The following is a 60,948-nucleotide window of genomic DNA, read 5'->3' as shown; positions in this document are numbered from 1 at the left end:
GAGCACAAACGACAAGCAAGAATACAGGTGATTGTTTTAATCGGAAGGAACCGTCATTGTGCTTGCGAGGACCTCAGACATGGCAGGATATGAATTGTGAAGTAATCACCTTTGTCATAATGAGAGTCCAGCATGTTTTCCGGGCCAAATTGATCCAAATTAGAGTCTCGTGTGGAAAAGGAATCGCAGCTTTTATGCCACAGGTAAAAACAACAGGGTCTTTCACAGGAGGATCCAGTTTCATTTCAGGTTTCAGCACAACATGTTTGTCTGGGGTTATTTTTGTTGTAGTGCTCCAGCTGAATTGATTTTGTTTGGCCATCAGGGCTGCACTCACTGTTCTGTTCTAAAAGCAGAAACAACCCGAATAACAGATTCAAGCTACAGTAACTCACAAAGCGAAGCCTGACAGAGAAGTGAAGCCAAATCTTCCATCTTTTGTGTGGTCGCACAAAGGTGGCACACTTCTACCCAGAGCTGTGTGGAGTCCGTTGCCAAGGGCAGCAGGTGCCTCGTGGTAACATTATTCCATGCACCTGAGGTTGATTTAGGCAAAAGGAGCGCTTGTGAACTCGGCTTCCTCCTCTCAGGATGTCCCCCACCGGACTCCAGTACGTGCTGTAGGCTGCCAGATCCCCAAGCTTTGAATTCCTCACCCCAGATGCTGCTTTAGGAGTCTCAATGTGGGACCAGCTGCATCACTCTGGAAGAGCTCACGCAATGGAGCAGAGATGCAAAGATGAGACGATACAGCAAACACGGCAACGTGTCAGTATTCACAGCAGGGTGAACAGTAAAGGAAATAGTTACTACACAAATAGGTACTGCACTCAATACGCCAAGTGATAATAAATTCATGTTGGCATTTATATAAATTGCCTTAAATTATATAGATCTGAAAAAAGGCTCTTAACAAATAATAACGAATATATATGGGAGAGAGGCTGAACGTTAAACTACGCTGCAAACGATAAATAGTTTTAATAGTTTTAATGCACAAATATGACATGTTTAACATTTTGATTAGAAACGTGGCGAGTTTTAGCAGATTGCGTCACTTCCTGTTTGTGTGACAGGGGGAGGAGCTACAGCTGCACCGGCTGACAGGACGCTGTGGGTTTAACGTCCATCTACTGTAAGTTTTTTACTGTAAGAAACATTTTTTTAATTTCTTTCAGTAGTTTAGTGAAAGCTTGTCAACTATGATTCAAAAAGTAGCCCATCACTTATAGTTCTCCTGTGTTTTACTGTTAATGTCATCGTTGTGCTCTTTATGCGCTTCGCATTTATTTAGTCATAGTTTTAATCAGGAGCTTTTTGTGGAAGATAAGAAACCGGCGTGGTTTAAAACCCCCAGAAGCCCGTTTACAAACGCGTTCAGTTTTATTCTGGATATATTTAAAAGCTACACAGGCTTCTCTGACGAACTGGATAAAAAGATTTCGATTAATATACTATTTAAAAAAAAGTCCGACATTGTTTCCCAAAGTTACGAATCTTCGGCGTTTTCGTCGCCGCCATGTTTGTTTTTATTCAGAGCAACTTAGCGGTTCAGGAAAGGAATAAAGTAAACTTTTTGCATCGGGCGTCGGTGGTTGTGTACGTTTTTACGGACACGGGAGACGTTCACAGCAGCGTCACCTGTACCCGTGACACTGGGCTGAACGGATCTTGTGATGTTTATTGACCCCTGCAGCTTAAGACGCCGTCCCGCTGCCGTGCGGCTGTTTCTGCGGTTCTGGTTCCGAGCGCCGCGGACTGAGCCTGAGCCATGGTGCAGGAGTACCAGTCCCCGGTCCGGGTCTACAAGCGTCCCTTCGAGGTGATAATGGCGGTGAGTAGCGTTATCGCTCTGCAGACGGTGCATAAATGAACTGGGAGCAACGTGTTTCACTCCTTGAACTTTGGCTACGACACAGACGTCTAAAAATGTACAATAAACTGCACTTTTCACCCAAAACTTTATTCACCATCTTTCTGCAGCTGCACACATTTAACTGTCCTTCTTTGCATTATTGTCATCACAATGCAAAAAAGTCTATCATCTCCACTCCCTAATGCTCCAAACATCATTAGAATTAGAAATAGAATTATTGCTGTAACCTGTTTATAGTACAAATGGATTTAGCTTTAGATAATTAAAGTGAAGCCATATTTAGTTTTAAAATTCTAAACATGTGCAAACTTACTTTCCTTGCGTGGAAAGTTCCTTACGTTGTTACCTTTCACATGCAACTCAGTGCCTTAAGTTAGAAGAGGCAAAATAAGTGGGTCAGCACTGAGATAAAAGTGGATTTCGCACTGTGCTCTTGCTTTTTGTTTTCTCAACCCTGCAGTTACTTATTAAGCTACAGTCTTATGCAACGGCGTCGTGTCGGGTTAAAGACTGAGATCCTGCAGTGACACTCGTCTCCTGCACGTCCAGGCAAACGCCCACGCGGGCTCTAATTTCCCACAGACCATGTCGTGTCTAACATTCCGACTTTCCAGCTTTTTGAAAGAGAAAAGTATGAAGACTAAATAGCTCCCATGAAAAGATTTCTGGCCTCGAGAGTATAAAGGCAGCAAGGAAGCGCATATAAAGAAGCCAGTGAATAGATTTCACCTCCTCCCCTGTCATTTATCTCAGAGCTTTCTCATTAGTCCTTTAGCTGATGCTTCTGCAGACTGTTATTACCTCCAGCAGTGTCCTTCTTCATAATAGCGGATGTTTGACTGTTGTTGTCCTTTTCGTGACACCACTTTATGACTTTCTAGGTCATTTACTGTATGTAGCAGAAATGCACTTTTGCAAATGTGTTTTGCTGGGTACACCAGCCTACAGTACCTGCACTGCACACGGTTAACACTGGTGCCATTGCTTTTAATCAATATTGCCTTAGGACATAAAAGATTGTTTATGTTCCACAGCCCAGTCATTAGATTCTTATTGGGTTGCTAATGTCAAATATAACAGCGTAAAGTGGAGTTAACTGTTATTTTGCCTTAGACTTGTGGGGCCACTCACGGTTGTTTTCATGCATTAAGTTGTTATGGTTTGTGCTCCTGTTATGCTCTCATGCTCATAACTGTAAAGCAAAAGAGGATGAGGATTTCAGTCTGTCTGCAATGAGTGAAACGTGTTATTGCTGCAGTGTTTGTTATACAACACCAGTAAATGCTGCCTTTTTACCAAGGAAATCTTTCTCATTAGTTTGCTTAGTCAGGAACGTCTTCCTATTGATTGCATTGCTCATGTTACTGTGTGTGGTTGAAGAGAGGAATGTGCAAAATTCAGCAGTCTCGATCCTTTTGTCTGTTTCGCAACCAGAAAACTCAGTGTAGCTGGTAAAACCTTTAAATATTATCAGTGTGGGCTGCGTCTCTGCATACAAGTCAATTCATCAATGGATGTTCAGTTGTGGTTGGACTTCTAGCTACCTCTGGGCATAACGTAGGCAGCAGCTGGACCGTGCTTGTTTACAAAGGCTGCACTGCCGTTTGTTAAACACACTGAACCCTTCTTGTGTATGTCCTGTTCAGCTGTGTCAATATTTACTGTACTCGTGAGTCCTGGTGAACCAATAGTGATTTATTATTGTACGCTGTGGGCAGCAAAAGAAAAGTATTCATTGCTTCTAAAATTTCTATTGAAAACTAATAGAAGTATCTGAACCTCATCACGTGGCTTCTGTTTAATCTTCACCAGGCTTTGCTTTTATAGCCAAACATTATTAGTTGCATTTGTCATTTACATGGGATCCGTTATTTTCCCTCAGGCTTATGTGAGGAGGTTCCCGAAGTGTCCCCTGATCCCAGTGTTTGTGGACAGTGAGATGATCGGCGAGACCCACAACGAGGACGGCTCTGTGGTAATAACGGAGAGGCGCTGTACGATCGACATCGATGCCCCTCGACTCCTCAAACGGGTACCTTGACGCTTTGAACCAGGCACAATGACGGTAAACAGTGCCTTCAGCATGTGCAGTGAGCGTTGTCCTCGTGTCCACGTGTAGATGGCTGGGGTGGAGTACCTGTACTTCATTCAGAAGAACACCCTGAACCGCAGGGAGAGGACGCTCCGCATCGAGGTCCACAATGAGACCTTTTCCAACAGAGTCTTCGTTCGCGAGTGCTGCAACTACACGGTGCGTCAGACGTGGCGTTCAGGTGCTCTGAGTAAATGTTGTTTAGTATAGTGATGGTTTGTAATGTAACCAAGCAGATATTGTGTGTCACACATCTTGTTTCCATTCCACAGGTTCATCCAGAGAATGAAGACTGGACATGCTTCGAACAAACCGCTAGTCTGGATATCAAGTCCTTTTTTGGCTTTGAAAGCACGGCTGAGAAGATCGCTATGAAACAGTATGCTAGTAGTATTAAAAAGGTGAAATATATGTTCCTTAAATTACAGTTGCCTCATTAAATAAGCTGTTTTTATAACTGTTTGACTTAGACTGTCACACTAAGCCAAAGTCTGTTCTCCTTTATTGGTTTTAGGGTAAAGAAATCATAGAGTACTACCTCAGAGAGCTGGAGGAAGAAGGGGTAACTCACATCCCTCGCTGGACCCCTCCTGCTGTCTCTGGCACCAGCAGTGCCAGGCGTCAGCTGCCGCCATCTACAGCCAGAGCCATCCCAGTGAACGGTGCCAGGGATGGGCTGCACAGTAAAGACTCAGAGCTGCTGACTGGCTCCCCTGACGGTCAGTGTGTACTGCAGCCAGTGGAACGGTTGCAAGAGGCTTCCTCTGGTGTAAAAATAACCGGCTACAGTCGAATCAAGAGCTTTCTGTAGATGATGAGTGTTGATTTCATGTTTTAAAGTAAATTTTAAAAGACAACACCACTGAGGCAGATGAGTGTTTTCGATCGTCTTGGGACTATTTCTTTTGTATCACATGTTGAAATGAAAACGCACCGTACCAAACTTGGAAGAGCAAGAAAATACAACTTTAATTTTCAATCAAGTCCACTGTAGTATTAACTGTGCAAACTGTGCGGTACACCTTAACACCGTATACTGTGTGTTCTGGCCTGCAGACAAGTTGGATGCTGACTACATCAGACGTTACCTAGGTGATTTCACGCCTCTGCAGGAGAGCTGTCTTATTCGACTGCGCCAGTGGCTCCAGGAAACCCACAAGGGAAAGGTCATATATACACAAATGCAGTTGTAGAAATCTAGACTTATTTCTAGATAGACAGAATATAAATTTCTGCAAAGCTTTAACATTTACACTTGGGTTTAACTCTTTCCAAATTTACTATAAATATAAATAAGCAATGTTACGTTTTGACTCCTGCACAGATTCCAAAGGATCAGCATGTGCTGCGCTTCTTGAGGGCCAGAGACTTTAACTTGGACAAAGCCAGGGAGCTGTTGTGCCAGTCTCTAACCTGGAGAAAGCAACATCAGGTGGATTTCCTGCTTGACACGTGGGAGCGCCCACACCTGCTTCAGGAGTATTACACGGGAGGCTGGCATCACCACGACAGAGGTACTGACTGACGACCACTGGTTTGAACTCAAAGCACCACCTGCTGCCATTGCTTTTAGAGGCTCAACTGAGACTTTAGAGTTTGAATGTTCACATTAATACTTATCAAGCATGGTGTAATGTGCTTGTATGAACTCTGTCTTGTTGTGCATTTAAAGTCTTGCGTGGTCTGTGTTGGTTGCGTGTTTAGAGGGACGCCCCCTGTATGTTTTGCGCTTGGGTCAAATGGACACTAAGGGTTTGGTGCGAGCCTTGGGGGAGGAGGCGCTTGTCCGACAGGTGAGACGAGACAGATTCTTTAATTTATTCTTCTATTTTTTTCATCCAATACATCTTAAATTGTACTTACAATTCATTGACTGTGTCCCAGATGCTGTCAGTCAATGAGGAGGGCCTGAGGCGATGTGAGGAGAACACCAGAGTGTTCGGTCGACCCATCAGGTGACAAAACATCCACTAATCTCTCCCATTAGTTACCTGCTAACTGGATGTAGTCACGTTATGCCTGTTAACATGTCCATCAGCTGCTGGACTTGTTTGGTGGATCTGGACGGTCTTAACATGCGTCACCTGTGGAGGCCGGGCATAAAGGCTCTGCTGAGGATTATCGAGGTGGTAGAAGCCAACTATCCTGAGACTCTAGGGCGCCTCCTCATTCTCAGGGCCCCTAGAGTTTTCCCAGTGCTTTGGACCCTGGTGAGACTATAAGTATTGTACATACAGTGTGTCTGTTGTTGTCTAGAGACCGTGAGCACATAGATAAATAAAAATGAGGACATGCAAATTGTAATAAGTCAGTAACTAGATGCTCATAACATTAGTATAGACATAGTAGGCGCTTAGAAACATCATTGACTAGTTGTGTTTACTTCTCACACATTAATAATTTATACTCACATGGAGGTTTAGACCCATGATAAGTGAGTTTGCTGGTTCTTTCATGTTGTCAGAGGCCTCTTGATGTGTTGTTTTCAGGTCAGCCCGCTGATCGATGAAAACACTCGCAAGAAGTTTCTTGTGTATGCTGGAAACGACTACCAGGGTCCGGGAGGTTTGGTGGATTACATTGACAGAGAGATCATCCCCGAGTTCTTGGGAGGCAACTGCATGGTGAGATTTATTCTTCAGTATATCGACTCTTTGAAATAATGCGCGTCACAGGCTTTGGTGCTGATGAAGTATTTAGACTCTGCTTTTCTCTGTTCAGCTCTAGAAATCAGTATTTTCAACCTGTCACCAATGTTTTTCCCATTCCATACCTTATATAAATTCCAAAACATACAGTTTTTCCCAGTGGGACACATTCAGAGCGGCGTATTGTTTACAGCTGGTTGTTGCTCTGCTTGAGTCCAACCCTTTCTTCATTCCCTTTCTCTAGTGTGACATCCCTGACGGAGGCATAGTCCCCAAATGTCTGTATAGGACAGCAGAGGAGTTGGAGAGCGAGGAGAACAGACTGCTGACTGACTCCATCTATAAGAGCGCTAGTGTCTTCAAAGGAGCGCCGTATGAGGTCTGCATTTAAACAGCAGAAAGATTTATTCAAAAGGATGTTTTAATTGTGTTAACACTGCATGAAGGTGGGAAAGGTGCAGTCACTCATGTTACTGACTTGTGTCTTTATGTCGTGGAATGTGGTGCCACCATCTGGTACAAATCTTCATTGCAGGCTTGCACCAAAAAAAAGCTGTGATTAATGACCTGCTGTCTGCTGTTCTGTGTTTGTGGTCTCCTTACACCTTCCTACAGATGCTCATAGAGATCACAGAGGCCTCCTCTGTCATCACTTGGGATTTTGACGTGTGTAAAGGAGATGTGATCTTCAACATCTACCATTCCAAAAGGGCCCCTCAGCCCAGTAGGAAGGACGCTCTTGGAACCCATGGCATTGCATCTCTGGGTGCTGTCAGTCCACAGCTGATAGACAGGAGCTGGGTGCTGGGCCAGGACTACAGCATGGTGGAAAAAGCCCTCACCTGCAGGGAGGGAGAGAGCGTACAGGTGAGCAGGAAGACGCTTATTCTGGCTCTACCAGCCGTTTTTGAGCCTGTTGTCAGCACAGTATCAAGCTGATCCTCCTGGCCTCTACTGTTTAATTAGGGCTCCCACGTTACACGCTGGCCCGGCTTCTACATCCTCCAGTGGCGTTTCCACACCTCCCCACCCTGCACCGTCTCCAGCATGCCTCGAGTGGACGATGTGCTGGCGTCTCTGCAGGTCTCCTCCCACAAGTGTAAGATCATGTTCTACACCGAGGTGCTGTCATCCCATGACTTCAGGTCTGTTTTTTTGATTCTCCTGAGCTTTTGTCTTCTCTGCTCATGTTTTCCGTGTGTTATTTCTGTACCACTGGAGCTGTTTGAACAGACTGCACCGGTGGCCCTGTGTGGGTTCATCAAAAATCTGTGGTGGTATTTCTTGAAAACTTTATGTTTGGTAAACATACTTGTCATACTGTGCATGACCTGTGCGCATTCAGTGGTTTTGATTGGTTTGGGCCTTGTCTGAGCATACTTGTCTTATTTCTAGGGGATCCATGACCAGTCTGGAGTCATGTCACAGCGGCTTCTCCCAGCTCAGTGCTGCCACTACGTCCTCTAGCCAATCACATGCCAGTTCCATCTCAAGGTAGCATGTGTTCAGAACGTGCACAGCAGCAACTAAACAAGACAGTATGAACTTATCTGACATTTGAAGAGAAGAACATACTGTAGTTGCACAAATGTTTATTCTGTTCTTTCCTTGTACTTGAAGTAGCACATTTTTGTCTTGATAAATGACACCGTATGTTACTAATGTACAGTGCAGCATTTGCACATGTCTAACTTCGGCTTTGAAGTAAGATGCCTATGTAAAATGACATTACCATTATTATACTTTGCACAATATCTGGATAAACACATCCAAATAGGAGACGAGAGCTAACAACTGATTACACTGCGTCGGTGTTTAAAGCATCCAGGTTTAATCCCTGAAGGGTTTTACTTGAACTGTCCACAAGATGTCAGTGTGCTCTTTGACTGGGGCTACTCTGCAGTAAACTCACATTTATTCTGGTATGCTGAAGAATCCAAAGGGGGATTAATAAATAAAGACTTCATCATAAATATTGATGTATCCTCCAAAATGTGTCTTTCCTCAGTTTTCCGATGGCGAATGCATCACTGGTGCTGTACTGAAGTAATATTTAGATGGAGTAAAAAGATAGTAATTTTTTTCCCAATAGGTGAAGTGTGGTTGGCTGATAAAATAAAATATCCATTAAAATATGCTGAACACTCCAGATTCCATGTAATGTTGTTCTCTGGCTTGTTAGGCATAGCTGCTGAGTTTTCTGAGGCAGCTAATTTGAATGCAATATAGTGCAGCCCCTTGTGATCTGGCACAGACCCAGGCAGACAACTGATTTACATAAAACTTTAATTTCCATAAACTTATCAGATGCTTCCAGCTAAAGCTTAATTGAATTTCTCTGGTATTATTTTTGCAAACTTGTGTCTTGTTGCTATTCATCCCAACACAGTTCAAAGTCAGAGTCAAAGGATTGAGTTTTAGCGAAACGCCGGTTGAACAGGAGCCTCGTTTCCTGCTGGCACGTCAGGGTTGTTAAAAAGAGGAAGTGCACTCCCTTTTCTAGGAGCTTATCTACTGCATTACTGAGCTTGAGCTAATGACCTCCCAAGACACACATTGTCCACATAAATAGCAGCGACTCTTTGTGCTAATCCACCTAATTCACTATTAAAACTTCTTCTTCTTGGGTAGTTATGTGATTTGGGCTTGAATTATTCTGCTGCCCTCGACAGGCTCATAATTAAAGGTTCAATATCCAGTTAACGATGGGTTAAATGTGTCACATCGTGATCGATCTGCCGGTTTAGTTTATCTGAACACAAGAGCTGGTTTTATGTGAATGAACTCCTTCTAGCCACATCCATGACCTAATTAGATTACAGCTAAAGTGTTGTTTTACAATAATAATGTAAATTATCCTTCTTTTTCATAAATCTTAGTACTGTAGATAAGTGTAAATATATTAAACCGTATAAACAATAAGCTGCTGAAACAGTCTCTACTCATCAGAACCAACTACTTTCTAACTGGCAAATTGCTGGTGTCCAACTGATCACAGTAAGATTTTTTTTCCATCACAAGGATGTAGAGTCTCTCCGTAGCACGGGTCCTCATTAAAACCTAAACCCATGTTTCATTTGCTTCTTTCTGACAATCCTGACCTTCCCGCTAATTGAAAAGGAGAGCTCCGGATTAGTGCGCACTAAATTATTTTTAGGAGGCCGGTCACACTAGAAGAGAAACTTCATGCCCGATTGTTTGTGTTCAACTGCTCAGCTTGAAGTGAAGCCTTGTTTACTGTAATATGTGCAACCTCAAATACACTAACAGTTCCAAGTCTCCAGCTGAGTTGTGGGCTTGTCTCATATCTGCTGGGCTGAAAATCTTTTCTGACTCTATGCGCTGCTTAGTCTGATTAATATTTCCACAACTGAGCAGATACAGTCATGTCTATTTATCTTGGATGCTTCACACCATCTTACATCTTTTAACATTGATTTTCTCTGCAACAAGCTCACGGGTCTAGCTTTGATTTAGGACTATTACTGAGCAGTGCCCTCATTCGCAGTAAACTCCAGGCTTTTTTGTTGTTTGTTTTTTTTGTCATTTTCATTAGTTTCCCTACAACAGGCTCGGGTTTATGTGGTGTTTTCTTGCCTCAGTGACCTAAAGGTCAGTTGATATTTTCCAGGGCCTCTCGCTCTAAATGGGCCCAGAGCTGAGCTACAGTACAGTACAGTAGGTCAGTAAATGAGTGTGTAGACGTTGTAAAATGTATTTTATTTTCTTGTTTAGACAGAAACAAGACCTTTTAAATTAATATTTGCCGAAGTAATCCTTGACCGTGATACTACTATGTTACAACTTCTATAAATAAACTATACCGATGCGAGTATTATTAGATAACTAATAGATTTGACAATAAATGTCATTGCCGTCTTAAGCAACCAATCCACAGATAGATTCAATTCATAATTAAAGGTAAAGGTGCTTTTGAGTCACTGGATATGAAATGGAGTTTTGGAGTCGTCGAAACAGTGGTAAGTGACATTAAAGCGGCCGCAGAGATTTTATAATAAACTAAAATGTCAGTTCATTTATCTGTAACTTCAGCTACGTTAACGCTTTTGTCTCATTTTAACTCGTAAGATGATTGTAACGTCGTTGTCCAAATCTGCCTGTTACAGCAGTTACAGTCAAACTATATGAACAGAAAAGGTTTACAGTTTATCCTCATATTTTAAATTAGCACATCCCATTAGCCTGTTAGCCGTCGTTAACGCTAGCTTAAGTTGCTGTTTTGTCAGGGTAATCTTTTAGCTATAGTTTAACTTTATCAATACCTGAGTCTAGATGCTTTTTAGACTATTATGGTATATACAGTAGAGTATATATATATAAATTTATGATGTTATACAGCAGGTTAAAGTGCAGGATAATGCGCTAGAGCAAGTCAGTTTTGCTCAGTCAGTTTAGCGTCTTCTGCTACAGATCCTGTTAGGAACAAGAGCAGATGATATGAAGCCAGTAAAATGTTGTTGGCACCGTTATCTGCTGCTCTCGCGTCCCGTTTCACTCCAGCATTATGGGGTAGTTACCGTTAGCCAGGCCCGTAAACGATCCCTGGGTGCAGGCTGGCAGTGAACCGCTCAGCCCGAGTCTGCAGCCAAGTCTGACTTACACGTACCTGCCTGTGTGCGCTTTCACTTAAATAGACTCTTCTCACCATAAAGAGGAGCCTCTGTTCTGTGAGACTGGATGCACGTGAGTGAATCCATGGTTGTTTGGGTCGTGCATGCACCATATTAAAGCCAGTAATGCCCGAATGAGTAATTATTCCAACGCTGCCACTAAGTCTCTGTAGCTCAAGAAACGTTAACACCTTTACACTTATTCTAATGTTATTAAAGCCTATTGCACTACTATTGGATATTAAGATAAAAGCTTGGCAGCTAGTTGGATTTGGAAAAGACTGGACTCAGAGAAATTGGTAAGTGTGGACCTGAGCTCCTGGGCATGTTTACCTGTAAACTCATTAAGGCACCTGTTGTATTTACAATGTCAGTAAAGTTTTACGAGGTGCAGATGAAGAAGCACAAAATGTTTTTGACTGTGGTTGAAACAATGTCCTGACAGGAAGCAGCGATGACACGTGGACCATGTCGATGTGCCTGTTGTGCGTTCCAGAGGGGAACTCATCACTTCAGACCCAGAACGACTTAAAGCCGGCGCGTCAGCCTTGTTTGCTGCCTTCACGTTCCATGTTTGTGTATTGAAATGAACGCCCTTCGCCGCAGTCACACGCGGATTACAGTCGACACAGGGAATGTGTGACAGACGATGAAGGCTTTTATGATCGCTCCCTCCGCTGGCTCATCCTCTGTCCGTACTCCTGCCCACTGGTGTGAAGGCATTGTGAATGTAATTGCCTTCAAGACTGGCTTATGCTCTAGTCCACGGATCTTTCAGCTGTGATCTGTTAAGCCTATTACATACTTGTTGCGTGAAGACACACAATCCTGTGTGGATGAAAGCCCGATTGCAGGAGCCAATTTGTGCCACTTGCTTTGGCATCGCCGCGTCCTCTCTGTGCTGAAACACGGCCCCAGACTTTTGTTCTGTGAATCATTAGCACTTCAAGACAGACAATGCAATGAATTGAAGGGACATGGCCAAATTCTGTGGTGGAGCATTGATGTGACCTTTCGATGTGGATTTGTTGACACAGTCATGTTTCACACATTCACTCCTGTGAAACACTCACCTGCTGGCAGAAATCCCATCCCAGACAGTTTCTGTGATGACTGACAGGTTTAGATGCTCTTCAGTGACTGAATTAGATTGAATATCTGCTAGTAGAGACCTGGTCTTTCATATTGAGCAGTGACTTTGACCCACGTTGTCGTCCTTCAGGTGATGCCGTCTCTTCTTCCTTATAGTACTTTGGATGTTCGATGCTCTACTTGAATTGGTGAACTGGGGATATGTTCTCTACTGTATTGCTCTTTACAAGCAGCTGAGCTGGTTAAGGTAGAGGCCGGGCCATGTTACTTGCTCATTGCTTCATACAGTCTTACTACTGTGCTGTTTATCCCATGGTTGTCATCTAAGCGGGCAGTAAATATTTATTTGCTGTATGCTGTAATTTTCCTCCTGACACACGGCTCTGAGTGTGGGTGTGACAGTCGCCATATGCAGACGTGCTTCTGCGTATTGCTATGACGAGACCCGTGTCCTATGATTAAACAAGGCATCCTGCAGAGCGGAGCATCTGTTGTTGTTTCTGTCTCTACGGGCTAAAGGGTAGTAGCAGTGTTACATCTCGTAGTGTGAGGAGAAAATGACTGTTGGCTAAACTCTTAGAATGCATCTCATTAATATACATAAAGACAAGAAGTGTTTTATGATTTCTGGCTTGCAAATGTGTGAACGTTGTAAATATTGCAGGAGGCTGTGAAGAGAACTCAGCCTTGTTAAATCCTGCCTCTTAAAGTTTGGAAATACCTTTCTCACATTTATTTATGTGCATAAGCAGTAATAAACGTTACTGTACATCGGCCTCGCTCTCCACTGACGACACTCCATTTGCAGAGCTGATTGATTAGTTCACAGCCTCTGTAAACTCTGTTGACACGCCATTAAAATAATAATTGTATCTCAGATCAGGTTTTCAGGTTCTGAGCCTCCTGTGGAGTCCGTATTTAGCATTAACCGTTTCCTTTATGTGGTCAGACAGACCAGTGTGTCAGTAACAATCAGGAATCACCAAGAACACATGTGATTCTTTGTGTTTGACCTCAGATCACCTTCCTGATTGTGCTTCAAAGATTTACAACTGAGACAGGATTATTCAGCAGTCGCCTCCTGGAGTTACTAAGGAAAGTGATGGTGGGGATTTTCTTTCTTGGACTCATTAGAATTACAGGAAATGACTTTATAGAGTTAAAATGCAACTCAATTAGTGCCATAGCACTGAGTGAACTTCTAGTGATCAGTTAAGAGTTTGAAAAGTTACATCATCTAACGTCAGACTAGTTGCACCTGCGCTTTAATCAGCCTTTCATCCTGTGATCATCAGATAGACTGTCCCTGTCTCACCTCTATGGCCCATTTGGAGAATATCCATTAAGTTTGCAACTGCCCGTATCTCCGCTCAGTTCAGTATCCGGGTACAGCAATAAAAATTCATTACAGTCTCTCGCCTTAGGTGAGTATTGGATATGTGCAGGATTTCATTGTCATGCTCCCCGGGGCTGCACCACTGAAACATAATTTCAGCCTGAATAGATTTTCCGGGGCCTGTGAGGTGTTGGCTGACGCTGAGCGATTCGACTGCACCTTAACACGCGTCAGCGTTTGTTTCTCAGGCATCTCCTGCTTGGGTCTGTTGGGCTTTTTGTTTACCTGCCATGTTTGATAATCACGCGCCACATATGAACCTGTGCAGATCACGGTCCGCTGTCGGGTGTAAAAATATCCCTTTCATAACTGTTTGTTAGGCTTTCTGCAGCACTCTCGTCTACTTCTGTTTGAATCAATTACGGTTGGCGCTGCCGGTGCCGTGTTTTGTTGTGAAGAAGCGCTCAGTAAGACGCTCTCAGCCTTTATGATGCGACCTCATCTGGGCTCGTAGCATGAAAGCCTTTATTGAGATTTTATACAAACACACACAATGCATTTGTATTTGGATGGTTTATTGTAAGGGTTGTGGGGTTGATGCATATAGTCTTGTTTTTTGTCTTGTTTGCTAAAAACCAGGCCCTGCTCCAATTTGTTCCTTTATTTGTTTTGGCCTCTCTGGAGCCTCTGGTTCTGCCTGACGTCCACGCTGTGTCTCTGGACCGGAGGGTGGAGCTCTGAGACGCAACGCAAAAGTAATGTATGGGTTTTTACCTCTGCGCTGCACAATAATTCAATCAATTACACACCGAGGTCATGGTTGAGAGGATGCAGTGAAACCAGTAAAACCAGAGACACTGGAACCGTAACTAATTCCGCTGCCATTCATTCTGTCATGTGTTCTGCTCCCTCATGTTCTCTTTTATTTCGAGGCTATTACAGTATGTGACTCCCACGAGCCCAAACTTCACCGTCTACGCTTTATTATTTCTTTGCTTAGTTAATTGCTCAGCCCAGTTTTATCCCCCCATTTTCATTACTCCACCGATTTCCTATGGACTCCAACATCACAATGTGAGCTGCTCTAAGCTCATGTTATTCACCAGTGATCCCACACTTCAAATCTTTCCATAATGTTGTGCAGTAAACACTGAGTAAGAAGCTGTTTATATCGACTTGCCGGCCCTTTCATGTTTTCTCACACACTGTGTTGTGCCTCCCTCAGGTGTGCTGTTCCACTAATCAATACCATGGCCAGCCATGTGGGGGAAATAGCTCCATCCAGCCCTTTAATAGGAAAACTCCGTCTCCTGCACCTACCGTGTAATTGGTCCAGATACAATACGCTGCTTTATGTCTATACATTGCAGGTGTCATTAGGGGTGAGTCATACGTGCTGTAACATGGAAACAATCAGGGGAAACATGAGACAGAGAGAAAGAGCATGTTATTAAAAGAAAAGCTGTGCTGCAGGAATGAGAATGAGAGAGAGTGAGATCGAACGGATAAAGACTTAAAGCTGAGCTGAGGGTTGAGTTTGGCTGTTGGCTCAGGTTCACACTGAGGCACTGAGCTCACTCTGCTGTGAACTCAGGAACCTGCTACTACACCTACATCAAGCAGACACGCATGAAGTAGGTGTAGTAGCAGGTTCCTGAGTTCTCAGCAGAGCGTAACACTGTCAGGAGGAAGATAATTGGTTTATTCTTGAGGTTCCATTGTATTAGTTCTAATGACTTGGCCATCACATTTAAAATGAACAGGGCAACATCCTCCTTTAAATATAATGCACCTCACGACACAGGTGATGTAAAATCACAAAATATCTAATAATAAACAATTCATCATTATTATTTTATTAAACCTGATAAAATCATATACTGGATGCTTTTAACAGCTTTTTGTCACACTTTTGACATTTCAGTTTTTCCATGTTATTCAAATTTACTCACTATCTACTGTGTGACTGTGAGTAATAATTAAAAGTGGACCACATCATCTTGAAATTGGGACGTCTTTTCAGGCCTTTCACTGAACGAACGCACACTGTGTTTACGATCTGATGGAAAACAGCAACTGTGCTGTGTGAAAAGCCGTAGTGATTGATTTTACACGCTGTGTGTGTGTGTGTGTGTGTGTGTGTGTGTGTGTGTGTGTGTGTGTGTGTGTGTGTGTGTGTGTGTGTGTGTGTGTGTGTGTGTGTGTGTGTGTGTGTGTGTGTCTTTCCACATATTGTGCTATAGCATGTGCACGAGGCGCCAGGCTGCTGTTTGCTCCTGATCAAAGTGTAAATGAGACAGCGTGTTGTCAGTAACGTTTTTTTCTTTTCCCCATTTGTGCATATTTGATGTTCTCCGCCACAAACCAGAGCCACACACCGGCGTCTCCCGCTCTACGTCAGGAGAAGTGAGCCTCCCAGAGACGTACAGATGAAAGCTGTCAGCGCCACCCTCTCCATTGAGAGAGCCTTGAGAAAAATATTGCATCAGAGTCTTTTGTCACACAAGAACAATGATTCTGCGGCTGAATAGATTGTAGATGAAGTGACATTTGGAGACATGGGAAGGAAGTCAGTTTCAGATTTACTTAAGCAACATCATTCAGAAGTTGGAAATTTAGCTTTATGCATGATAATGACCAACTCGGTGGATTATATACAGTACGTATGGTGAGGAAGGCTGTGCTGCCCACACACACTGACTGATCCACGAAGAGCCACTGGCACCAAACACACACTGATCATTGTTTTATTGAATGGCTGTGTGTCACCTCCGACTCTGTGGTCCCTGTTACTTTTCACACCAAACTTCTTACATTATCAGCAGACACAATGGATTCACTGGGCAACAAAGACGTGCCCGTTGCACAGCCTGAGTCGCCGCCGCCGCCATGTTGGCGCTCTCCCCACGACGCCCCACTGCCCTTTTTGTGCGCGCCTTCCTAAAATATTCCCCTGTTCGTGCGCACGTGTTTACGAGGGTGCATTGTGGGTGGCAGTTTGATTCATTATGTAGCAACGCTCTTTCATCTGCGGGCTGTATTAATTTGTTAAAGTTCAGCGCCCATTTGTTATTTGGAGAGAGAGCGGGAGAGAGAGCGAGCAGCATAACGGAACAGGACTTTATATTAGATGGGAATTGATGAAGGGCCAATGAAGTGTTCATTAACAGTTGTTTTATATGTGTGTTACCCAGAGCTCTGCTGTAATTTGTCTAAATGTGAGATGCTCGTTCCTCTTGTGTGTTTGCATTGAGAGGCTGACAGGAGGATGGGGCCGGCGTTGAGCACCGGACCCACACAGCCCATGGACCGGGCCCAAAGGTCTGCTATTGTGGAAAAATAATTGCATTTGCTTTTGGGAGAAAAACCTCATCATGATATGAACTCAGTGCTTGAGGTCTAACAAATAAGCACTACGACACACGGGATATTTTTGTCTCGTGTCATTGTGAGATGCCTGTAAACGGTGCATTGGTGATAGAAGCTGTATCACGCTAGTAATTGGTTTGGAAAATTAGCGAAGGGCTCGGTTTGCGTGTGTTTCTTCCTCGTCTCCTATCAAACGCTAAGCACGGAGCTCGGTGGTGTCATCTTACCCGTGTAGCGCTGCTGCTCATGTTTGTTCATAAATGTGATTTTGGCGGAAAAATTGGATCGGCTGCGAAGCAATTTAGCGTTGAATAAAGACTGGGGTGCGGGTTAGCGGGGTGCGATCCTGTTAACGCTGTGTATTAAACCCACCAAAGCTGAGCTAAAAGCAATTCTCATTAACAGCAGATGCTGCTTGAAATGCATTTAAGAAGAGAAAGAAGGATTATTATGAAGAGATGGAAGCTGACACCTTGCGCTCGCTTTGAATTGGAAATAATCATTGTACATCTTGGCCGCGAGTGTTATTTGTCTATTAATATTTATTACGAAGCCAAACACAAAACAGCCAGAATATTGTAGGAATTACTTAAAAGGCAGCAGGACTCTTGTTGAGTCTCTCTTTAGTGTCGTATGAGCTTCTACAGTTGTCTCTGCATATAATATACAGAAGCTTTCTGTTTGTTTTGCCTTCCTGCTTTTTCCTGTCTGCTTTTTAATTTTTTTCCGGTAACAGTCCTTTGATCTTTCGTCAGTCGCTCCTTTGGGGTTTGACTCAGACAGAAGATCTCGAGGAAGATTTGTTTCTATTTTTTATTTATCAGCTTTGCGATAAATGGAACCAACATCCCTGCACACAGTCGCTGCCGGTGATGTAGCGGCTCAGAGCCCTTGTGAAAAGTGATCAGTGCAACGCGACGGCACAATTCCAGCGGTTTTAATCTTCGCTGCCCTAAAAGTGAACATTATGTCTCGTAATCATGGTCTCGGACACTGGTGGATGATAAACTGACCTTGGATTAGAACCTGCCCCCCCACACTGACCCGGGTGAAGCCAATGTCCTGGGATTATGGAAAACCACTGCTCTGCCAATATCAGACACCGGATTATTTGCCACAGTTTTATGGCAAATAATCCCTGCAGGATTCAACACATATTTGGTGTTCAGATATTAGAACGTCAAGGACAATTTAATCTTAATCTACAAACTGTGCTCTTGTAATACATCCTATAGTGTTTTCATTTAGATATTTATAGAATGTATTCTAAATATTTCATCATACTGAAGACCTTTCTCACCAGTTAGACCTACTTTATTAGTTTCATCTGTATAACAAAGCACCTTATAGTTGAATATTTAATACATTCAAAATCCTCAGCAGCTGTCACAGCAGATGCTCTAAAACATTTAACACGTCTAAAATCCCAGCAGTGACTCCCTCTAGCAGGGAGCACACAGATTATGCACCAGCATTGGGGGTGATCTGAGTAAAACAGCTCCTGCTCCGTTCCCACTGAACCCAAGTAAGTTCTGAGAGATTCGGGATTTGAGCATCATTTGAACTTAATGGCAGATGTCTTGGAGCTGATGCGTTGATGTTTTTGTGGCTGTGCGGCAGATTAAATGCTGCTGGATTATACCTGTTGTCCTAAACGGTGCCAGAGTGGAGATTTGAGTAATTCTAGTTAACACTCTCATTGAACTCTGGGTAGAGGTGACACAGAGGACCAAACATTAGCTCTCCCTATAATGGGACTGATGTGGTGGTGGACTCCTGGGGACCTGTGGCCTCTCTATAGAGCTACAGTACAGTAGATGCTGCTGCTCAGAACGCACACGGGGCCTTAGGCCGGACTCCAACAACAGCTAAGTGCATTTACATGTTTGTGGACAAAGCACTACTTGCCTCTGGAGAATGACCCAGACAGAAAGGGCTCAGCTGAGCGCTGTGACAGGATGCTGCCAGCTTTAAATGTGCTCACAGGTTATAGAAAGTAAACGGAGGCAGGCTGCTGCTTCCCTGGCTCCCAAAGCAGCATTTGAGGACAGCTTGTATTTTGCTCGGTGCCTTTGTAGTACAGAGTCTCTTCTACGGCTGCACGTACCCATCGGTGGCACGTTCGCTCTGATTATTCTCCCCTCACTGTACGTAACCTACAGTAAACCGTTTGAACTCCTTATTGATGCATGCTTTTCTTTTCCTTCTACTTCTACATCAGTGAATAGAGCGGACACAGGGTCACCTATGGGGTTTGTGTCTACTGTGAAAGCAGCAATTAATTGAAGAGTGATTATATCCCAAATATTATAATGACTGTTGTCCATTAGTGTAATGAGGATCCTCCCTGTGGTCTGCGGTGTCAATTAGTCTGACATGATCTACTTTGTCTATTTGCACATAAATTGATCTTTTCATCTTAACACCCTGCAGAGATTAGAATGAAATGTGTGTTTGAACAGGAAGATCAGTTAGTCATAATGTTCCTAAGCCCGAGGACAAATTAGGGCACGATATTTATGGACCTAGGTTTGAGGATATTACTAGTGCAAAGTTTTTTTGTTTGACTTATTACAACGCTGTAAACGTACAAGCAATCCCATACACATTCATTCTTTTTAATTTGGGCCGTCTCTGTCATGGTTACACCCCAACCCTGAACATCACGACTGCAAGAGTGGGGACCAGCAGCCAGGTAATGATGCTGGGTTGGAGGAGGAAGACAGTCGCACAAAGTTGTGATGCTTACACACACACACACACACACACACACACACACACACACACACACACACACTGCAGTTTGCTCATTAAATTTGCTATAGGGAGATGGAATGTGAGCCTGGTGCTGCAGCGGCGTTCTGCAGAATGTGGAGGAAAGCAGGGACAGGCAGGGGAAGGTTTCTTACCAGGTGAAGCAGATGACTGTGCTATTATTGTCTCCCTGTCTGGAGTCTAATGCAGCTATTGTTTGAGCAGCTGTCCCACAGAACAGTTGGTGACCTGTACTTAATGCTGTCATTTATTATCACCTTTCTGCAACGAAATGGTTGTGACCTCTGACCTTGGCTCACAGTCCAGTTGTGCTATATTTCTGGCATACAAATTTAATGATTTAATCTCTTCAGCTCTCTCTCTCTCTCTCTCTCTCTCTCTCTCTCTCTCTCTCTCTCTCTCTCTCTCTCTCTTTCTCTCTCTCTCGCTCCTCCTCTCTCTCTCCCTCTCTCTTCTCTCTCCTCTCTCGTCTCTCTCTCTCTCTCTCTCTCTCTCTCTCTCTCTCTCTCTCTCTCTCTCTCTCTCTCTCTCTCTTTCTCTCTCTCTCTCTTAATTGACATCCTGGTCATCAGGAACGGTTCAGATTTTACCTGGCTGATTCTCTTCTGTCCCAACCTTTGTGATGGTGTGTCCTTTCTTGTGTGGGGTTCCGCAGGGCTCAGTGCTCAGTGCTCCGTCCTTTTCTCCCAGTTCATCATCAAGATACTGTATTTTCCATATCTTGCACAGTGATCTGTGACAATGAATGTGTTGTTAATAAACAGTCTGAGCTGTTGGAGGAAGAGGTCACACCACTTGACACAGTTTTAGGATTCAAGTTACAAAATGTAAGTGGGTGTTGCTTTTTTTCTGATGTTTCCTCCTCAGGTTTGTGCCGTAGACTGAAAGCTTGAACAAACCACCTGCTCCTAGTGTGAATCCCTCATGTAAAACCAAAGGTTCAAATGTTTGACTTACTGTATTGATTTACGTTACTGTCCTCTAGAACCAGAACTTCGTTTTCTAAACTTCACTTTCACTCAGTTTCTCTGCTGGTTTTATGTTATATAATGTAAATATATATATATAGCTTTCAAAGTCTTTTCAAGTTGAATTGCATCACGCTATTAGTCATTAAGTGCACTTTCTTGACTTGGTGATGGAATGATTTTTTCCCTTTTCTACTTGTAGATGTAGTTTTAGAGTTTAATGTTTGAACCAAAAGGTCACAGGTTTGTGTGGGATCAGAGAGCATTAATTTTGTCACGCAAAAATGAAAAGCATACGTTGGTATTAGCTTTTTAAATGTTTTTAAAAATGTTTCTGCAAAAGATTTTCTGCTTTTTTATTATTTAGAATAAACTGAAAACCTTCGAGTTTAGAGTTGGTTGGAAAAAAACGATATTTGAAAACATCACCTTGGGCTGTGGAAGATTTTTATTATTTACCAAAGTTTCATAGACAGAGTGACGAGGAGAGAGATTAGCAGATTAATCAGAAATGAAAGTGACTGTAAGTTAGAGCTCCGTATCACACGCAGGTCAAGGATGCGCGTCGTGCCTTAGGTGAGAATGTACCTTTGCCAAGTTTTAATGATCTCAAGAATGAGTCATTGCTCGGCCTTCTGGGTGCATGTCCTAAACATTTTGTTCATTTTGTTTTCTCACTAAATAATATAAAAGGGACTTTAGCGATGTGGCTGCAGGAGAGATGAAAACCAATGAATAATAGGTGAAGCTAGCTTTGACTCCGCCCACTGCCACCTTTACTTTCTGGATCCTCCACTCCAGAGTAGGACCCTGGCCTCGATACGGATCCATTATTACATTATGAAATTACAGGACCACCTCAGTTCATTCTTAGTGCTCTGCTGTATAGTAAATTTCAGTTTATCACTTTTTATGGTAATTTGTTGAGCTTATTAGCAGTGAGGTGATGCGGTGTAAATGGATCCTATGTTGTGATTCTGTCCTGTGGCACCAAGCGTGAGTTGTTTGCCAAACCTTCAGGTACGGTTCCTTAACGCCACCCTGGCTCACCGGTCAGCTGCTGAACGTGGAAGCCACCGGTGCTGCTGTTGTGTAACCTCTCCCACCGTCTGTCGAGGGCATGTAAACACTCACGTCCTGTTTTGACAGTTCGTTCGGTGAAAGGCTCTGAGCTTTTTCCTGGTGCCTCAAGGTCATGGATTATTCATGGGATGTGGAGGGAGATGATGCAGCGCCATTGTGTGCTTATATCCCAGAGTGTTGGTTACATCAGATGCAAAAAGCTGTCATGCATTCAGAGTTTGTCCCAGTGAATGATCACTGGCAGTGGCTGTTGCTAATAATTATGGTTTCTCTTGTGATGTTGTCTTTTTTGCTCATGTATGATTTGATCGGTCCAACTCTAACATGAGCATGGAGAGGTCAGTAGAGTCAAGGCCCCTCCCGGTGATGAGCCTTTCTGCTGTGCCCCTGACAGACTGTCAACTCCCCTTTAACCAGCCTGACAGCATCCCATAGTTAGCCATGGCAGCAGGATTTACGAGCTGCGTTGCACAAGTACAGTGTGGTTCATTTTGCTTTGGATTTTCCACGGGTTGAAATGAAATGATGAAATAATCCCATAACGTCAGTAACGGTTGTTGAGCTGTCTGGGTTTCGATTCAACTAGTTACCACGAGTCACACGACGTCACAGAGTCATGAAGGATGGCAAACCCGTCGTCATGGTTACCGGATGGGTGAAACAGCCTGTTACCTGTCCACATGCACTGCAGTCTAGTTTCCTCCTTAACAAGCAGAACTTTTTAATGTTGAGCTCCATCTCTGAACATGTGCTGGCTTTTATCAAATAAGCTTTTCTATTCTCGGCATCTTCCCTCTGAGGCCTTTCTGGTTTTCCACCCATAAAGCAGACGATAACCCAACTTATTAAACTAATAAACAGACATTTTAAGATTTTTACATGTTTACACAGATATAATCAAAGGGTGTTTTCATGCCGTGTAAACGCTGATGCTGTTAAATTATGCAGCCGCTCTGTCAGGTCGCCGAGCGGCTGCTGCTGCTGCCGTGCGCCCATCGGTTTCCCACACGCTCTCCTGAGACCTCGACCGGAGCGTGTGCGGTGCAGGTGAGCGGTGCAGAGCTGTGCTGCCTGTTTGCGATTGACCCGGTTACGGAAAATAGCCGCTGGCATCGCTCCCAGATGATGCAGGGATTGTGGCATCTTTGTGAGAAATATTCCTGTTGAGCCGGCTTCTGTCACAGGACGCCTGTGGATGAAGCCCAGCTATGGCTGAGAGCCAGCAGGGACAGAGATGGAGCGGGAGAGAGGCTTATGTTAAAGACGGACAGACAAGAGCTGAGGGAGGTTTGTGGCCAAGTGGAGAATCTGATGAGTGTTGGACCACGGCGCCCGATCACAGTCTTAGTGTCCCAAACGTTAGTAATAATGCACTAATGTCTCATTGTTTTGGTTTTACATTGCGTTTTACAGCCCACAGCCCTTTTTTAACTGGATGAGCACGTCTCATAGCTCAAGTGACAAATGGACACAGCTGTTTTGTTTTTGTTTTCACTGAAGGTGTGATTGAGTTTTTGCTTTTGGCTGATAATGTGTAGCCGCTCATTTGGTTTCATAAAGCCATGAATTATAGCACACAATTAGATTTATTTCTTGGTCAGGACTCGAAACAGCCTCCTCCACACCTACTGCAAGCACCTGCTATTTACTTCAGCTGTCAACAACTTAGGATTCAATATTCACACCCATACAGTGATTTAGCCATCTGTTTGTCCTTTTTTGTAAATAGGAAAATGTAAAATATTTCCTTTGTAGCTGTGCTGGCTTATCATGAGACGTGCTTCTAGCAGACAGCAACATTATGCCTGTCGTGCTGCCAGTGCGACTTCGTTGGTGGAGTTCAGATCTTTGTAAAATACAACACAGTGATGCAGATATATCTCCCACTCTGTGGAGTAATTACTGTAGCGCCCCATTCATTTGGCGAACACTTCAAGCAAGCGTTAAGGAGAAACAGTGTGGCTTGTGTGTTTGCATTCCCCCAAAGGAAGGATATTTTAGGATATATTTGAACCGAGGTTCATTCATTGGGTGATACCCTGAAAGGGAATTTCTCATGTCGACAGCAAATCAATTATTCATTTTGTGGCATGGAGGGTTGAGCACCAGCCTGACAGCAGCAGAAGTGGCTCTGAGATTAGGGATGTGTGTCTCATGTATATTCTGTTGCACCGTGGCTTCAAGCTCCTCGTTCCTCCGCCCGGCAACGCCGCGTTTAAAGCACATTAGAGCCCACATTTATGCTGCTTTTTCAATTTTTTGGTGGGCTGAAAGTAATCTCAGCATTTTTGCAATGTGCACAGTCTATCTAATAAAGGGCTGCTCTTGATTTGGCGGGTAATACAATAAAACGCACAGTCCCCAGTTTTGCTATTTCTGCACATAATCTTTTTGCCATTAGAAGTTCAGTCCTCACAACAACATTTATCAGCAGATTGCCTGTGTCACCCATGTGATGTTCCTCCTGCAAAAATGGCATCGGCTCAACACCAACATTTCTCCCACGCCCACCACTTTTTGTTTGTTTTCCCACTCTCTGGTCATGAATTTTTCATCAGGCACTTGATGAGACATTTCATGTGTTTGTCTTTATAAAGCAGAGTAAGCTGTCTTTGGGTAAAAGATGCTTTAGCCCGGTCCCTCGGCTACAGTGGCGTCTGAATACAGCACCGAAGGCCTTTAATAACTTCTCACGCTTCTGTTTTGGGAGCCCGGGTTCAATGGCCGTTACCTGGCTGAACAAACTGTGGGTTCATCGTCAGTTTGGATGAAGGAGTGGGAGAGGAGTTCTAACGACGCCTCTGGTGGCCACTCAGAGAGGTGTGTGTGTGTGTGTGTGTGTGTGTGTGTGTGTGTGTGTGTGTGTGTGTGTGTGTGTGTGTGTGTGTGTGTGTGTGTGTGTGTGTGTGTGTGTGTGTGTGTGTGTGTGCGTGTGACTTTCGGATCCTCCACAGAAGCAACCTGCCCCGTAATCCAAGCCCAGTCGTGTCACAGTAGCCGCCTGTAATGGCTGCGCTGTCGGTACCAGCTGAAGTTGCTCTGGCGTCTGGGGAGACGTCTATCGATGTGAGGAGAATGGAAACCAATTTGTGGGACATATGACCGAACTGTGGTGGGACCGGACGACCTCACAAACAATATAGGAAAGACCTTCAGACCTGGAGTGCTCTAATGTGAGCAGGCACCGTTATGATTCATTTGCTGGGAAACTATAGACTGAGATGCTCGACCTCAGCACCAACCTTTTGTTAAGAGAAATGTGTGTGTGCTTACAGCACAATATGTGTTGTACACGAATCGATCTTTGCTTTGTGGCAAATGTGACCTTTGGGATTTATACATTCCATATAAATTCTGTTGGCCATTAAAAGAGAGAGTTTCTTGAGTTTCCTGTACATTTTGACATCTCGGAAGTTCAACCAACCAAGAATGGAATGAGTCCAGACTGTTTTCCAACCCTTTCAGACCGAGTGGACTCCCTTTTTCCCAAGGTCATGTCAAAGTCACGTTTGTATAAACCACGTCAACAAAGCTGCACTTTGTTTAGGCCAAAGTTTATGAGATGATGTCAGATTTCATGGTTGTGTGACTGATGCTGTGCATAGATTTGGAGCTGAAACATTACATATTCACCATTACTTCAAATGACCTCAAGATCATCTGACAAGCGTCATGTGTGAAGGGTGAGTGAAGCGCTTTTATTGGTCGATCTGGTCTGAGACTGGAGGAAGATTATAATGTGTAAATGTACAGTTCACCCTCTGGAGAACACACGAAGTGTGAAACGTTCCAGATGTCTCAAATCATCCATGTTATAAATATAATAAAATAAATAAATGCCTGTTTGCACCTGCATCTAATTCTTCAAGTATCACAATTTATTACAAAAACTAGAACTTTTTCATCTGTCAGTGTCGCCATGCTTTAAGCATATAACAATACAGTATAAAATCTCAACCTAGAAGTAGGAAGGTAAAAGCAAAGACCATAGATGCTGACGCAGCATTTACAGAAGTTAAGACATGCTGTTACTGTACAGAGAACATTCCCATTGAAATACAAACATCTGCAAAATGCTCCGCTGTCATTCGTGAATGTCGTTCCACAATAAACAATCTGACCCGTCGTCACTCTGTCCGCAGCAGGAAACGCCTCCTTTGAAACTATTTTACACAAAGGAAACACAAACACTCATAATAACTGGATGTGCTGATTTTTTTGAACAGCCCAAGGCACTCAGGCTCGGATGTTGGCAATAACTAGGTCATTCTTTACACAAAATCACGTTAAGCAGGTGGTGGTAGAGAAAGCAGTGAGAGAGAGAGAAACAATGGCGTCTGTCAGAGCCTCACCCACTGGAGAACCCACACCCACTTTGTCCGTTTCACAGTGAAGCTCCCTGGCAGTCGAGCCTGAACCGCGTGACATCTGTTCACTAAATAAACTACACGTTTTCCTCCTGCGCCGTTCACCGCTGTCGTGTTGGTGTCGACGCCACCCCCTGACGTCCGCATGGGCTCAGCTGCGTTTCCAAACACAACCACCAGACCTCATGCACATCTCAGCACCACAAGACACCGCAGGAGAGTCCGTTTCCAGCGCGCGGTCCCGCTCCAGAACCGGCTCCAGTGGCCACCAACCATGTTCTCAAAAATCTATGACGAATCCGGACGCTACTCGTTAACATGAGCTCCTTTCACATTAGCTGACAGATGCTGTGACAGTGGCTCTAACATATTCACTCCTCCCTGCGGTTCAGTTGAGCTGGCGGCAGGCTTCGAAGGTCCACTTTGAGGCACCTCCGTAAATATCAAGGCTGGTCTCCATCCACGCAAAAACGTTGCCCACTTGTGCTTTGCTGCTGCACGTTGCCAGGTTGTAAATCTCCCCCACAGATAGTTTCCGGTCCCAGATGTGAAAATTCGCCAGGTCTCCAACAAAGGCCTGGGTGGCGTCGAATCCTCCTCCGAGCGTGTCCTGTAGTCAAGACAAATGGATTTAATCAAGGATGATATGACTTTCCTCTTAGGCGGCTTCATAGAACAAAATTGTCTCCAGGATTATCTGGATATTTTTTGCCTGATTAAATGGAAGGAGGGATATGCATCTTCAGTCTAGTGAGATTCGTGATGAGTTCCAGCTAAAGATCTAATCACACTATTAAACTTATTATGGTAATTTACAACAGGGACGCACTGAAAAGAGGATCTTAAAGTCCCTTTTCGGGCGTGTGAAGCAGTGGCCGGGGCTCTTTACCTGCTCCTGGCCCAGGATCAGCAGCCCCTGGGGCTTGATGGGGTGATACGGAGCCAGGTTCTCCCCGCTGCCCCTCTTGACGCCGTCCTGGAAGGCTTCCCAGACGCCGTCGCGCGTGGTCCAGGTCACGCAGATGTGATGCCACTTGCCATCGTTGATGAGGAACGGCAGCTTTGCCACCTTGAATAGAGGCGGAGCGTGACTGACGGCTGCATTGACCCCAAAAAACCACTTCCTCGCTGAACTCACCTTGTCGTTGATCAGAATCTCCATGGGGTTGTTGCCCCACTCTATGAGCACCAGCTCGTTGGCCTGACCCGGAACCGCGTAGGAGAACGGCGTGCCGACGCCGGGGGACGCGTTGGACTTGAGCCACATGCACACGGTGAGCGCGTACATCTCCGGCAAACTCTTCTTCACCTTCGCGTACATGTAGTTGGTCCTCAGGGGGAACGTGAGCTGGAATTTATCCAGAGGCCGGTTCTCCCTCTGACCTGCGGAGCATCAGACGCTCGCCTTCAGACACTTTGCAGAGTTCTCCGTCATTCCTGACTCACACGTCCCGGGGATTTGCATGGGAATTATGCGTTACACAACAAATCCACACTCGTGACGGTCCAGATTTGCTTTAATCTCGCCTGATAAATCCAGCGGAGGAGGGATAGTGACGTTCTAACCTTCATTTCCCGTTCTCATTTCCCTCCACACCTCTTGATGTGACTATTCACTTGAATTTACATGAGATCTGTCCCGAACCGAGAGCGCACAATTCTCCGGTGGCGCAGAGCAAACCGAGCTCGTTTACCGCGTGTCTACAATGATTTAATCGGCGTTAAATCTAGCGGAAAGTCTGCGGCTGCGCCATTAAAGCCCGCAGTCCCGTCTGGAAATGTAACAAGGTGCATCCAACCTGACGTGAGGTCAGATTCTCCTGCCTCCGCCGAAGCCGCCCGCCGACACCCACCTTTCTCCAGGTCCGTGATCCTCTGGTGTAACGACGTGAGCGTGGACTCCACGCGCCCACGCTGCTCCGTCTCGTTGCGGAGTCCGGGCTTCCCCTCCTCGATGCTGTTCACGCGGGACAGCACCTGCTTCTCCAGGTCGTCGATCTTGCTCTGGAGCAGGTCTTTGAGGCTGTTCGCCTGCACGGAGTTGTTGCTTCTGCTGAATTGCTGGCGAGGAGAGAGGAGAATTCAATAACATGAGAATGCACCTCGAATGAGCGTCCATGCGGTTTTTAATAGCGCTTTTTTCGCCCGTTCAACTTTTATTTCCGAGGCTTCTTGCGGCAAAACTGAGCCTCGCAGTTTCTGGAGAGCTTCACTCTCTGACGCGCTCGCAGCACAATTAACCGTATGTAAAACGTTGATTCTATCACACCAAGATCAGTATTGCGTGTGTGCTCCACACCCTGAGCAGCACCTACCTCCAGGTTCTCCAGTCTCTGCTTCAGCGACTGTAAAGTCTGCGATAGCTGCGTCAAAGTGTCAGCGGGGCCCCTCGACACGTCCCCCATCGTGTTTTTAGTCCCAGCCTCCTTCCTCCTGCCCGCGGGGCGCGCGTCCCCCGGGTCGGAGCCGCTCTGGCTCTCGCACCGAGCCAACTTTGAGGTCAGTTCTCGGATCGTCTCCTTTTGGTTCATGATGGTCTCCTTCTGCTGCAGGACCGTTTCCCGTAGCTGCATGACGGTGGTCTTCAGGTCCTCTCCCGGCACGCTGTTCTGCAAAGTGGCCGCGCAAATGTCCACGTCCTTCGGCACGGACGTGCAGATGAACTGCGTCTGTCCGCCGAAGTCTTGGGAGTAACTCTCCAGAAACACGCAGGAAATGAGAAAAAGTCTCCAGCAGATCCCGCTGCGTGTGCCCCGCATCGTGGCGATCGGTGGTGGCTGCTGAGCCGCAGTGACTTCGCGCTTGTGTCCTCTTGTTGTTGTACTCCGTCTGTGGAAGCGCAGCCGTTTTTATAGAGCCTCCCTGGTTCTGCGCAGAGCAGGTTCACTGCATCACGACCGGAGGGGAGGGAATCGCGCTGCCCCTGTTTGATCGCTTTCAGAAGCAGCGTCATGTTCAGAAGATGAAACCAATTTTCCTTTTTTTTGGCTCCCACGTTTAATCTTTCACCACTTCGACTATTTGTCATTTCTCGGTTGGTGTTATTCATGTGGAAAGCGTGGATTTGTAGGCGGTGGAGGGGAGGGGGGGGGGGTCTGTAGCGGGGAGACTGCTGTGTTGTTCTGGTTTACGCACACACGCCGACACACACACAAGCACTGGGTGGACGGAGATCGGTAGGAACGCGTGGCAGCTCGCGTTCAGGACCAAGGACAGCTCCACCCGCCACGTCCCGAGGAGCAGAGCGGCGTCTGTCTCACTTTTCGGCCTTTAGTTCAACAGTTTGACTGCGTGGATTCAGTTTTTCTGAACATTTTGTGCATTTTTTTCTGGGCTCCTCATTTGATGTGAATTTTAGTGTATTGCACACTTGCACACGCACAGACCTGCTCCGCTATAATGTGTGTCCACAGGTCACTCAGGAAGGACAACTGTTGTTCGTTTCTTACTTTAATGTTACTTATGCCTTATTCCAAAATAAAAGCGGTACCAAAACAATAGTGCATGTGCCTTTGACAGGCCAGATATCAAGCTGCATCACTGAGCAGGTGCTAATGCAATGTTTCTTAATGACTAAATCATGTGAGAGCTTTATCTTAACACTTATCACCGGGACATAATTTACCTCACGATCTTGTGTTTATCAGCACTTTAAAGGCTTTTTGATTTCAAGTCAATCCATCAGCGCAGGATTAGCCAGAGTGAACTTATGCTGCAGTCGATGACATAACTTGCCATCATTTCAATATTGTGTGTTTTTCGTCCCTTGAACATTTTCTGTGGATTATTGTTCAAGTGATGCAACAACATCTAAAAGGAATGAAAAGGGGTGGAGGTTTAGTAATTTGACTCTGTTTACTTAATCCAGAGCTAAAAGAGAGTTTTTTTGGTATTATGAGAGAAAAAAATGCCTAAAGGTGTGCGAGAGAATAGTTTGAAGCCTTTTAGTCTGGCATGAAAGCCATAAGAAAAGTGGATTGAAGGTGACGTAACTGTCTGTGGTGTGTTGCTACTGGAGCGATGTTTATTCTGAGTGTTATATTTTTTTTCTTTTCAGTGGAGGCATGAATGAAGTAAAGCAGGGAACTAGTCAAGGATCAGCACCCAGAAGCATCCACACAGAAACAACCACAAACTTTATTAGATGTTACACAACCAGGCCGCACTCGGACCTCGTCGGAGCCAAGAAATGTGAGTGAGTTACTCCTGGCCATCTGGTCAACCTGTGCTGCTTATGCAAGTGCACATAGTAAAGCAGTGAGCTGTAATTATGGTCTGTACCTTCCACTGAAGTCGTTATTTCTGTTGTTTGGTCTCGAGAACCAAATGTGTGTTTCTACTGCATCACCAGGCGCAGGCATAGGTGTTTTCTAGCCTGCAGGACCGAGCAGAGCTCTGCAAAATGCCCGAAGTCGGCTTCTCATTAGGAATTCATTATTCACTGCTTCCTACACAAACAGCTCTCAGAGCCATATGCTTAAAGTAGAAAAACCTTCACTCCTCTGCGCTCCTCGGAAGCAAACTCTCTGTCTTCCCGTCACCTCTCGCTTCCTCCCGTCCTCCACCTACAGGCGAATAAATCCCAGCTCACGCACGCGGCTCTTCTCTGCCTTTTCCAGCTCTCGCATTAACATTTCCTCTGGATGCTACAAGTTCAGCGCGTAAGAATACTGAGTTGTGCTGTGATTTGAAAACGTAAGTAACATCTGATGAATATATAATGTTGTTAGCCTTGGTGCGCATTAAATATTAAAAGGGTCTCGATGTAATGATTATGTGCTCTTCAAGTTATTGTGCTCGACGCCAAACGGGCCGCGACACCGGTGATAGTGAGACCGTACGGATGGCTGCCTCAGAACCCCCATTCTGGGCCGCTGGCCACCTGTTGTGGCACTCGCGGCCTCCTTAATAATGCATTTGAACACATTGAAAATGTATACACCAGCAGCGGAGATCAATAGTTGTAATTTCACATATTGGCGCGGTGCCTTGACTCGCGCTCCCACCTTCTGCTGTGGCGTGGTGTTGGCCATTAGGAAGTTCACGTTGCACATACGGACAAGTTCCCTGAATACCACAGTGGCAATAATCAGCATTTATAATTAATGCCACTGGAATGTGAGTCGGAGCCCGGCTTCCCGTTCCAGTTGGGAGACTCTCTCCTATTAAAGCTGCTGCAGCTTCAGGCGGCTTTAACCGCTGACCTGTGCCGTCCTGTGGTTCATCCTACAGAACCAGGACCCACATTCCTAATTAGGCCTAATTCCGCAGCAGGTCGCAGCCCCTCTCTCCACCAGAGGAAGGCAGCTGCCATGTTGGAGCGTCCGTGGCGCGTTAGTGAGGGAAATGTCAGGCAGTTGCTAGAACGGCGCAAATAACAGCCCACAGAGGCTAATTAAGACTAATACATTTTTCTTCATCACTCCTTTTCTGGAGTCGGACTTATTTCCCTCATGGTCGGCAGATGGAATGTTTCGCATTGGATGATTGCGTTCCTTATGTTTTATTAAAGGTTGTGATTTAATTATTTTTCCCTCCGCATCGGCTAAAATTGACACAATGCATCATTGGCATTGGGATAATGTTCAATGCTGCTGCGACCAGTGAGAATGCGTGCGTGGAATCGTTTCTTTGAATCCTCCTCACGGCACAATGCAGAGTATTTGGGTGGAATGCTGTTGTGGGCAGAGTTTCGAGCAGATTGCAAACTGCACGGTTCCTACATGTTCATGGAAACGGCGTAACGTGCCGTTTGCACGTGCAGGATGTGGCTTTTTAATGAGGCCGCTCTCCGCTGCTCTCTGGTGCACGCTTGGACTTTATGGAGGCTGTTTCTGCCGCCGCCGTGTTTTGGTCCAAATGGAACCTCCCCTCGGTGGCTTTTCACCGGCGCTCCCCTGCCATTCATTTGTGTTTGTTTAGAACAGAGATGAGTCCAACCCGCATTGATTGGATGCACTGAACTGCATTAGCATAGAATCTGATCAGCTGTATTATTGTGACGCGTGGGAGCATCACTAACAGCGTCTCTTTCTCGGGCTTCGACCTGTAAATGTTGCGTGTTTGTGGATGTCAGACCACGGACGCCCTCTTCTACCTGTGCTGCATGTCTATGTGATCTCTGCATAGTTACGTTCCATTTCACGCGTTGCCTGTGTCCTTGAGTGCAGCAGGTTCATGGCAGATTCACACCCCACACTTGAATTTTCCCACTACTGCGGTTCCAGCATTGTTCTCCTCATCGTGTCCCTTTGTCACTGCCTTAAACATCAGACACGGATGCGTCACAGGCTGCGACGCTCTTCCAGGAATCCGCTGTGACGTCACCACACACACTTGACCTTGTTTCCAGCCTGAGACCTGCTTTCCTCTGAGACCACCACCGTACGCTGCTCCTCTGGCACCACTTTATTTGCTGGGGTCTTAAATCAACATATTTTGCATCTGTAATGAAATATCTAATGATATGTAGAAGTTGACGTACCTGAAAAAATAAAGCGCCACCTGAACACATGAAGCTCATTGAGACCTGGCCTTTGGTACAGTACAATTGACTTCAAATGCTCAATGACACCTATACTGTACTGTTGTGTTGTGAAACAGCAGAGCAGACGGGTTGGTACGTTATGAGTGAGGCATCAGTCATTATCACAAACGGCCGTGTGAATGTGATTCCTTCAGGCTGGTTGCACACGTTAAAAACTCACGTCTGATGCTTCAGATCAAACAGCTGTTTGCTGCTTTTCCAACCTTCCAGTGGCAGATGATGTAAACGAAGCCTCGGCTCTAATCACCAGACTGAACCCACGGCTTGTAGCAGTTCATCCACAGTCGTGTTCCAGATTTACAGTCATCATGGGGGTTCCTTAAGGAACCCGTATGTACCGTACGCATGCAGGAACCCGGCCTCATGCTGCTCCCGCCGCGGTGCCGCCTGCGCCTCCGCTCACTTTTAGCAACATTAATTACGGCTTCTATTTGTTACCACAGCATAGGTTTCCATGTTTCCATGTTTGCGGCATGTGTGGAGCGGTGTGTAGGTGAGAGGCTCACGCTCAGCTGTCAAGGGCGTCGTGGAAGCATGAAGCGCTGTCAGGAGGGGAGTCTAATGAAGGATGTACTCTTCCTAAGCCACACAAAGCAGAGTGAGTGACTTGCTGGAGGCCTCTGTCTGACACCTTCTCTCTGCAGGAGAGACGCAGCTCATCACGCCGCATCGTGCAGAGAGTAGGAGAGGGAAAAGGGCGGCGGAGAAGAAGTTTTGTCTTAGTAACTGATTAAGATTCCAACTCAGTGTTAGCGTTAGTGCAGGAGAACCGTGGCCATCACGAACGCTGCTGCTTCTCTATATGTGCATCTGTAAGTGATGTAATAAGGCCTGATTGAATCTTCCAAACCTTTACTAAAAAGCAGAAGGGACTAAGATCAGATGTTCCAACACGGCATGTACTGTAGATGATGTAGAGCTTATCCAAAGCCCTCCCACAGGTCAGACTGCGGGCACGTATGGCTGACACATGCATTTGATGCACTTCTCATCCACTTACATCCATAAGTATGTTGAGCATTAAAGGCTTCCAGCCTCATGTCATGTGAGGGATGAGACTGTCTGGCCCTGAAGCAGAGGACTTCATATTAATACAGGCACGTCACTATGATGTCATGTCAGAGATGAGGCCGCGTGAGGGAGCGAGCGTTGATTCCTCACTGAGCTACTGTCGACCTGTGTAAGTCAGAGGAGCTCCACAAAACGAAGCCTGCACCGGTCACAAAAGAAATGATGCCGTCTTAATCCTTACAGGTGATGGTGGCAGCCGTCAACCTGTTCATAAAGGCTGCGAAGCCCTAAGATGCTGAAATCAGTGCTTTACAGCCCGGCTCACGTCTCGCTCTAAGAACTCCAGCCTGTGTGTGTCTGCGTGTGTGTGTGTGTGTGTGTGTGTGCGTGCGTGCGCGCGTGTGTGTGTGTGTGTGTGTGTGTGTGTGTGTGTGTGTGTGTGTGTCTGTGTGTGTGTGTCTGTGTGAGTCTGTATGAGCCTGTGTGTGTGTGTGTGTGTGTGTGTGTGTGTGTGTGTGTGTGTGTGTGTGTGTGTGTGTGTGAGTCTGTATGAGCCTGTGTGTGTGTGTGTGTGTGTGTGTGTGTGTGTGTGTGTGTGTGTGTGTGTGTGTGTGTGTGTGTGTGTGAGTCTGTATGAGCCTGTGTGTGTTGTGGAATAAAGAAGCAGAGACGTCGCCTGCGCATGAAAGCTCCCTCCACGAATATCTGCCAGAGAAGAACCAGGCGTCTCTGTGTGGAGTGGAATCAGGAAATTGTGTCAGAAAGTTCAGGCAAATATTTCTGTACTGCAGCGCTGGGTTCTGCGAGGACGCTGAACCCAGAGAACCGCAGCGCTCCCTGTTTTAATTCCCCACGTCTCAGTCTCTCTCCTCGAAGCCTGAATGTGATACTGTGATATTTCTCCCTCTAAACGCACTGCGACTCGCTGACACAACAACCCGTTCCCAGCGCAAACCGCCATCAGCGCCGGCGGCTTCCAGTCGAGGAGCCCATAGCCTCCACTCGCACGCATCAATAATCCAGGCTCACCGCCGCCCGCGCCCAAAAATAGGCCTCCTTCATGCTTTAATATTTCATCTGCTCCTTCCATCGGATCCTCGCTTTCATTTGTTGTGGTCCTTGTCTTTAAATAGGTGTTCAGGAAACATGTCAGCGCCTCCACGCTCCCACTTAGTTCCAGTCACCGTGAAGCAAAGCGCTGCTGACGCCCTCAGGACCGGATCAGAACCTGCTGGTTCCACGTACTCGTATCATCACGAACCAGCAGAACCTGTTGGTTCCACGTCCTTGTATCACGTACTGAACCAGCAGAACCTTCTGGGGTCACGTCCTCCTCATCCTGAACCCATGAAGGACGTGGTTGTAGTGAAGCAGACGACGTTCATCTGACTTCCTGTTTCATTCTGCATGTTGTTTATGTGTTTTCTAACGGTTCGCGCCCAATGAGACGAGTTTATCCGCTCAGATCACAGTCGGTCCCGGATCAGGCGCCGTTTCCTCGCGCCTCCGCCTTTCGCTTCAGAGCAAACGCCACATTGCTTTCAGGCGGCAGCGATTCCAGACTTGAGTGCACTTTAAAGGCTGCGTTTTGTTTCTGGCTCTGTAGCGGATGCTGTGGTCACGTTTCCTGAGTCCAGCTGAGAGCAGGCGCTCGGCTTCGCTGAGGATCGGACTCGTTTGTGGTTCTGCTCTGTTCACTGCTCGTCTGCAGCCATTTCTAAACCATGAGAACCGCTGTGATCAACACTCAGGACTGATTTGAGTGTTTCTGAGTGACAGCAGTGGACGTCTTCATTGTCCGCGCGTCTTTGCTCATTAGTCATGTCTGTTTAGTTCCTGCTCCGATACATTAACTTCAGCAGCAACAAACGCTGGAGTCGTTCTCATAGTTTTAGGCTCATAAATCACGTGTGGTTATTGTTCGAACATGTTGTGTAATGAGCTGTGCAGGACTGTGCTAATGTTTGTGTGTTGCTTTCTGTGGTTTTTGATGTTTTAACTTGGGCTGATGCAGAAAAGTGCATGAAATGAAATGACATGAAGTGGAAGACGTTGAGCTTTATGTGGTAAAACATGACGCATGACGGGATCTGCAGCAGCAGCGGATCCACTAACCTGCCTCCTGCTTAACGGCCCATCACAGCGTGAACATTAAACCTCTGACTCCCGCTCCTCTGTTTCCTCTCCAGACGCTGGGGAGGAGCCTGAACTCACCATCAGAACTTCGGCTGCCGTTCTCCACAGGTCGTGCAGCGACTGAGCTGCTGTTAATAGATGGATGAGTCACAGTCATGGGTAAATAAATGACGGCGGTGCGGTAAAGATGACTCGCACGCAACAAATCCAATTAGTTACACAGTTTAGTCATGAGATTGTGTAAATTGCTTGTCATGCTCCTCTAACTTCTCATCTGCACAGAACAGATCACCAGCGTTCGCTCCCCAACGTGTCTCTGCAGCTTTAAGGCTCTAAGTTTCTCTCCAAACGAACCTGACTCCTTTAATTGCTGTTGTGTTCTTTGTGTTTCCTGCAGGTGTTGGGGGACAGGCCTTCGACCCAGGACATGGATTATCAGCTGGGACCAGGTCACGCACCGTCCCCAGTGGTGGCTGGAAAGCAGCGCTAATGGGCTCAACGGCGGAGCGAAGGCGCGATCAGCGGCATCGATCTGAGCAGCCGGCGTGCGTCCGAGCCGCAGCTAATGTTTCCCTGCGTGGTCAGTAGGAAATATCTCAGCATTAGACCTGGAGACGTCCTCAATTATTTACTAGCACTCACTTTCTCCCTGCTGCCTTCACTCACTCCCTCGCTTCACGTCCACCCGCCTCTCTCGGCCTCCGCCGCCGTTCGCTTCCTGTTCGGCTGCAGCGGTCGACGTTGGAGCCGCCGGCGTCTCTGGAGGTGAAGGCGTTCAGTCCATTATGTCTAAACAGGACCTTCAGTCGGGTCCGAGGCTCAGTTTGTAGGTAAACAGGCTGCGTTTCATCACATCTTCTGGGCTGTTTGTGGTGTTCGTCCGCTCCCAGGAGACCTCAGGGCGCCGCCATGTCCTCCACTAACACATCTGCAAACGGCCCGCGGGTTCTCGCCGTGCACATGAAGCAGCGCCTCTATATTTACTCCCTAAAAGCCCCGTTGAGCTTTCAGGACGCTTTTGAACCAGGCCTCCCAACATCACCTTCAAAGGGATGGAGTTTAGTGCTGTGTGTTCTTCTGACGGCGATTGAACGTTCGGAGTCGGTTCTTGTTCCTTCTACCGTTCATTCAGTCCCCGTGACAGTAATGATTGCTGACATACTCTGGCACTCAGCAGAGATGAGTTTACATAATTTAGGATCTAAGTATGAAATGGGAGAATAACTTCTTTTCTGCTTCTTCCACATTCTGTCTGCTGTAAAGTCTAGTTTTATTGCATTAGCCTCCATGAAGATATCTAACACTATTTGTTTATTACGCCTCTGCAGGAGATTTTATTGCTTTTTTTAAAAACCAGTGATCTCTTGAACAAAGAGATTGGCGCATTGTGCAGCAGGTAGAGGCCTCGGAGGCTCGGCTGCAGACGCACCTCGACGCTGAGGAGCTGTCAATGCGCCTTGCAGGTGCCAGCTCCACTCCGCTGCCTGAAAGCCTTTGTGCACGGATCAAAGCCAACGGCCTGCTATTCAAAATGCAACACGGCGCGTTTCTGCAAAGTCAAACTGACCGGTCTCTCAACCCTCCGCGGTTCAGTCTGTCAGGGGGGGGGGGGGGGGGGGGGGGTGTAGTGGAGGCCCACCGTGCGAGTGTGGACACGAGGCTCCACAAGAAACAGAGCACATGTGAGAATGTGATGTGGAACCAGTGAAGCGTTGGCCGTCATCGCTGTCCGTTTCCTTCTGCCTTTCGCTTCCCGGCAAGAATGAGGCGAAGTTAAACTAAGGAAAAGTATTCTTCTGGTTTCTCTCTCCTCTGTGCTGCGGTGACTCACCGGGCGTCAGTGTGAGCAGGCATCTGTGTCTGCTATTTACGGCGGCGTGGTCCCAGAGCACGACCCGCTGTGAGCGTCTGATCTGTGGTGGGAGGGGGGGTTGGGGGGGGGGGGGGGGGGGGGGGGGGGGGGCACGGAATGACCCCCAGCACAATGCCCACTCTCTAATATCAGCGGCTAATGCATCTGTGGAGGAAACACCTGCTGGCGCCCGCTTTCATCTCGCAGCACCAGAACGGTCCAGGGACGCGGCCCGTTCCTGTTTGATGACGACTGTCTGAACATGACGCTTGTTGTTGCATTGGAGTCCGTTCCTAATGGTGTCACGAGCATTAGCGTCAGACGTGATGCTGCGTGGACCCCAGCTCCCGCCCGGCGTGACTTCCCCCCGTCCCTCCCTCATGACCTGCCTGTCAGGTTTTCGTTCTTGGTTTTATTTTGAAAGGACTCTTCTGTTTTTGATCCCAGTTTCCGGTTTTATTTTGTAAGCACTTCCGTTTCTCATCACACCACAGCAGTTCCCGCTTCACTCCCGGTCCTCATTACACTCACCTGTTTTGTATCAGTGATCTACTCCGTGTATTTAACCACCACCTGTCACATTGGTTCTCCGCCAGATCGTTGTTTACTGATTCATTGTTCTCACGCTCCAGCACTCGTCTTGTTCAGCTTACCCCGTTATCGACCCTGTTACGTTTTTGATCTTTGCTTCTCGTCTGATCCTGACCACTCTCGTAAGTCACTCTGTTACTGAACTCTGCTCGTTTCTGGACCTGTCTACGCCCGCCGATTCTGTTCCTGTGATCTGAGCCCTTTCTGGTTTTGACTCCCGCCTGTCCTCGGACCCGATTTTGCCTAAGCCCTATGGTGTTGCTACTCCGTGAATGACCTGGACCGTTTTGTGACCTGGATTCTGTCATTAAAGACTTTCTTAACTATATCCACTGTCTACCGAGTCCTCGCTGTGCATGTGGGTCCGTTCATCTGCCGTTCCGTGACAGAACGATCTGGCCAGACTTGGACCCAGCCAGCACTCAGCCTCCGGTCAGGTCAGTGACTGTTTTTCTCGCTCCTTTTTTTTTAACGGCGAGTATAATCCACCCGAGGGAGCATGGAGTTCACCTGTGCCGAGCTACCTAGCGAGCTACGAGTTTATTTTAAGATCCTCGCGGAGGATTACCGACGGGCGGTTACCCCGAAGAACCAGCGCAGCGCCGTGGAGGTGGCGATATTGACGCTGGAGGACGATGACAGTGTGTTAGAGCGCCCCAGTGTTCGTCGCCTCTATGAGCGACTGTGCGCTAGGTCTGATGAACTAAGCGACGCGCTCCGCACCACGCCAGCGCCGGTCGCACCGCCGAAGGTTTCGGTTTCCTTCTCCCCGCCCCGTCGGACCGTTGTGTCTGCATCAACCTGCCCAGCTCCATGTTTGTTCCGCTGGGAGGATTCCCTGCATTCATGCGGTCCCCCGTCTCCAGTTCAGACGCGAGCTGTTCAGTCCCCAGCTCAGTCGTGTTTTGCCCAGTCCCCAGCTCAGTCGTGTTTTGCCCAGTCCCCAGCTCAGTCGTGTTTTGCCCAGTCCCCAGCTCAGTCATGCTCCGCTCAGGCTCCAGTCGCCGTTCAGCCTCGCCACGCTCACGCTCTAGTGCAGCCCTGTCACGTTCAGGTTCCAGCCCCAGTCCAGTCGAGCCCAGTCCAGTCGAGCCCAGTTCAGGTCTCAGTTCAGTCGAGTCTAGTCCACGTTCCAGTCCAGTCGAGCCCAGTTCAGTCTCCAGTCCAGTCGAGCCCAGTTCAGTCTCCAGTCCAGTCGAGCCCAGTTCAGTCTCCAGTCCAGTCGAGCCCAGTTCAGTCTCCAGTCCAGTCGAGCCCTGTTCAGTCGAGCCCTGTTCAGTCGAGCCCAGTTCAGTCGAGCCCAGTTCAGTCGAGCCCAGTTCAGTCGAGCCCAGTTCAGTCGAGCCCAGTTCAGTCTCCAGCCCAGCCGAGCCCAGTTCAGTCTCCAGCCCAGCCGAGCCCAGTTCAGTCTCCAGTCCAGCCGAGCCCAGTTCAGTCTCCAGTCCAGCCGAGCCCAGTTCAGTCTCCAGTCCAGCCGCGAGCTGTCCAGTCTCCAGTCCAGCCGCGAGCTGTCCAGTCTCCAGTCCAGCCGCGAGCTGTCCAGTCTCCAGCCCAGCCGCGAGCTGTCCAGTCTCCAGCCCAGCCGCGAGCTGTCCAGTCTCCAGCCCAGCCGCGAGCTGTCCAGTCTCCAGCCCAGCCGCGAGCTGTCCAGTCTCCAGCCCAGCCGCGAGCTGTCCAGTCTCCAGCCCAGCCGCGAGCTGTCCAGGTTCCAGTTCAGTCGGGTCACGTTCCTGTCCAGGTTCCAGTTCAGTCGGGTCACGTTCCTGTCCAGGTTCCAGTTCAGTCGGGTCACGTTCCTGTCCAGGTTCCAGTTCAGTCGGGTCACGTTCCTGTCCAGGTTCCAGTTCAGTCCGGTCACGCGCAGGTCGTGTCCCAACCAGAGGGCACCACCTGTCGTACAGGTGCCATGCACACCCGATCAGGCCCGACGTCTGCTCCGTCGAGCTTGGCAGCGGCAAGTAGCCATGCCAGCTCCAGAGTAGATGCCGTTCCAGTCCCTGTCGGCCCAGTAGATGCCGTTCCAGTCCCTGTCGGCCCAGTAGATGCCGTTCCAGTCCCTGTCGGCCCAGTAGATGCCGTTCCAGTCCCTGTCGGCCCAGTAGATGCCGTTCCAGTCCCTGTCGGCCCAGTAGATGCCGTTCCAGTCCCTGTCGGCCCAGTAGATGCCGTTCCAGTCCCTGTCGGCCCAGTAGATGCCGTTCCAGTCCCTGTCGGCCATGTTGCGGCCGTTCCAGTCCCTGTCGGCCATGTTGCGGCCGTTCCAGTCCCTGTCGGCCATGTTGCGGCCGTTCCAGTCCCTGTCGGCCATGTTGCGGCCGTTCCAGTCCCTGTCGGCCATGTTGCGGCCGTTCCAGTCCCTGTCGGCCCTGTTGCGGCCGTTCCAGTCCCTGTCGGCCATGTTGCGGCCGTCCAGTCCCTGTCGGCCATAGTGGCTGCCGTGTCCAGTCCCTGGTCGGCCATGTTGGCGGCCGTTCCATTCCTGTCAGGCCATGGTGAGGCCGTCAGTCGCCTGTCCAGGCCTCCGGAGGAGGCTGGCCAGCTGGCAGTCCCGCCGGCACCTCCAGGAGGAGGCGGCGCCAGCTGCCAGTCCCGCGCACCCTCACCAGGGAGGGGCGGCGCCAGCTGCAGTCCCCGCGCACCTCCAGGAGGAGGCGGCGCCAGCTGTCAGTTCCCGCGCACCTCCAGGAGGAGGCGGCGCCAGCTGCAGTTCTCCCGCGCACCTCCAGGAGGAGGGCGGCGGCCAGCTGCAGTCCCCGCGCACGCTCCAGGAGGAGGCGGCGCCAGCTGCAGTCCCCGCGCACCTCCAGGAGGGAGGCGGCGCCAGCTGGCAGTCCCCCGCGCACCTCCAGGAGGAGGCGGCGCCAGCTGCAGTCCCCTGGCACCTCCAGGAGTGGCCGGCTCCAGCTCTCCAGGAGGAGGCGGCGCCAGCTGCAGTCCCCGCGCACCTCCAGGAGGAGGCGGCGCCAGCTGCAGTCCCCGCGCACTCCAGGAGGAGGCGGCGCCAGCTGCAGTCACCGCGCACCCTCCAGGAGGAGGCGGCGCCAGCTGCAGTCCCCGCGCACCTCCAGGAGGAGGTCGCGCCAGCTGCAGTCCCCGCCGCACCTCCAGGAGGAGGTCGCGCCAGCTGCAGTCCCCGCGCACCTCCAGGAGGAGGTCGCGCCAGCTGCAGTCCCCGCGCACCTCCAGGAGGAGGTCGCGCCAGCTGCAGTCCCCGCGCACCTCCAGGAGGAGGTCGCGCCAGCTGCAGTCCCCGCGCACCTCCAGGAGGAGGTCGCGCCAGCTGCAGTCCCCGCGCACCTCCAGGAGGAGGTCGCGCCAGCCGCAGTCCCCGCGCACCTCCAGGAGGGGGTCGAGGAGTCGCGAGGAGGGGGTCGCCGCAGTCCGCGAGGAGGGGGTCGCGCCAGCCGCAGTCCCGCGCACCTCCAGGAGGGGGTAGCGCGCCGCAGTCCCGGCGGACCCCAGGAGGGGGTCGCGCCGCAGTCCCGGCGGACCCCCAGGGGGGTCGCCCGTCGCAGTCCCGGCGGACCCCCAGGAGGGGGGCGCCCGTCGCAGTCCCGGCGGACCTCCAGGAGGGGGTCGCGCCCGCCGCAGTCCCGGCGGACCCCCAGGAGGGGGTCGCGCCCGCCGCAGTCCCGGCGGACCCCCAGGAGGGGGTCGCGCCCGCCGTAGTTCCTGTCGACCCCCAGGAGGGGGTCGCGCCCGCGTAGTTACCGGCGGACCTCCAGGAGGGGTCGCGCCCGTCGCAGTCCCGGCGGACCTCCAGGAGGGGGTCGCGCCCGCCGTAGTTCCTGTCGACCCCCAGGAGGGGGTCGCGCCCGTCGCAGTCTCGGCGGACCTCCAGGAGGGGGTCGTTCCCGTCGCAGCCCCCGCTGCACCTGCATCGGTTCCTGGCGGCCCGGCTCTGGCCGCACCTGCATCGGTTCCTGGCGGCCCGGCTCTGGCCGCACCTGCATCGGTTCCTGGCGGCCCGGCTCTGGCCGCACCTGCATCGGTTCCTCGTCGCGGTGGTCCAAGGAGGACGCCGCTGGTTCCTGCCTCGTCCTGGTCTCGGCTGCCGGACTGGTGGCCTCGCCCTCGGCTTCTCCTGGTGATTGGATGGCGCTGCCTCCTCCGGCGCCGTCCGCCTCGACTCCGCCACCGCCACGGCCGTTCGCCTGGGGTACGTCCCCTCCTGCCGCGACGATGGCGCGGTCTCTGCCGTCGTCGTCCGCCGCGATACTGGGATCCCCGGAGCATCTCCGTCGGGGAGGGGGCTGGGCTCAGCTCTGCTCTCCCGGACCTCGCCAGCCGTCGTGGTGGACTCTCCTACCACCACCCTCGTGAGGGACCCCTGGACTCTCGTTTTGACCCTCCTCCAGTCCTCCCTCCGCCCACCCTGCTTGTTTGCCTTGCGGGAGGGGGATTCGGTCCCTCCTCCTGAGACCGCCCTCCGCCCGCCCTGGTTTGGGGAGGGGGGCTTCCGTGGGCGCCGTGGAAGACGCCCTAGAGGGAGGGGTACTGTCAGGTTTTCGTTCTTGGTTTTATTTTGAAAGGACTCTTCTGTTTTTGATCCCAGTTTCCGGTTTTATTTTGTAAGCACTTCCGTTTCTCATCACACCACAGCAGTTCCCGCTTCACTCCCGGTCCTCATTACACTCACCTGTTTTGTATCAGTGATCTACTCCGTGTATTTAACCACCACCTGTCACATCAGTTCTCCGCCAGATCGTTGTTTACTGATTCATTGTTCTCACGCTCCAGCACTCGTCTTGTTCAGCTTACCCCGTTATCGACCCTGTTACGTTTTTGATCTTTGCTTCTCGTCTGATCCTGACCACTCTCGTAAGTCACTCTGTTACTGAACTCTGCTCGTTTCTGGACCTGTCTACGCCCGCCGATTCTGTTCCTGTGATCTGAGCCCTTTCTGGTTTTGACTCCCGCCTGTCCTCGGACCCGATTTTGCCTAAGCCCTATGGTGTTGCTACTCTGTGAATGACCTGGACCGTTTTGTGACCTGGATTCTGTCATTAAAGACTTTCTTAACTATATCCACTGTCTACCGAGTCCTCGCTGTGCATGTGGGTCCGTTCATCTGCCGTTCCGTGACACTGCCTCCACCTATCGATTGGTCTCCAGCGCCGGCTGCCTTGTTTATCCGACCCGGCTCGGCCCGCGTCCGCCAGGAAGGCTCGCGTCGCTCTCTGCTCCACAGCTCCCCTTCAGCAAAATTGCCAATTTGCTCTGTCCAAGACGCCAGAGACACCGCATCAATGTAGCTGCAAAAGCCTAGTGGAAGCGCTGTTTCTTTACTCACTGTGTGCAGTTCGTGGAGTGGCCAAATACTGTTTTACGGCTGGAGCTAAACGCAGATGATTAATTCTGACCTTTCTCTTTGCTCCGTCCTTAAAGGTCGTCCTCTGACTGGGCAGCGCATCCGCGTGGTGTCTCTGCTCATGCGATGGCAGCCCACAGCTACGTAAGTGTCCTTGAACCATATGTTCGATTCCTAATTAGAGGGAAACTCAGAAAAGTCCCCAAAGCGTGCGCTTGAATGTGGCTTTAATGGAGGAGCTCTGTCTCCGTGTTGATGAGCGTGAGCGTCGACGCCCAGGTCAGCGGATATCGATCAGGTGACGTGGCCTCGCTTGACGGGACTCGAGGCCTAACGACGTTCCTGAAATCCTCCCAAGGCCTCGTTCATCCGGTTCAAGCCTCGTGAACGCTGATATTAATTGGAATTGACTAAAACCTGAAAATGTCTTGACCTGCTTTCAGCCCCATATTGTGCCTCATTACATTGAGATGATGGAGGGGGAAAGTGCTGCGAGTGTAAGAAACTTTGTGCCCCTTCGCAGCTGTTCGTCCTGAGCTCAGTCATGAAACCATTTGTCTGACGTCAGTCACCGGTGAACCCTGTTCCAGCGGCGCCTTTTACTGCAGCCCAGGGTTCTGCTGTGATTGCTTCTGGGAGCGTCTGCGAATGTTTCCCTCAGTCTCTGATTGAAACAGAGAGCGGCCTTGGCACAAAGCGAGAAACCCTGGATGCATGTTTCTAACCCAGATCCACGTAAATCAATATGTGTTGACGTTCACAGCAGACTGTGGCTCCACCTGGACCTTCCGTGGTGCAGCCGTCATTCAGTTTGTTTACAGCAGAACCCTGAAGCCTCAACCCTCCGATCGCCCGTCTCACGGAGGCTCTTCTCTCCCACAGATAGAAACGGACGTTAATCCCACATCTTTACTGGCTCGTGTGCGTCCACTCACAGCTCTGCTTCATCCCCGTCTTCAGAACTGAAAAGTGGAAGCTGTCGTGTCTCCGGCTCAGCAGCGCTGGTCCGACCACAGCCTTCACGGCACCGCCGTCGATGCGAGGCAGCGGAAAGCTGACCCAGCGCCACGAGCACTTGATCCATTCAGAATCGACTAAGTGTCATCATTAAACTGCAACTTTTGGAGTCCCATCACTGCTTTTGCAGGAGCAGAACCAGAACTTCTCCCATCGAACCCGTGCAAAAGGCAGAGAGGAGAAAAGAGGCGAAGTGTTTGGCAGTTGCTTCTCTGACTCCAGTTACAGTGTTCTGTCTAGATTTATACCAGCTGGAGACATGTGCATTCACATGCACCACCCTTGTGTTTATTCATGAGTTTATATTTCCATCCAGAGAAGAAAAAAGTTTTCCCCAGAGAGAAGAGTTACAGAAAAAATAGTTTACAGCAGAGAACTCTCCCTCGCTTTCTCTCTCTCTCGCTCTCTCTCTCGCCCTTTCTGTCTCTCTCTCTCTTTCCCTCATTCTCTCTCCCTCCCTCGCTCCCTCCCATCTCTCTCTCTCTCTCTCTCTCTAGCTGTCTCTCTTTCTCCCTCTCTCTCCCTCCCCCTCTCTCTCCCTCTCTCCCCCTCTCTCTCTCTCCCTCCCCCTCTCTCTCCCTCCCTCCCTCCCCCTCTCTCTCTCCCTCCCACCGCTGGTAAAAGGTTCTCCTCATCAGCACGGCCGTGTGTGGGTTCTGCGCTGTCGCTGCCTCTCCATCACCTTTAATCCGCGCTCCGCGTGCGGAACAAACGGCCGTAAGACTTCTGCCCGGTGACATCATTATCGGCGAACTTCAAAGCAGCTCCGGTGAATCAGCGTGTCACCGGACTCGCCGTGCATCAGCCGAGCGCTTTTTGTTTGCACATCAGATGTCAAATGCTACGGCGCGATTTATTCCGCCCACAGCGCAAGTCATCCATACAGTGACGGTGTTTACGCACAGTCACGATGCAGAAGCTGCTGGAGCACAGGGAGTGTTTTTACACTAATATTTGGCAAAAGCCAGTTGGTGGAAATTCACAAAGCTCTCTTTAATGTTTCCAGTGTTAGAAAAAGAATTTACTTTTGTTGTTGATGACCGTGGACTTAATTATGGATTATAATGAAATATTCAACAGTTGCAGATTGGACGAGTGGAGGACCGGTTCTGGGGTTGAGCCTCACCTCCAGCAGACAGTCAGTGAAGTGAAGGACGGAGGGACGGAAGCTCGGAGATTGTTTTTGCCTCCGTGTCGTCCTCCATCTCCATCCTGAGGCGCCGCCGAAACAATCCCAGTCAGACGTGTGAACGCTTCAGTTAAAATCACCTGTGACTGGGTCCAGTCTCCCTCTGCGTTCGGCTCTTTGTGCATCTTTGCATCGCTGCAGGTCTGAAACTGTAAAAGCAGAATGAAGCTTTTAAATATATAGAACCATTTTGTGATTAAAGCGCTCTAGTAAACTTGAAGCGCTGTTTACCGTTTCAGATCACTGATCATCTTATTATAATTCAATGGTCTTCTAGTTAATCCATTAATTTATTCCTTTCATCCTCCTCTAGGTTGTGATATGATTAATTAATATCAATAATGACTAGCGCTGACAGAAATATCAATGTATTCATGTGCTTCAGGGCTGCATCATCCCCGCTGTGTTTTTTTTATATTGTTGACTGGGTGTTGCTGTCAGGCTGCGTGTGTGTGTGTGTGTGTGTGTGTGTGTGTGTGTGTGTGTGTGTGTGTGTGTGTGTGTGTGTGTGTGTGTGTGTGTGTGTGTGTGTAGCTCAGGCTTGTATGTAGCAGCGTGCGTGCGTGCGTGTGTGTGTGTGTGTGCATGCGTGGGCATGTGTGCGTGCGTGCGTGCGTGCGTGCGTGCGTGGTTTAAAGGACAGGCGGCCCGGTGACCTTTGCTGGGCCCGGGTGCCAGCTGCCGGTGTCACATGGCAGCAGCCAGCTGGATGCAGCGCTCACGGCCCACGTAGCAGCTGGTCCGATGGGAGCGCTTTAACAAGGTCCAGCAATTAACCTGCAAATGTAGAGACGGCTCTGCGGTTCAGCCCGTTCCTGCTCAGTGAGAAAATGTGATGCAGGTGAAGAACCGGACCACAGCTCGTGTAGGATCCTCCAGATCCAGGCCTTGACTCGTCTGTTTTGTTGCTCTAAACGAAAATGTCACCTCGATCGCTGCGTCGCTCTTGACAAATTCAAGGTCAGAAGCCAAACAAGGGCTCCGTCGCTGGAGCGTGAGCGCGTGTGAGAGCTTTTGCTGCTTGTTGTGAGCACTCAGGAAGTTATGTCACATGAGAGCTGGGAAAATGTCACCCTGGAGCTGTGCAGGGAACCGTTCGGGCCGACGGCATTGGATTTGGTGTTACTGACAGATGAGAACGTCAGAACGGCTCCTAATGAGGAGCAGGATGCGCATGTGTGCGTCTCTAAAAAGGGCAAAAAGCAAAAAGAGGTAGAATCGAACCGAGCAACACGAGGTGTGTGTGTGTGTGTGTGTGTGTGTGTGTGTGTGTGTGTGTGTGTGTGTGTGTGTGTGTGTGTGTGTGTGTGTGTGTGTGTGTGTGTGTGTGTGTGTGTGTGTGTGTGTGAGTGTGGGGGCACGTTTTTCCTTCGACGTGGGGACCATAACCCATGTTTTTGCTATCAAGGTGAGGACACTGTGACACTTGGCAGGTCCCCACCGGTCCGAAAGCTTTTTTGAGAGTCAAGATTTGATTTTAGGGCTGTGGTTAGAATTGAATTTTGGTTCAGAGTAGAGCAAAGATTAGACGTCTGCCTTTATTTGTGATGGTTAGGGTGAGGGGCTAGAGAAGCATTATGTCAATAGGAAGTCCCCATGTTAATTACGAACCAGACTGTGTGTGTGTGTGTGTGTGTGTGTGTGTGTGTGTGTGTGTGTGTGTGTGTGTGTGTGTGTGTGTGTGTGTGTGTGTGTGTGTGTGTACTGTATGTGTGTGCATGTGTGCGTGCATGTGTGTGTGCGTGTGTGTATGTGTGCATGTTTGCGTGTGTGTGTGTGTGTGTGTGTGTGTGTGTGTGTGTGTGTGTGTGTGTGTGTGTGTGTGCGTGTGTGTATACGTGTGTGTGTGTGTGTGTGTGTGTGTGTGTGTGTGTGTGTGTGTGTGTGTGTGTGTGTGTGTGTGCGTCTGTGTGTGCGTGTGTGCGTGCGTGCGTGTGTGTGCATGCATGCATGTGTGTGTGCGTGCGTGTGTGTGCGTGTGTGTGTGTGTGCGTGTGTGTGTGTGCGTGCGTCTCCACAGCGATGGATCACTCAGCGCCGTCTGCGGCGTCGGCCCACGCCACGCGGGCGTTCCAGTGAGATGCTCACTTTCACCCACTATCTGCTTGACTCATCTCATCGCGCGTCTCCTCCTTCTTATCGGCGCTGCAGCCAAACGAGTGAGAAAGGCTCCGTGTTGGTGTTCGTCTTCCTCCATCTTCAATTGAATCATCGTACACACGCGCGTCTGCTCCTCAGCAGCTTGGACTCGTACTGTACTTACAGAGACAGAGCGGCTCTGATCTCCAGCAGCTTCAACGACATCAACTCAACACACAGTTTGCAAGTCACAAACATTTTATTAATGATCCTGTTTGAACAGAGACACAAAGTGTGTGAAATATTATTAAAGATGCTTAAAGGTGTAAAAGACTAAAGTTTGTGTTTTGTTCAGGTAGTTCCATTGGTCTGTCAGGTTCCGGTACCACAGGTTTAAGGTTCAGCACTGCTTTGACAGCTGCACAGAGACGGAACACGTGTGTCTTTATTCACAGCCCTTTAATGTGTCCACCGCCTCTTTTCACTCCGGTTCTGATACAAATGTGTTTTGTTACTAAATCATTTTCGCCTCTTCCATTCGTATTGAGGAGTAACTGTGTGGAGGGAAACAGAAGAACAAAGCTGGAGGGGGAGGAAAAAGAGAGAGAGGGAGTGACATTCACCAGAGACACAAACGAATGGAACCGAATCGAGGGGAGAGTGGGGGGGTGGTGGGTGGGTGGGTGGGGGTGCTCTGCCACTCAGACAGTGGGACTAAAGGTCAAGGAGATGAGGCTCTGCCGCTCCACAAATTACTGCCCAGCGACGTGCTGGCGCCTCCAGTGATGTGCAGCTGAAGGGGAGGAGGGAGTCGTTAGTGACGGGGGGGTGTGTGTGTGTGGGGGGGGGGGGGGTTCTTGGCCGCAGACGTCCCTCTGTGTCCAGTGGCAGATCCATAAAGAGGTGCCTCTCGGCCAAAACAACAGGAACGGCACGTTTAAAGCACTGCTTTAAGAGTAAAAAGCAAGTTATCGCCGTTACTGCTGCTGATTTGACAATTACTTTTATATAAACGTAAGAACACATTAAATTTGTCACGAGCAGCATTTGACTGCGCGGCGCTTTCCTTCAGCTCAGCTTCTCAGCTCTGAGAGCTTCACCGCGGGTCAGGTTGTTTTACAGGCGTTTTAAAGGTAAAGGCCACAGACTGATGGAGCGTCGGCGTCGCTGACGTGTGATTTATTCGTCCGCTCTCCAGGTTTCAGCTGATAATAGACAGAAGCCTCCAGTCGGTCCGTTCTGATACCTGGGCTGAACAGCCGAGCGGAGCCGGTGGAGTGGAAGTGGGTCAGAGTGATGCGTGTGCAGTATTATGACAAATAGTGCGTCTGTCCTGTTCTGGCAGGTGAATAGCGTTTTGCCCCCCCCCCCCCCCCCCCCCTGCAGGGGGGCTCCACAGCGGGAACACGAACGTGTGCTGAGACGCACGCGGGTCCAGCTGACGGCAGCACTTCGGCGGCGCCGGACCCTCGCTCGCCGCGGCACCGGGCCTGACTCAGCGCCGCCGGCCCCCGACGCGCCCGCCTCTTAATTTGCTCACACATATCTGCGACCCGCAGAGACTGCTGCTGTTTAATAGCTGGAACTGGGCTGCAGACACTCGCTGAGGCACAGAGGAGGCTGCTGCGGCGCCGGTGCTGCTTCAACCCATGTTCTGGCACAGGCTGGTACCGATTCCTCCTGGAGCACACGGTGCCAGCGGAGAACGCGGCCGCGCCCTTGGACGGGACGGGGGCGCTCCTTTCCCACAATGCCCTTCTCTCTGGTGCAGCTCCCCGTCCGCTTGTTCTACTGTTGTTGTTTGGATGAGAGGAGGACAAGCGTCGCATCTGTGAACAAACCTGTGGAGCCACTTCCACCAAACAGGCCAGGCTGTGTGTTTCTGTGCTGCCGCTGAGCCGCTGACCTTTGACCTCTGACCTGTAGAAAAAGCCTGTCATGGCTTAGCCTTCATTGAGCCTGATTTCCTTGTCCGAGCTGAATATCTGTGACGGGAGACGACCGGTGCCGTGACTTCTGAGGTTCTGGGTCGGCCGTGTCCACATGTTCTCCCGTCCGCTTCAGTGCTCAGGGTCCGTGACAGGTTTTATTCCCACAGCCGGTTCTTTCCACCAACCCGAGCACGCGGAACCTCCGCTTCCCGTGTATCTGTCATTCGGGTCCAGCCGCCGCCGCCGCCGCCGCGTCCCGTCAGCCTGTCTCCATCTACATAATTTGTTTTGTCTCCCCGCCTGTCATTTCTAACAGGAGGTGATTGACTCGGCTCTCTGCAGGGACAGCGCTCATGCACCACTTTTGGATGACAGGATGACACATTTCCGTTCGCTTTTCGCACCGTGATATTTTTATCACGCCGCTCCGCGTGGCGGTGAGCTCCATTTTTCATTGTGCTGAGGTGATTGCAGCCATCAGTCATGGGTTTTCATTATATATCATTCTGCAGGATTTGCCGCGTTTGCACCGTTTGAGGCCACGGATGCGTTTAAGGACGGCAATCAGGCGCTTGTTGGGGGTCAGACTCTGCAGGTTCCAGACTGTGACCTTCTCTGTCGTGGGTGCAGCACAGTTTGGACCCGTGCACAGACTTCATTCACCGCGTTTTCAAACATTCTCAAGGTCCCAACGACTGAATTAAAAGTGAAGAACCTCCGTTTGGCCCCTGGAATCCGGGTCTGATGTCCCGGTTTCTCCCTCCGCTTCACTGCCGTGAAGATAAAAGCAGCTTTAACACATCACGCCGCTGCTGCTTCAAAGAGGCCTGAAGGCTTCCACTGGTTGCTCGTCATCGCCGCGGTTTGTCAGACGCTGCTTCTCGTCGATGTTATCGCTGTCTGAACGTCAGCGCTGGGTCGTGCTGTCATGTGGCGTGAGCTGCAGCTGCTGGATGCAGCCGGTGCTGTTTGCAGTGAGGCGTTCACGTACAGTACGGCTGCTTCACCGACTCTTGACGCCGTAATGATGTGTTTCCCCGTCTCCGCCCACACTTTACTCACTAATGGGGCGACTTCAGCCGCCTCACGTCTTCATGCGCCGTTAATGACCGGAGCAGCTGGGCGTCTGAAGCAGCCTCCTGCTTCTCATCTGCAGGTGACACCGGCTTTAAATGAGTCCCGTTAAACACTTGTATCTTGTGTTTGCTGTATTTTACAGCATCAGTCAGAGACAGCGGCTGATTTTATCTCTCTATGTGACCATATTACTAAGGTTTGCATGGGCCTCGCTGTGTTTATTAGCCAGCGCTGGATGGGAGCCAGGTGCTAAACTAGGCCGGACCCCGTAGGTCTCAGCAGGGAGTCACGTATGCACGTAACTGTCAGAGGCCTGAGGCAGCTTCAAATTAAAACCGCTTCAAGGCGCGACGGCGGAGATAATAAACGTCCACCTCCCCATCGCCGTTTCATCAAGTTCTCACCCAGTCGTCAAACGCTCGCTCGCCCGCTCCCTCCCTCGCTCGCCCTCTTCCCCTGAGCAGCCGCCGATGTCACAAGACGCTGCTGCACGAGGGTTCAACGCGGAGACGCACGCGCTTTCACAGCGGTTTAAAGGTTTGAACGAAACCTCGGCTTGTTTTTTGACCCGAAAGCTTCCGGCCCGTTCTCCACCCGTGAGCCGAGTTTGCACATGCTCATGTGAGGGTCCTGACGCGTCGCGCTCCGACGATGAACCTTCCGCTCGAGAAGCTCCTGCGACGTGATGAATGTTTGCAGGGGAATAAATATGACTGGCGCAGGATTAAGCAGACTGATTGATTTCCTTCACTCTGCGGTGCTTAAGGTTAGTCATGTGTGGGATCTGTGGCGCCCATCAAGCCGCTTTATTCAGCAGCTGCACTGACTTTAACAGAGACTCTGCTGAGGCGTGTTATGCTTCAATCGCTACCATTCATTATAAGTTGTAAATGCCAGCGCGCAAAGTTACAGGGAACCAATCATCTGGGCTCAGCCGGGAACGAGGAGTCGCTCAGTCCACTTCTCATCCTCAGCCTCAGCCGTGCGTCAGAGGCCGATGCCGCTCTAACTTCCTGTCGTCGGCCTCGTGTTTTGGTGTCGGCGTCGTGTTTCATATGCACCCGCGTCGACGCTAACGAGCGCGTGGTTCTCGACGTCAGCGGCGGCGACAGGAACTGGTGGCGACAGGAAACGGCGGCGACAGGAAACGGCGGCGACAGGAAACGGCGGCGACAGGAAACGGCGGCGACAGGAAACGGCGGCGACAGCCGGCCTCAGGACCGCCCACAGGTGATGTGGAGGGAACGTCCACCTGAGTAACGTGTTCTAGCGTTTGCTGCCGTTGTTGTTGTAGCTGCAGATCTTTCATGGTTCTATGTATTAAGTCGATCCCAAACACAGGCGTGTTTTCCTTTGATCCGTCATTTTATCCCATCCTTCGCGTGTCCTCCAGGGAGATTGTTGGCGCAGCCTCCTATCAGACATCTGTCCTTTGCTTAACCCCACACGCCCGCTTCCCTCTACAGTCACATCCAAAGTATTTACATCACAACCTCCAACTACACTTTCATCATGTCTTAGTGACAGCGGCGTTGAAAGACATGTTAAAAAAGCATCATGTTGACTGGTCGCGGCTCCTGCTCTTATAATTAGGGATGAGCTTCATCCGCAAATGCAGGTCACAGAGTGACGAATACACAACTGGTGACACAGAAACCCATCCTGTTTAATGTAGGTCAACAAACTGACTGAACACGAGCTTGAACGTGGAGGTTCATTACCTCCTGGAAACCGACTTCATGGTGTAAAAGGGAAAATAATTAGAGCAAGTGAGGATGAGGGCTTTTAATCCGACGTGATCAGAAGGAGGTCAGCGGTCGGACTCGTGCAGGAGATCACCTGCTGCACTTGATCCCCTCCAGTGTTCATTCAAACCCGTTTACACTCGTGTGTTTCACGTCTGCAACGAGACACGAGCCTGGACTAAACGCTGCTAATGACTCAGGTTGAATGAAAGCAAATGGAAGCAGCACCGCGCACAGTGTGAGAGCGATGATGCCTGTGTAAACCTCATCTGTCACCACACACACACACACACACACACACACACACACACACACACACACACACACACACACACAGCAGCAGTCAGGTCCAGATGTTTAGAGGTTTGTGAGCGGAACCAGCGTCTCTGTTATTAACTACTTGTACCAACTTATTATTATAACACTTCCTGTCATTTCGAGTGTTAAACGTCTGTGTTGTGTTGTTCTCTGTGCAAGGCTGAGCCGCGGTCTAGTCGCCGGAGCCAAAGCAATGAGCCACCAACTGTTCGTTACATAAAGAGCGAGTTGGCGGCAGTCAGAAACTTCTCTGTCACACTTTGCTTGGAAACTTCTTGTTATTAACGACGTGCTCCCTCTGCGTTCACACCACGCGCTCACGCCGCAGCGAAGCGGGAGCTTCTGAGACGCACGCGTACAATGGAACTGTACATTTTCCAGTTGGCTTCTTTAAGCCTGAACCTTTCAGTTGACTTTCTTTCGTTCTGGTTCGGTGGAACTCGTGGGATTCAAACTTTTTTTTTTCTGGTCGTGCAATCTGTTCCTTCTGCAGCCAACACTGGGTTTATTCAGAACCGAAACACGGCCACAAGCTCCACATCCAGCCTGCTGTGTTTCACTCAGCAGTCAGTGACTTATTCAGCTGAGGTTCGCTTTGAAAGAAGATTCATCAACCGCCATCGACCGGACGCCTCTGCTCCACGTTCCTGTGGGAAACTGGACCCGACCTGGAGGAGGTTCACGTCACCGTCAGCGCCTCAGCTACCGGGCCGCGCCGTCCTCGCAGCAGCCGGAGCGCCGGGCTGCCGCTGGGCCTTCACGGGCTCAACCTGGAGCCTGTGGGTGCAGAGGGTGGAGCAGTGATGCATAACGAGGAGACACAGACAGAACTGAACTCAAACCCAGGACCGAGTCTGAGTCCGTCGCGCCTCATTCCACCGTTTCTTTTACCGCAGCTGACAGTCCTTCACACGCTCCCACTTCATATCAATGACTCATACGTATGAGAAATGTGTCCGTGTGTGTGAGTAGTCAAGTGTCAGACTGAAGGTTTTCTGAGAAGCCTGTGAATACGGAGCATCTCCATCCTCCCTCAGCGTTTGAAGGACCTGTAAACACTCAGAGCTGTGAGGTCGTCCACCAACAGACAAAGTCACTGTAAGGAACAACGTGGCTGCTGCTGTGGAAAGTCAGGAGGGAGGAGATGTGCAGCTGATGAGTGACCAGCGTCTGCGTCACCTTCAGACCAGGCGCTGGTTTCTCCTCCACATCTGCTGATCACGCGCCTGCAGCTGATTCTTTTCCTCAGTTCACCCACCGTGTCCTCTGTTCTTTAGTTAGACAGCGAGGAGGGAAACATAAAAGGAGACAGAACACGGAGCCAAAGGGGGAAAAGGTCCCGGTGGGTGGAAGCTCCACAACATGAACTCCATGAACATCATCACTGGGCTTTGTGTAAGTTCTGCTGCAGCTTTTGACTCCAGCTTCGTCCCTTTTGTGCTGTGCAGACGGGGCCGGTTTATTCTGGTGTTTGAACTCGGGCGCAAAGCAAACAAGTCGACTCGGCCTGAATAGATTCAATTTCACGTGAACTCGGGGGCACAGGAGATGTTGGGTGAAATCCTCAACCTCCGCTCACGCCGCTATCTGGGCCCTGCTGCTTAATTCCTCACTTCAGTCTGTTATTAATAACACGTGTGTACGGTTTGGGAATTTACTGGTACTAAGGCTAGTGATACAAACTATTTTCATTTTTCTTAGAGTACAGATTGTGCAGATATTGTGTAACTGTTCACCAAAACTGAGATACTTGTCCTTTCATGCGGCGTGCGTTAGGCTAACAGTGCTAACCCTGCTAATGACGCTAATGGTGCTAAACAGCTTCTGGTGCTAACCCAGCTAACCCCGCTAACCCAACTAACCCCGCTAACGGCACTAACCCCGCTAACCCAGCTAACCCCGCTAACGGCACTAACCGCGCTAACCCAGCTAACCCCGCTAACGGCACTAACCCCGCTAACCCAGCTAACCCCGCTAACGGCACTAACCCCGCTAACCCCGCAAACCTCACTAACCCAACTAACCCCGCTAACGGCGCTAACCCCGCTAACGGCGCTAACCCCGCTAACCCCGCTAACTATCTGTGTTCCCAGTGCACACACGCTGCACGCTGCAGCCCACTCGGACACACGCTGCCAGTAACGTGTCGCTTACACAGAACCGGGGGATCCACTCCAGTAATTCATCTCCTTCCACGTTCGGTGCAGATTTTGCAGGGGGCTCCCAGGGATTGTTTGAGAGGTGGTGCAGTCAGGCGTGGTGGGGAATGGGAATGAAGAGATTATGATGTGCTGTTAGCGCTGGCCCTGCTCACAGCCACACACATCCTCATGATGCAGACCAAATTAGGCTGCCAAAATAGGTTCTCCTCTTTTCTTTGTCTTTCTCTCGAGAGCCTTTGATGGTTTGAGTCTCGAAGGGCTCTGTCCTCAGCAGGGAGAGATGAGAGGATTGAGGGGCTTACGGCCTCTCACTAAGATGAGAGGGTAAAGCCTCATAGATGGAGACGTGACCTGTGACATACTGCAGCTGAAGGTCACAGGAGGTCGAGGTACAGTGGCCTGAACTAAGCTGCGTCATGGAAAACCTCTCCTTTCAGTGAGTCCACAAACGCAGCAGACAGGTGTGTTTGGCTTGGCTTCGATAACGAGCAACGAAAGAACAATATTTAACCTTTTTAATTCTACGGGACTATAGGAATTAAAAGTTTGTGTCGCTCGAGAGTCCTACTCAAAGTTCTGCGTGAACTTTTGACTCCGTCTGCGCTTTGTGTTTGATCTAGTTATTGATCAACGTTAATTTTATTTGACTTTATATCTTAGTACCAATATCAGCTCAGACTTCTGAGATCATCGTTAAGACTTAAATCCACGAAAAGGCGTCTAAAAGAATAATAGGGCTTTTTTTTAATTCGTTTTGGTGGTTGGTGATGTTCACGGTCCCCAGAGGTTGGATCCTGTAGTTTTTACTAGTTCCACCTCAGTTGTTCCTTTTGTACTTGTATTTGCTTTCTTCTTATCCATTTATATATTTTATATGCCTGTATATTCACATACATGTTCTCTCACATACACATACGTGACCTGTTGTTTTTTAGCTCACTTACATGTGTGACTTTTGCCAATTTGAGACCAGAGAATCTAATATCAGCTGCCGGTGGGGGGCCTGCACACACACACACACACACACACACACACACACACACACACACACACACACACACACACACACACACACACACACACTCAGCAGGGATAAGCCAGTGGATTAAAACAGCACCAAAGTGTCTGTGATGAGCAGAACAGACAGTTATGTAACCGGCAGAAGCGCTGACCAAGAAGAGCAGCCCGGTTTTTAATATTCCTCTGCTGAACTTGGATTGATTCACTTCGTCACTTGATTTAAGTGATTATTTAGAAAACAGCACTCAGACAAAAGTTGCCGCGTTGTCCCAGGAGAGCGGAGGCAGGTTTAAACTGCAGGTTGTATTTGTGTCATGATCTGTGTTTTTGTTCTTGTCATGATCTGTGTTTTTGTTCTAGCTGATTCCTTGTCTTATTTTGGTTCCAGGTTCCGTTTCCTGTTTTATTTTGGTAGTCCCCCGGTCTCTGTTTTGTGTTCTAGCTTCACTCCCGAGTCATGTCACGTCACAGCTGTTCTTGTTTCACCCGGTCGTTATCCTCACCTGCGCTGCATCAGTAATCACTCACCCGTGTATTTAGTCACCTCCTGTTCCCGTAGTCACTTGCCAGATTGTCGTTTCGAGTCCCATGAGTGTATCCTTGTTTCCTGTGTTTCCTGAATGTTCGTGCTTCTCGTGTTTTGTTCCTGTTCGCATCGTGTGTCCTGCCCGACCCCGGATTACCTACTTACCGTGAGTTTTTGCCTGTTCCCTGCCTGTACTCTTGCCGAGCCTTTTTGTGTTGACCTGGACCGCCTGACCGTGTCTTAAGGAATAAATCTTTTGTTAATTATAATATCGTCTCCGTGCTGTGCATGTGGGTCCGCCGCCCGCCCGAGTTCCTGACAATTTGGATGTACGTCAGTGTGCGCATACAAATTTAATCATCCGGCTCTTTTTGCCTGAACGGTCTGATTTCTCCACAGCAGCGGCGCCTTCGAGCCCGATGCGTTAGGACGCTGGAGGAGCTGATGAGCACCGGGGCTTATGGAGCTTATGGAGGCTGGAACCTGCTGGAGGCCTCACCTTCACCTGCACTGCACCATCGCTCTGACTTAACGGATGCTTTAGTTGGAAGGAAGTGCTGCACGAGGACGAGGCGCTGATGAAGGGCTGATCAGAAACGCACCTGCTTATGTTTTACTGGACTTGTGTAAACTCCAAGCATGGATTTATGAGGTGTTGAGAGTAATGGGATGTAAATATTTCATCCGGGCTCCAGCGGACTGTAGATCTGTTCCTGCTCCTCCAGCAAAGGGAATTCCTGAGCACCAGCTCAGCCGTCGCAGCCCCTCCGCCTCCAGCTCTTTTCTCTGGGTTTCATACTTGTTTCAAATGAGGGCTTGTTCTCGACGGGTAACGCTTCGCTCAGTCCTGAGTCCGGTTTGTGCTGAGTCGTGTCAGACGGAGCCGCTGTAGGTTTCCCTGCGAGCGGCAGAGGAGGACGTGAGCGGTCGCCGCTGGAAACAGACGACTCAATTAAAACAACGCCGACTTCTTTATCGCCTCACTGTTCTCAGGCGTCTGTCTGTGACATCTGTGAGCTTCCTGCAGTAGAAGTGTGTGTGAAGCATCACCCTAATAACAGCAGGTCCTCCGCTGAGCCTGAATGCTAACGCTGCCTGTTGCTGCTCAGCAGCACTGAATAATCAGTGTGACTCTCAGGAGACGTGAGGTCCAGCCTCTGGAGCGTCCACCGCTGAGCAGACTGCAGGGAGCCAGTCATTAGCCGGGTCCCTCCTGGTGGAGGCGCTGCCGCGGCCGCGGCTCCGTTTGACCTGCTTCCGATCCTCCGCGTTCCACCTGCGCCTCTGATCCACTGCGCTTTCGCTCTGCTTCCCCCGTCCTGCTTTCAGGCAATCCCCTCACAGTCGCAGCTCACAGGCTGCATGTTAATCATCCATTACGCTGCTTAGCCGAGCCGCCGTGGCACACATTCCAGCCAAAGGTCACTGTTTGTTCCCGCTCGCTGTGTAATTACGCCGGGACGCCGTCCGCGGACTGTTTTCCTCTGCGACGGCGTGCGCGCGCTGGTGCTGAGGGTGCAGCGCGGTGTTCGACATGCAGCGAGGCCTCTTCCCGGGCTCCGGGCAGAATTCCCCCTCGTCTGCACCAACTCCAGGGATTCTCTCCGTTTGTGCACATTATCAGTCAAGTGATGGCGCTCATAAAGCGCTGACAGGCAGCATGTGCTCTGCTGAGATCCTATTGATCCGCCGCCCTTTCACACGAAGCCGCGCAACAAAGCAAACATTTTAATATCGCCGGTGCTCAGTGTGATTTACGACGGCGGCAGCGGCTCAGCAGAGCATGAGGAGCCTCATCAGAGCCCTGACGCTGCAGGCGCCGGGAGCTCAGTTCTTCATGTCGGGAAGAAATCCCTCTACTGTATGAAATACAGACGTGTCAGGTCACCTCATCGGCTCAGCCTGTGAGTCTGCGTTAATGCGTTTACCACCTCCAGGTGAGAGCAAACGCATTCTAGCTGTTGATTTGAGGGATTTGACCATTCAATCTTTACTTTTATTCCTCGTGACCTTGAGGTGACCTTACATAACCCCCCCCCGCCTGTGTCTGACCCGGCCACGTCCTCAAAAGCGTCTGGGCGCTTTCCATCATAAGCACAGAATGTGTTCTTTTCACGGCCTCTCGTTCCCGTTCGCCGCTCACGTCGAGTGAGAGGTCGAAGCTGCGTCTACGTCCGCTCCGACCCCCATTAGCCGCAGTCCGGTCCTTTCAGGAGTCCACGCACGGCTTTCATCTGGCAGCTCCGAAAAGCAACGGATGAGACGTCACTCAGTCTGTTTTATGGACTCGAGCTTGTGCATCTTACAAGCACAAATTTGTTGAGTTCAATTTGCAGCTGATCTAAAAGACAGGAAACAACGAGCAGCTTCAAACACCCTCTAGGATTCTTAAATACTCAGTTCAACCGGGGCTTTGACTTCATCTTGTCGACTGAATTGTCATTAAACAGTACTGGCGCCGCTGTCCCGTCGGATCGGGTCCAGACCTGGGTCCGTCCTCCGCGTGCTCCTTCACCTCCTCTCTGCTTCATCAGGACCGATGAGGCTGATCTCACGCGGCTCCTGAGCTGCAGAGAACTCACAGGACAGGAAGCGGCTTCCGGGACTCGGCCTGAAACTTCCTCAGCCGCCGATCGAACACAATGCAATAAAGGCTATTGTGCAGGGGACTCAGCTTCCATACAGTCTGATAGGAAGTGGAACAATAAATCTTTAACTTTGTGACCATCGATTTTATAATTCAGAAGCCAAAATACATTTGGAAACAAAACGTAGAGGTTTAATTTATAGACTGCATGTTCCACCGTTTTATTTTATAAAGTTTTAGGTTTTGATGCAGGGTCACGTGATCGGCGCTGCCCCCGTCCGTCCGTCACCGCCGGCGCCGGTCCGCGTCGGAGCGCGAGGCCTGGACTCGACGGAGCATCACGCGTCTGCGGCCTCTGCAGGCCTCGAGGCCTGTTTAAAGGCAGGTCGGGTCGTGTCTCTGGTTCTGGAGGACGCTGACAAGGCCGCCTCCCTGTTCACAAATGGAAAGCCCACGCGTATTAAAACATCAAAGCCGCCTCGGCGCCGCGCTGAACTGTGCACGGATCCGTGCCGCTGTAGTTCCTCGCTGTCGATACGTGCCTCGAATACATTAGGTGGGAACGAGACGGATGAATGAATAAGTGAAGTGCGTTGAGGAAAACCGACCGGGGCGATTTCATTCCATGTTCCTTTTACATCTTTGGGCAGCGAGAATCAGATGAATTAATAATAGCGTGAGCTTTGCTGGGCGTTCTCCTCAGCACCCTCTTTCTCTGGGTGCCTCTTCCCCATGTGTATATTTTTGAAAATTGCCTTTATTACTTCAGACTGCTTCAATAATTCACATGGAAGTTTGAAAGTGCTGTGGACAACGTTCAGATTATTCAGGAGCCAAAGAAAGTCATTTCCAATAATTATCAGCACTTTTGGGCTTTTGGTTCTGGCTGAAGGCTGGATTAACCCCCGAGTCAGCAGCAGAACCGACAACTGGTTCCCAGTTAGTAACAAGAAACATGTGTTGGTTTTTATATTAGACTGATGAATTAGACCTGAAACCCGCTGAGATCTTCTGTGAGAACGAGCTTTAAGAGACTGTGTTAGTGGAAAAAAGTCTCGTTAGATGATTCAGAATTCTGCAGTTTGAAGCTGAAAAGACAGTTTGTTACTGTGAATGAGAGCTGCGTCAGATGAAAAGGAACAGGACAAAAGTTCTGCTCAAGAGCTCACAGATCAAGGTTAATCTGTTGTTAATCGAGAAGAATATGCCTACAAGCTCCAGACAGAACACAGATAGAACACATGCAGAACACAGGCAGAACACAGGTGGAACACAGGTGGAACACAGGCAGAACACAGGCGGAACATAGGTGGAACACAGGTGGAACACAGGCAGAACACAGGCGGAACATAGGTGGAACACAGGTGGAACACAGGTGGAACACAAGCAGAACACAGGTGGAAGACAGGTGGAACACAGGCAGAACACAAGCAGAACAAAGGCAGAACACAGGGGGAACACAGGTGGAACACAAGCAGAACACAGGTGGAACACAGGCAGAACACAGGCAGAACACAGGTGGAACACAGGCAGAACACAGGCGGAACACAGGTGGAACACAGGCAGAACACAGGCAGAACACAGGTGGAACACAAGCAGAACACAGGTGGAA

General features: G+C 49.3%; 2 protein-coding genes and 2 long non-coding RNA genes across 6 annotated transcripts; 3 read left to right on the top strand and 1 right to left on the bottom strand.

The window, feature by feature from the left end:
* The first annotated feature begins 988 nt into the window (after window positions 1-988).
* LOC114860784 (SEC14-like protein 1) lies at window positions 989-8,765 on the top strand. Of its 3 annotated transcripts, none has more exons than XM_029159654.3 (16): window positions 989-1,135; window positions 1,697-1,834; window positions 3,759-3,908; window positions 3,996-4,127; window positions 4,241-4,369; window positions 4,483-4,687; window positions 5,025-5,134; window positions 5,293-5,482; window positions 5,673-5,761; window positions 5,853-5,923; window positions 6,007-6,178; window positions 6,458-6,592; window positions 6,861-6,995; window positions 7,232-7,483; window positions 7,583-7,761; window positions 8,012-8,765. In XM_029159654.3, exons 2-16 carry the CDS (start codon window positions 1,772-1,774, stop codon window positions 8,112-8,114), a joined length of 2,115 nt encoding a protein of 704 aa, XP_029015487.1. In that variant the 5' UTR covers window positions 989-1,135; window positions 1,697-1,771; the 3' UTR covers window positions 8,115-8,765. The 3 variants fall into 3 exon arrangements, with proteins under 3 accessions (XP_029015487.1, XP_029015488.1, XP_029015489.1); XM_029159655.3 differs by having other exon boundaries at window positions 1,085-1,149; XM_029159656.3 differs by lacking the exons at window positions 989-1,135; window positions 1,697-1,834; window positions 3,759-3,908 and having other exon boundaries at window positions 4,011-4,149.
* Window positions 8,766-13,657: 4,892 nt separating this feature from the next.
* On the top strand, window positions 13,658-17,251 carry LOC114860713 (uncharacterized). The gene is made up of 3 exons (XR_003786658.3): window positions 13,658-14,430; window positions 14,901-15,057; window positions 16,044-17,251. It is a non-coding gene; the product is annotated as an uncharacterized LOC114860713 (long non-coding RNA).
* Window positions 17,252-25,727: 8,476 nt separating this feature from the next.
* nptx1l (neuronal pentraxin 1 like) lies at window positions 25,728-29,121 on the bottom strand. Its single transcript, XM_029159503.3, has 5 exons — window positions 28,553-29,121; window positions 28,091-28,298; window positions 27,376-27,620; window positions 27,127-27,306; window positions 25,728-26,847 (listed from the first exon to the last, which is right to left on the bottom strand). Exons 1-5 carry the CDS (start codon window positions 28,994-28,996, stop codon window positions 26,626-26,628), a joined length of 1,299 nt encoding a protein of 432 aa, XP_029015336.1. The 5' UTR covers window positions 28,997-29,121; the 3' UTR covers window positions 25,728-26,625.
* Window positions 29,122-29,323: 202 nt separating this feature from the next.
* On the top strand, window positions 29,324-37,540 carry LOC114860712 (uncharacterized). The gene is made up of 3 exons (XR_003786656.3): window positions 29,324-30,428; window positions 35,985-36,090; window positions 36,329-37,540. It is a non-coding gene; the product is annotated as an uncharacterized LOC114860712 (long non-coding RNA).
* Window positions 37,541-60,948: the final 23,408 nt, after the last annotated feature.

Source organism: Betta splendens, chromosome 8 (genome assembly GCF_900634795.4).
Source record: "Betta splendens chromosome 8, fBetSpl5.4, whole genome shotgun sequence".
NCBI classification, from domain to species: domain Eukaryota; kingdom Metazoa; phylum Chordata; class Actinopteri; order Anabantiformes; family Osphronemidae; genus Betta; species Betta splendens.
The sequence above is the reverse complement of the archived record's forward strand: the minus strand, read 5'-3'. Positions and strand labels throughout refer to the sequence as shown.

Bases quoted from the DNA above. Each gene is read 5' to 3' on its own strand.
- LOC114860784 (XM_029159654.3), top strand. From the start codon at position 1,772: ATGGTGCAGGAGTACCAGTCCCCGGTCCGGGTCTACAAGCGTCCCTTC. The intron at 4,688-5,024 runs GTCAGTGTGTAC...TCTGGCCTGCAG, and splicing joins GCTGACTGGCTCCCCTGACG to ACAAGTTGGATGCTGACTAC. The intron at 5,762-5,852 runs GTGAGACGAGAC...ACTGTGTCCCAG, and splicing joins AGGAGGCGCTTGTCCGACAG to ATGCTGTCAGTCAATGAGGA.
- nptx1l (XM_029159503.3), bottom strand. From the start codon at position 28,996: ATGCGGGGCACACGCAGCGGGATCTGCTGGAGACTTTTTCTCATTTCC. The intron at 28,299-28,552 runs GTAGGTGCTGCT...TCTCCTCGCCAG, and splicing joins AGAGACTGGAGAACCTGGAG to CAATTCAGCAGAAGCAACAA. The intron at 27,307-27,375 runs GTGAGTTCAGCG...CCTCTATTCAAG, and splicing joins AGATTCTGATCAACGACAAG to GTGGCAAAGCTGCCGTTCCT.